The following is a 72,089-nucleotide window of genomic DNA, read 5'->3' on the forward strand; positions in this document are numbered from 1 at the left end:
CCCCCGCCATAAGCTGCTTCGCATCTAAAATAAAACTGGGTCCAAAACACTGCCTTGGCGCACTCCCGGTGCAACAAGTGCTAAATTGGAAGCTTCGTTATGAATATACACGAATTGGGAGCGGCACAGTCACTCATGAGTGCACTCACTGACACTCGCACTCATTTCAAAGGGGTGAGTGTAAGTGAGTGCCAGTGAGTGTGAGTGTGAGTGGAGGTGAGTGCGAGTGAATGCCAGTGAATGTGATTGCAGGTGAGTGTGAGTGCGAGTGAGTGCCAGTGATTGCGAGTGTGAGTGAGTGCCAGTGATTGCGAGTACAGGTGAGTGCGAGTGAGTGCCAATGAGTGTGAGAGCAGGTGAGTGCGAGTGCGAGTGAGTGCTAGTGAATGTGAGCGGAGGTGAGTGAGAGTGCGAGTGAGTGTCTGTGAGTGTGAGTGAAGGTGAGTGCGAGTGAGCGCCAGTGAGTGTGAGTGGAAGTGAGTGCGAGTGCGAGTGAGCGCTGTGAGTGTGAGTGGAGGTGAGTGTGAACGTGAGTGAGTGCGGGGCCTGGAAAAAATTATGGTGAGTGAGTGTGAGTGAGTATTCTTCCACACTGCCGACCTATGCATGATATATCACGCCACGATACTTAGTCTCTACTTGTGGGATGATATCTAAATGACAACACAGAGAAATATACAGGGTGATCAAAGTTAACAGTTTTTTTTTAATTATGCCCTGATACTTACGTGAAGACCACCTCTACAGTAGGGTTATGTGGCGTAATCATGCGAACGGCAATTAAACTGCGCAGTTCGATATCTCAAAGCACGGATACGCTAGAAGAATTCTGCCAAGTGGAACTCTGTAGAAACACGACTGCCTCTAACTTTTCAATAAAAACGTGCCTGTTTACTGCAGCCAGTTAAAAGTTAAAATTCAATATTTTTAATTGCACTCCTAACAGCGATAATTATCATCTCACATTGTGTACCCCTCACCACATAACCCTACTGTAGAGGTGGTCTTCACGTACGTCTTAGCGCCTAATTAAAACAAAACTTGTCAACTTGACTTTGATCACCCCACCCCGTATATGGGGTTCTTTAATGGAAACGCGAGCACCGAACATTTGTTCACGTTGATACAGAGATGCATCGCATCAAGCCATCTTTATATAACAGACAAGTATGCCTGTAATATTTGATAAAGTTTTATATATCATTTGCCGTTGAGAAAAAATGTCGCAGTGTCGCCCAAAAAGCGAAGCATCAATTGCGATAGCAAATTACTAGAGAGGTATAAGGAGTAGGTATAGTAGTTTTATCGACTGCATAAACTTGACACATTCGCTTACTAACTGAATTAACAACATGGTGTCAGCGCGCACAAGCAAACATGGATATATCACACTCAATGACCGCACACAACCGCTGTCAAAACGCTGACATGAGCAAGCACGCCAGCAGCAGTGAGCGAAGCTTCGTGTGGTCTATCGCTTCAACGGAAACTGAGCGGTGAGAGCACACCGCATACAAAGGTCAGAGACGTGTGGAAATTGCTTGCAAGATACGGTGCGCGCGACAACACCGACAGCCCGTACCGGCGCAAAGTACAAGAACGTATTTGTTGGCAGAGTAGAAACCGCCCCCCCCCCCTCCCCCCCGCGCGGCCTTCCCGCTTTGCTCCTTTCGCGTGGGAGATTGCGTCGCCAGTTCCCCTTGCGCCCGGTTGCAAGATACGCATTTGGTGCCGCAGCACAGCGTCGCCCCCCTCCCTCCCTCCCTCCCTCCCTCCCTCCCTCCCATACCCCCACGGGCTGTCGCGCGACAGAAGTCTCGTTTGCTCTCCGCCGTGCGTTCGCTCTCCGTGAAAACGCGCGTCCCCCGCGTGCCTTCACTCACAGATACGGCGCACGGCTACGATTTTATCGCCCTTGGACTTTATACGGAACCTCACGGCGATGGTGACGCCGACGGCAGAAATCCGCTTGAAGTGTCCATATAATTGCTATGGCAATAAAACGCAATGTCATCAGCGTACATGTAAGTATGTACTATCGCGATGAAAAGAAACGCGAACAGTGGAGCGCGGGGCCGAAGCATAACTGAAGGTATAGTGCGCGCCGTCCAGTCATCACCATTGACAGGCGCGTATGTCCGGTTTGATTGCGCTGTGCGATGATGCACCCCCTATATGGCGATATTTTTGTTTCTATTCTACTTCTCTTTTATTTAGAAACGAGAAAAGATGACGGCACAGTAATGATGACTGGGCAGACTGTACTAACCGATACAAAAATTTCGCAGTATAGGGGGTGCATGATCGCACAGCGCAATCAAACCGGACATGCGCGCATGTCAATGGGGATGACTGGGTGGCGCGCACTATACCTTCAGTTATGCTTCGGCCACGCGCTCCGCTGTTCGCGTTTCTTTCCATCGCGATAGTACGTCAAGACATGGGGTGGAACTCATTAGAATATTAAATAGGACTGGAGAAAATACTGCCCCTTGTGGAACGCCTTCTGACTGCGCGTACCCAGCCGAAGAAATGCCGCTTTGGAAGCAATAAAATACTATACTCCTTAAAGATTCTGCAAACCATGCTTGAAGATATTTTGGAAAGTTATTGTTCTGAAGCTGATTGAGCAATATCACATGCTCAACGCTATCATACGCTTTTGAGATATCTATATAGCGACTAGTGCCGCAGAATGCCTTTGGCGCCGTGCCAACTGAATACGGCTTTCAAGGTCAATATGAGCCTGCCATATGGAGCATTGTGATCTGAAACCAATTTGTTAGGATCGATCGCTCATGAAGAAAATTTATCACTGAAATATTGATGTCTCTTTCAATCAATTTTACGAAACTTGTAGTTAGCGAAGGGCCTAATATTGTCTAACATATAACCGTCACCCGGATTTTTAAGCAAGGGAATAACCTTGGCAACTTTCCGCTCCAATGGAAGCCATGCATGCCCTTCTCATGGAATAATTGATGATGTCTAATATGTAATCTAGTGAGACTTTATACAAAATCTTTAACATCAACGAAGTGATTCCATCGGGGCCCGGAGCCGCTGATGGAAAGCTTAGTAAGACATCTGATGATTCAGACTTGGAAATTTGTGTGAAATCTTTCTCAGCTGCAGGCCCGTAGCCAGGGGAGGGGGGGGGGGTTTCCTAGGCCCCCCCCCCTTCCCGAAATATTGATCTTTCCGTGCTGTACCGACAATAATTAGTGAAGAATAGGTGCTTTCCTCAAATAGTTAGTCAAGGCCTTCAGCAAGTTCAGCAAGTGCCTCCCCCCCCCCCCCCCGGCGAAAAAAATTCCCGGCTACGGGCCGGCTCAGTTGGTGATATCAATGCAGCTAATGGGAGTTGGGAACAAAAGCGACATTTTAGCCCTCTTGCGATTACCTCCAATATGAATAATTTATTATTTATTCCGTACCACCTGGCACTTCGTCGTCTTCGTTAAGACCTTCTCTAACTTCTTCACAACGCCCACGTACATACCATATGGATGCAACACTGAAAAAGTAGTTTCCTTGATCAGTCGTTGGGCAGCACTCATCAAAACAGCCGGCGGCACCACCACGCTGACGGCTGAACTTTTATTGCACTCAGCTATGCCTCTCCGCTCGCGACGGCAAGCAAAGAAAACACAATGGGCGCACGACATGCTTTGCTCCCTGCCGCTTTTCACTTTCCAGTTCTCTTTAGAGAAGACGAACGGAAAGAGTTACCTCCGCGCCGACGACTCTTTATTGCGATAGCAATTAAGTGGACACTCCCGGCGCATTTCTACCATCACCTGGCGGCGTCGTTGTGATGTTCCGTATTAAGTTCAAGGGCGATAACACCGTCGCCGTGCGCTGTATGCTGCATGTGCGAGTAAAAGTGTGCGAGGGTGAGCCTACGATGGTGGCGCAATCTCGCGCGCGCAAGGAAGGAAGGAAAGCGGGGAGGAAGCCCGCCGTCTTCCGTCGCGCACATGGCACTGGAGGGAGGGGTGGGGGGTGTTCAACTCCAGTGGCGGCTGCGTATGGCGCGGCTGCGCGAGCACTATCTTGAAAGCGATCTGCGATGGGGACATAGTGCGGCGAGTGTTGATAGCTTCGCGTGCGCTGTGGTCTCACCGCTTCGTTCGCGTTGAAGCGAGAGGCAGCACGAAGGTCAATTCGAATGCTGGCTGCAGCCGCGCTTTCTCTCTCCAGCGTTTTGAGCGCGAGTGCCTGTGCGCGGTCATCGAGGGAGATGTATTCACGTTTGCTTGTGCTCGCGTCACACCATGCTTGCTAATTTACTTATAATAAACGAATGTTTACAAATTTATACGGCCGATAAAACTACTGCCTAACTTCGTATAGCTGTCTACTAATTTCCTATCGCAATCGATGCTTCGCCTTTCGGGCAAACCTGCGATTTTGGTGTTGTTTCCACATGCGAGAGTGCAACTGAAGGTCAGAGCGGTTCGCTCTCTGAAATTCCCGTGCCATACTACAGTCAATAATGAGAGATGCCGCGGCGGTTGAAACGTTCCAAGTAGTTTGGGGTGCTTGAGGCAGTGCATATATCATATCGATCATCATCAGCAGCAGCCTACATTTATGTCCACTGCAGGACGAAGGCCGCTCCATGCGATCTCCAATTAACCCTGTCTTGCACTAGGTGATTCCCATTTGCGCCGGCAAACTTCATCACCCCACCTAATTTTCTGCCGTCCTCGACTGCACTTTCCTTCTCATGGTATCCATTCTGTAACTCTAATGGTCCACCGGTTATCCATCCTACGCATTACATGGCCTACCCAGAGCCATTTTTTCCTCTTAATGCATCAACTAGAATATCGGCTATCCCCGTTTGCTCTCTGATCCACGCCGCTCATTTCCTGTCTCTTAACGTCAGGCCTAACACTTTTCGTTCCATAGCTCTTTGTGCGGTCTTAACTTGCTCTCGAGCTTCTTTGTTAACCTTCAAGTTTCTGCCCCATATGTTAGCACCGGTAGAATGCAATGATTGTACACTTTTCTTTTCAACGAGAGTGGCAAGCTCCCAGTCAGGATTTTGTAATGCCTACCGTATGCACTCCAACCCAATTCTATTGTTCTGTAAATTTCCTTCTCATGATCAGGGTCCCCTGAAGTAATTGACCTAGATAAACGTACTCCTTCACAGACTCTAGAGGCTGACTGGCGATCTTGAATTCTTGTTCCCTTGCGAGGCTATTGAACATTATTATTGTCTTCTGCATATTAATCTTCAACCCCACTCTCGCACTTTCGCGGTTAAGGTCCTCAATCATTTGTTGTAATTCGTCCCCATTGTTGCTGAATAGGACAATGTCATCTGCAAACAGAATGTTGCTGAGATATTCACCGTTGATCATCCTCACTCCTAAGCCTTCCCAGTCTAAGAGCTTGTATACTTCTAAGCATGCAGTGAATAGCAGTGGAGAGATTGTGTCTCCTTGCCTGACACCTTTCTTGATAGGTAACTTTCTACTTTTCTTGTGGAGAACCAAGGTAGCTGTGGAATCCTTGTAGATGTTTGCTAAGATATTCACGTATGCCTCCTGTACTCCTTGTTTACGCAATGCCTCTATGACTGCTGGTATCTGTACTGAATCAAATGCATTTTTATAATCTATGAAATCCATATAGAGAGGTTGATTGTACTCCGCAGATTTCCCGATTACCTGATTGATGACATGGATATGATCCATCGTAGAATATCCTTCCTTAAGCCAGCCTGGTCTCTTGGTTGCTGAAGTGTTGCCCTGATTCTATTCCAAATTATCTTGGTGAATATTTTATACAATACTGAAAACAAGTTAATGGGTCTATAAGTCTTCAATTCTTTAACGTCTCCCTTCTTATGGATTAGTATAATGCTGGCGTTCTTCCAGCTCTCTGATACACTAGTAGTCGTAAGGCATTGCGTATAAAGGGCCTCAAGCTTTTCAAGCACGATATCTCCTGCATCTTTGATTAAATCGACTGTTATTCCATCTTCTCCAGCAGCTTTCCCCCTGGTCATGTCTTTCAAGGCCCTTATAACTTCATCGCTAGTTATAGAAGGAGCCTCTGTGTCCTGTTCATCACTTCTTCGAATGAAGTAGCTTGGCTGTTTTGGGCACTGTAGGTCAGTATAGAATTCTTCCGCTGCTTTTACTATGTCATCGAAATTGCTGATGATATTACCGTGCTTGTCTTTCAGTGCATACATCTTGCCTTGTCCTATGCCAAGTTTTCTTCGTACTGATTTCATGCTGCGTCCATACTTTACTGCTTCCTCAATCTTTTCCACGTTATAATTTCGAATATCCCTTACTCGCTTCTTGTTGATCAGTTTTGACAGTTCAGCGAATTCTATCTGATGTCTCGAGTTTGCCACTTTCATGTTGTGTCGTTTCTTTATCAGGTCCTTTGTTACTTGAGAGAGCTTACCTACTAGTTGCCTTGGTGCCTTACCTCCCACTTCAATTGCTGCTTCGGAGATCAGCCTAGTTGTGGTTTCAGTCATTACCTCTATGTTGTCTTCACCTTCTTGTTCTAAAGCTGCATATTTGTTTGCCAGCCCAAGCTTGAATTGATCTGCTTTTACCCTTACTGTGTCTAGGTCGGCCTATTTCTTCTTGACTAATTTTACCCTTTCTATTTTCAAATTGAGAGAAATCCTAGACTTCACTATCTTATGGTCACTGAACTTTACCCTATACCTAACACTTCGACATCCTGCACCATGCTGGGGTCGGCAGAGAGTATGATCATTCCTTGTTTCTCCATTAGGGCTTTTACAGGTGCACTTCCTGTTGCTGCGCTTCCTGAAGAAGGTATTAATTATTCGGAGCCTATTCCTTTCCGCGAATTCTACTAGCATCTCTCCTCTTGCATTCCTAGAATCGATGCCGTAGTTGCCAATTGCTTGCTCACCAGCCTGCATTTTCCCCACTTTTCCATTGAAGTCGCCCATGACTACAGTATACTGAGTTTGCACCTTTCTCGTTGCTAATTCAACATCTTCATAAAACTGTTCTATTTCTTAATCACCATGACTAGAGGTTGGGGCGTAGTGTTGTACTACCATCATTCTATACCTCCTATTCAGCTTTATTACGACGACTGCTACCCTCATTAATGCTGCAGAATTCATCAATGTTGCCTGCTATGTTCTTATGGACTAGAAATCCTACCCCGAATTCTCTCTTATCTGGAATACCTCTGTAGCAGAGGATGTGGCCGTTACTCAGCACTGTATAAGCCTCACCAGTTCTTCTAATCTCACTAAGTCTAATAATATCCCAGGCAATGCCTGACAATGCCTGAAATAGCTCTGCTAAGCTAGCTTCACTCGATTGGGTGCGCGTGTTGAATGTTGCCAGGTTCAGTTTCCAGTGGCGGCCTGTCCGGACCCAGAGATTTTTAGCACCCTCTGAGGCGTCGCAGGTCTGACCGTCGCCTTGGTCAGGTGCTCCGCAGCCCATGGGGACTGAGGGTCAGGGGTAATTGTAGGAGTTATGAGGGAGGTAGTGGCCGAATACTGCACCAGGAAGGCCAATTGCTGTTCTGGTGAGATATATATGGCAGTACAAAGAAATCGAACGGCAGAACACTTGATCGAATGAACGCCCAGAGAACACCGCGCCAAGAAAAGAAATTTGCTATTGACAACGTGAACCGTTGATCGCGCAAATATGACGAAGCTACGTACGAAACCAAGAGCGGGCCAGAGTTGCGGAATGGCAACTCCGGAGTTGGAATGATTCCGGAATTATTTCACATTTTTAAGGCGAAAGCCTTAGATCTCTATGTTTCAAGGTCGTGTTGTGAGGTGCAGGAACTCACGTGACCCAAGGAAGGCCAGAAGCGAACCAAAGCATGTCCAGCCGTGTATAATACCGGTGTCACACGTACACTTCTGATCGCGATCGGGGCCGATCCGGATCGTATTTTTTGATTGTGTTCAACAGTGGTTGCTGCTACATGGTCCAACGATACGGGTCGAGTTATTATCGTCTCCTGATCGTCGAGAGCTCTTAAACTGCAGAATTCCTTGGCCACAAATTCAGATCTGCAAAATATGGTTAAATGTGGACACGGTTTTACTTTTACAGATACTATTGCTGATTTTTGTTTTTAGCGTTTTCAGAATCTGCGCTGCAAGGCACAGACGTCAGCCTACTCAATACGGCTCTTTCAAAATTCTCCTATGGGTGACTACGCCACGTAAATTATAAACAACACAGTATTATACACATCCTATACTTCTGATCCAGAATATTTTGTTGGTTACAATGTTGAAGGCATTTAAGGCGGCAACTTCGGCTGTGAACTCATTTCCTGCGACAGCAGCATTCTCCTAGAAGACCATCATTTTAATTTTACAGCAAAGCTCCCTATGGATAGGGTTCTCTGCATTTTTCTTGTCCGTCAACAGATCTGCGTGTGCAAAAACTCAGCTCCCGAATTTGATGCAAAATTGCTTCATTCTAAGCAAAACCTTATATACGTCTCCTCACTTAGATATTGTCACGTAGTAGTGACGCTGAAGTAAACTGGATGGATGGATGACGCTGAAGTAAACTGTGTATGGCGAAACTGGTTGTTTATTGGGAGAACCTGTGCCCAGAAAAGCAAGCTACACTCGAAGCACAACGAAATTAAGCGGCGAACACAGTCGGCGGTCGTCGAAATCTGATCAGCGGCGCGACGCGTCGGCTTTTATACCTGAGTCATCGAAGGTTCCAGATTAATCCCTGATGCCCGCGTGTCTTCCAGAAAGTTCTAGACAATTCGCGTCGGTCACACAATCAGATAACATAAGCGTCGGTGAAAACAGGCAACGAAAAGAAGCATCGATAACGTTCTAGAAACTTCCGATACAGGCGCGTCCTGCGCCGAGCGATAACGTTTAACATTTGTTAGCCGGTGGAAAGCGGCCACCGGTGAAAGATAAACATGTATACGTGTCAATACCCTCCCCTTAAGAAGCATCGTCCCGATGCTACAAACACGAAAGCGAAAACAAAACCACGCGTACAGAAGGGGACAAAAATAACAAAGCAACAAAGGACCTAAGTTCGTCAGCGGGCGTAGAAAGGCTTAAGACGCACCACGTGGATGACTTCAGGTCGTGCGCGGCGCCGCTGTGATTGCGAAATGCCGTCTGGCACGACCTCATAGTCCAGTGCGCTTATATGGTCCGAAATAGCGACGTAAGAGTTTCTCGCTAAGTCCTCGTCGACGTATCGGAGTCCAGACCCAAACACGGTCTCCGGGCTGGTACTCGACGTAGCGTCGTCGAAGATTGTAGTGTCGGCTGTCGGTTCTCTGCTGGTTCTTGATGCGCAGGCGGGCGAGCTGTCGACCTTCTTCGGCACGCTGCAAATAGGTGGCAACGTCGAGATTTTCTTCGTCGGAGACATCCGGTAGCATGGCGTCAAGCGTCGTTGCCGGTTTCCTTCCGTAGACCAGGTTGAACGGCGCCATGTGCGTCGTTTCTTGCATGGTCGTGTTGTATGCGAAGGTCACGTACGGAATGATGGCATCCCACGTCTTGTGTTCGACATCGACGTACATTGCCAGCATGTCGGCGATGGTCTTATTTAGGCGCTCGGTGAGGCCATTCGTCTGCGGGTGGTAGGCGGTGGTCCGGCGATGTCTTGTCTGGCTGTAGCGCAGGATGGCTTGAGTTAGTTCAGCCGTGAAGGCCGTACCTCTGTCGGTGATGAGGACTTCTGGGGCACCGTGACGCAGGAGGATGTTCTCAACGAAGAATCGGGCTACCTCGGCAGCACTGCCTTTGGGCAAGGCTTTTGTTTCGGCGTAGCGGGTGAGGTAGTCCGTAGCTACGACGATCCATTTATTGCCGGACGTCGACGTCGGAAAAGGCCCCAGTAAGTCCATCCCGATCTGCTGGAACGGTCGGCGAGGTGGCTCGGTCGGCTGTAGAAGTCCGGCTGGCCTTGTCGGCGGTGATTTGCGTCGCTGACAGTCTCGACATGTCCTTACGTAATGGGCGACGTCGGCAGAGAGGCGAGGCCAGTAGTATTTTTCTTGTATCCTCGCGAGCGTGCGGGAAAAACCGAGGTGCCCAGCCGTTGGGTCGTCATGGAGAGCTTGCAGAACCTCTGGACGCAATGCTGCGGGTACCACGAGGAGGTAGTTGGCTCGGAGAGGCGAGAAGTTCTTTAGGAGAATGTCGTTTTGCAAGAAAAACGACGCCAATCCTCGCCTGAAAACCTTCGACACAATGACGGTCTTGCCTTTCAGGTAGTCTACAAGGCTCCTTAGTTCCGGGTCGGCTCGCTGTTGTTCGGCGAATTCGTCGGCACTGATGGGTCCCAAGAAAGTGTCGTCATCCTGGTCGTCTTGTGGCGGCGGTTCGACGGGGGCGCGAGACAAGCAGTCGGCGTCAGAGTGCTTTCGTCCGGACTTGTAAACGACGGTGATGTCGAATGCTTGAAGTCTCAGACTCCATCGTGCGAGGCGACCTGAAGGATCCTTCAAGCTAGCTAGCCAACACAAGGCGTGGTGGTCGCTCACAACTTTAAAGGGCCTGCCATAGAGGTAGGGACGAAACTTTGATGTAGCCCAGATGATGGCGAGGCACTCCTTTTGTGTTGTGGAATAATTTGCTTCCGCCTTCGATAGCGACCGGCTAGCGTAACTTACAACCCTTTCTAGTCCGTCAGTCCTCTGCACAAGAACGGCGCCTAGTCCTACGCTGCTTGCGTCGGTGTGGACTTCGGTATCGGCGTTTTCGTCGAAATGCGCAAGTATTGGCGGCGATTGCAGGCGTCGCTTCAGTTCTTCAAATGCTTCGACTTGCGGCGTCTCCCACTTCAACTCGACGTCGGCCTTTGTGAGGTACGTCAGCGGCTCAGCGATCCGCGAAAAGTCCTTGACGAAGCGCCTGTAATTGGCGCACAGTCCAAGAAATCTACGCACTGCCTTCTTGTCGGCGGGCGCAGGAAAGTTGGAGATGGCTGCAGTTTTCTGAGGGTCGGGGCGCACTCCAGACTTGTTGATGACGTGGCCCAAGAACAAGAGCTCCTCATATGCGAAGCGGCACTTTTCTGGCTTTAACGTGAGTCCGGAGGTTTTGATTGCTTGAAGAACTGTTTCCAGGCGCCGCAGGTGTTCTTCGAAGCTTGAGGCAAACACAACGACGTCGTCCAAATAGACGAGGCAAGTCTGCCACTTCAAGCCTGCCAGTACTGTATCCATGACGCGTTGGAAAGTCGCAGGTGCCGAGCAAAGACCAAACGGCATGACCTTGAACTCGAACAGTCCGTCTGGTGTTATAAACGCAGTCTTCTCCCGGTCCCTCTCGTCGACTTCGATTTGCCAGTAGCCGGTTTTGAGGTCCATCGACGAAAAATACTTTGCGTTGAAGAGTCGATCCAAGGCGTCGTCAATCCGTGGGAGGGGGTATACGTCCTTCTTCGTGATCTTGTTGAGGCGACGATAATCGACGCAGAAACGTAGGGTTCCATCCTTCTTCTTCACTAACACCACGGGGGACGCCCACGGACTCTTGGACGGCTGGATGATGTCGTCGCGTAGCATTTCGTCGACTTGTTGCCTTATGGCTTCACGTTCGCGCGCCGAAACTCGGTACGGGCTCTGACGCAGTGAGCGGACATTTTCGTCGGTGATGATGCGGTGCTTGGCGACAGGGGTTTGTCGAACTTTTGACGACGACGAGAAGCAGTCCTTGTATTGCAGGAGCAGAGCTTTTAGTTGTTCTTTCTTATGCCTGGGAAGGTTCTGATTGACGTCGAAAGTTGGTTCAGGTATTATAGTCGTCGTTGCAGGTGCACTGGAATCCGTGAAGGCGAAAGCACTGCTGGCTTGTACTATTTCGTCGATGTAGGCGACCGTGGTGCCTTTGTGAATGTGCTTGTATTCAGGGCTGAAGTTCGTGAGCATCACCCTTGCTTTCCCCGCACGTAGCTCTTCTATGCCTCTAGCGACGCAAATTTCACGGTCGAGCAGTAGGTGATGATCGCCCTCGATGATGCCCTCCATGTCTGCAGGCACTTCGGTACCGACGGAAATCATTACGCTGGAGCGAGGCGGAACGGTGACTTGTTCTTCAAGCACATTTAAGGCATGGTAACTTATGCTTGTATCCGGTGGTATCGCGTTCTGCGTTGAAAGCGTTATCGACTTGGATCTTAAGTCGATGACTGCACCGTATTGGTTTAAAAAGTCCATGCCTAGGATGACATCCCTGGAGCAGTGCTGCAGGATTACGAAGCTCGCCGGGTAGGTGCGGTTGTTGACCGTGACTCGCGCTGTGCAGATTCCAGCCGGCGTTATTAGGTGTCCTCCCGCTGTCCGGATATCGGGTCCTTGCCAGGCCGTCTTCACCTTCTTTAACTTGGCGGCGAACGCGCCACTGAAGACGGAATAGTCGGCGCCAGTGTCGACGAGAGCGGTGACGTTATGACCATCGATGAGCACGTCTAAGTCGGTAGACCGTCGTCTAGCATTACGATTAAGTCGTGGCGTCGGATCACGGCTGTGTCGGCTTGCTCCGCTGCTGCTACGTCGTGTCGGCCGGTCTTCTTGCGGCGGATGTCACGTAGTAGTGACGCTGAAGTAAACAGTAGTAAAACTGTGTATGGCGAAACTGGTTGTTTATTGGGCGAACCTGTGCCCAGAAAAGCAAGCTACACTCGAAGCACAACGAAAGCGGCGAACACAGTCGGCGGTCGTCGAAATCTGATCAGCGGTGCGACGCGTCGGCTTTTATACCTGAGTCATCGAAGGTTCCAGATTAATCCCTGATGCCCGCGTGTCTTCCAGAAAGTTCTAGACAATTCGCGTCGGTCACACAATCAGATAACATAAGCGTCGGTGAAAACAGGCAACGAAAAGAAGCATCGATAACGTTCTAGAAACTTCCGATACAGGCGCGTCCTGCACCGAGCGATAACGTTTAACATTTGTTAGCCGGTGGAAAGCGGCCACCGGTGAAAGATAAACATGTATACGTGTCAATATGAATTTTGACTAAATTAGTTATCAACCATTTTAAAGATCAGTAAACTCACTGGTAGATAATGAGCGTTTCTTAAAGATTTACGGCTGTACGGTCCGCGTCGGCCGTGTCTGTGTTCACACCGCCCTCTCTTTTCGTCGTTCCAAGCTCGTGCGTGCCTAGTTTCCTTCCGCTCTTCCGGGGCGGCAGCACCATGGTGCGTTGTCGGCATGGAGGAAGGAAAACAAGCTACCGTTCTCCATTTTGAATTTCACTTCTGTCGTCGTAATGGGGAGGCCGCGTATAGTGCGCACTCCCGAGGAGCAGCGCGCCTATACGAATAGCGACGGCGAGAACAGGGGTGCGATTTTGTAGCGATGCGTTATGCTTTATTCTATACTAGTCTTATCATCCACCGCTCACGGGCGGCTGATCCCGTTAATAACGCGAGCGGACCGACGCTCTGACCACTGACCAAGCGCGAAAAGCGCGAAAAGGCATTAGCATCGGAAAGGCAACGCTACAAAATACCGGCCCAGATGCGAAAATGCAATCGGCGGCGGCGGCCGGCAAACACCGATGAAGATCATTCCCGAGAGGCCAGCCGAAAGCGGCTCGCCATGGAAGGCGACGCAAGTCGTGTGCTTTCCGTCTTGTGCTAAAGAGCTTCGCTGGTCATCCACCTTCACTGAGTGGAATGGCTCATGTTTTTTCTTGACGGCTTTTTCCTCAAATAGTTGCGCTCACCCACTACGAGGGACATAGTGTACGGTGATTTTGTACTTTGCTTTACTTGAAGGATTAATCATTAGAGATATTACAGCCTACAGCCCCCTGAAGAGATAAGAGGCCACAAAGCCAGTTTGCTCTTGTGCATAAAAATAGTACATAACATTATTTGTTACGTTGTTAAGACTTCAAAAATATTTTTGTCAGTAAGCATGCAAGCTCAAATAATTAGCGAGCAATTATAGAGTAAGCGTTTCGTTTACTGGAATTGGAGGAATGGAATGGGCCAGCTCAGCCACTCCAGTAGTGGGGATGGCCCAACTCTTACCATTCTGAAGAATTAAAAGGAGTGGATTTACTGTAACCTCTACCCTCCAGAATTGAGTGGGAATGGAATGGAGGGCCCCACTCCGCAACTCTGGAGGGGACGAACAAGGCGAGCAGTTCCCGCTTATGAGCAGCTTTTGTTCGTGCTTTCTAGCTTGCTCGTCTAACCAACGAAGACGTGCGAAGTGACCCAAGAGTACGCGGAGCTTTTGTCGAATTGTAACGAAAGAATCATTCTCGTCCGCCGTTTAGCCAGCATCTTGATAAGTGTTTCTGTGTCTGCATTCGGTTTTGTTTCTCGTGGGGAATATGTGCACCGTTTTGACAGTGCATCAGCGTGAAAGGACGAAACGTGTTCGTGGCTCTGCGTATTCCGCGCATTTTGGTACAGAGTGCCGAACTGAAACTTTTTTCGTCCCGGTTTCCGTTCCGGTTTTCGTTCCGGTTCAGCGAAAACGGTTCAATTGCGGTTCAACTCCGGAGCGAAAAGAGATAACTGTTCAAGCCGGTTCGAACCGTTTCATATTAATTTGCATAACTAACCAAACAATAATTACAGGAAAACAGCCTGAATGTATTTATTTTTTAAAGCCTGACGCTGCTGCTAAGCTGCACGGAAAGATTACGCGTGTTGTTCTTCTGGCCGCACGTAGTTAGTAGTTACAAAAGAATTATGCAGATGCACCAACAATGGTGAAATCTGTGAAACTAAGATTTAGTGAGGGAGAGAGAGGAGAATTGAGGAAACGCAGAAAGTCCTCTATCCGGCTATACTGTTCTCTGCAGATGGAAGAGAAAGAGAAAAAAAAAAGTCGCACTTTCGCCCGAAAGGCGAAGCATCGATTGCGATAGCAAATTAGTGGACAGCTATACAAAGTAAGGATAGTAGTTTTATCGGCCGTATAAATTTGTAAACCTAGGCACACTAACCAAATTAACAAGCATGGTTTCACGCGCGCACAAGCGAACATGAACGTATCTCACTCAATGACCACGGAAACTCTGTCAAAACGCTGGAGTCAGCGTGGTAGCAGCAGAAAACGAATTGAGCTTCATGCCGGCGCTCGCATCAACGCGTTCTTAGCCGCACAACAGAGTTGGGCGGACCCCGGCGCAGATGCCTTTCGAGTCTTTCGAGATACCGCAGCCTGGGCGAAAGCGCGCGGCGTAGTACGCGGCTTCCCCCTCCCTACCCTCCCCCGAAGCCTTCCAGCCCGGTGGGACCACGCGGCTGCAGCCGAGCGCGGCCACTCCACCTGCCCACCCTCCCCCTGGAGTTTTCTCGCCCGGAGGGAGCGCACGGCCGCAGTAAATCGAGGCCCCTCCACCTCCCTACCCTTCTGCCGGAGCATTGTGCACGACTGGAACTGCGTGCTTCATTCCCGCTTCCCGCCCTTGCGTGCTCGAGCCGCGATTGCCGGCTCACTGTCACACGCTTTCACTCGCACATAAAGCGTACGGCGCGCGGCGACAATTTTATCGCCCGTGGACTTTATACGGAACCTCACGGCAACGACGACGGCAGAAATGCGCCTGGAGTGTCCCTATAATTGCTATCGCAATAAAAAGAGGGTTATAGGGAATGATGATCGGGATAGGCGGTAGGATGCGTCTATATACGCCTTCTTGTCCAAATGACCTATTCGCAGCCTCGAATCTAAGCTGGCGTTAGCTAAAAATTCTGAGAGAGAGCCTTCATGGTTCGCTTTGATCAAATTATGTCCAGCCAAAAGCCCAGTAACATTTTCTTGCTCGACTGCTTGTGGTGCAACATCGGAAAGCCAGAGTGATATTTTACCGTGTCGCAGAAAATCCGGCGTCGGCGTCGGTGTCGGCTACGGCGTTTGCGTGAAGCATCGGCGTCTGGCGGAAATAATCATGCCGAACCACATCATCCCGAACCACCCCGACCACACAGGCGCTCCGCGTAGCGCAAGGTATTACTGAACAACAATTAAATTTCTCAAAGTAGAATCCGTAAAAAAAAAAAAAAAAAAAAAATCGTAAAGTACGACTTAACCACAACCTACAGGCGTGATAGCGTCGGATTGTAGTTTGAATATACGAGAAAAAAGCCTGATAAGCAGCCAGGGATCTTTGAATGCTATCGCGTTCCACTGTTAAAGGCGAACCTTAAGCGTCCTCCAATTCTGATGGTGTTTAACTGTACTTTGGTTCTAGGCAACATTGAGGGGAATGTTGAAAACCGAGCCTTTCGAATTCTTATTTTTTTTTAATTAGTTCAATATGTGTTTCGATTTCTTGTGCAAGTAACGTCCGCGTCTCTGAATAATACAGCTTAAGGACTAGAATTATGTTATCTGCAACAGGCGATCTTTGGGAATTCCGGAAAAACTTGAACATGTTCACCCCGTATATGTCACAAGCAATATAGGTCATTTCTGTTGCACATACTTCAACTTTCACGAATAAAAGTCACTAACCCTCAAGGAAGCACTTGCAATGTTCATAATACACCGGACTCCGATTAACGGAAAGCTATATGAAGGTCACCAATTTCAAACTCTTACAAGTGTTTCACTAGCATGTCTGCCCCCCACCCTGCTCTATACGTTGAAAACCGCACTAATGGTGCTGCTACTTCTAGAATCAGGAGAAGATAAGGTGTATTTACAAATGAGGTAGCATAGCTGAGCGCCACAAGTGCAGGCGATGCATGGATGGAAAGCTCTATAAATAGTGGCCTGGCTGAACCGAAAACCGTTTTTTTTTTCTTTTAGGTTTCACTCCGGAGCGAAAAAAAAATTTACGTTACGGTTAATTAACACCACGACCCTCTCGTCGAGGTTGCGTAAGGCTCTGCGGAGCTCCGCCCTCGACGACCAAACCTGGGCGACCCAGCACGCCCGTGAGGCGGCGGCGAGGCAAGCCCTCGACGTCCCCTCATGGGAGGCTTAGGCCCGGCCATCATAAAGTGCTGGTTCCACAATAAAAGTTTATTCCTCCTCCTCCTCCTTACGGTTCGAGCAAAAATATTATTTTCCGGTTTTCGGTTCATTTCCGGTTGGATACCCTGATCTTGGATGGATATTACGCACGCTGTCATTTCTTCTTTTTTCTTTTTTTACGTTTTGCATTTTTTCATCGGTGAGTACCGCCTGCTCGGCGGGCCAAGTGCATTGATTTTACCTTATCAGCGTTTTTCCGTATGACTTAGCCAACGTTTCCGTTGCTGTGTCTTGGGTAGTGTTCATTTACTGTGTGAACGCCTTGGTGTGGATTCGCGTGGTGTTTATCCTCCGCAAAAATGTGTCTACGTATGTATCGGCAAAGCACAAGCTCGACAATTCTTTCAAGGACATATGATGTATATTTTTTCCCCCCGAAAGGTTGAATAAAATTACTTTCAGGATGCACAGTGTCTGTGTGTAGTGTCATGCTCTGCGTATGATAAATTACCGGTTATTTGGAGCAGTAGCGCACGCAGGATCTCTGCCAGGGGGGAAATTTTTGTGGTCCGGGGGGGGGGGGGGGGGGCGAAGCAAGACCTTTGCATAATATGCAATTTCCTTGCTTTAGCCAGAGGAATCCAACAGCAAATAAAATGCCTAATAATTATAATAATATAATGACACCAAGGATGATGACGATGTTTATTTCTTCAGCGTTTTACTCGAAGTAATTCAAGAGTGAATGAATAAATACAAGACAGTGATAGAGTGATCGTGTTAATCAGGAAAATTCGACCTCGAGCCACCTCCTCAATTGTAATGACAATGTGAACAGAGCACTGAAGGTACACGTTGGACTGGTGGGGCTGGACGAGGGGGGGGGTGTAACTTGGCCTCAGGGGGGAGAGGGTTACAACACCCGACTTGGCCCGTGTAAGAAGCTGGTGTAAGACGCTGTGGCCTCTCCGCCTTACCTTCAACGCGTATCGAACGCGCTGCCCAAGGCGGTGGCAAGTCAAGTTCAAGTCGAGGAGCGTTTATGAATACGGGGGTATACTCTCTCAGCAGTCATGTGATGGCGTCGGCAAACGCGGTGCACGTTCCGGCATGTGTAAATGGCTGCGTAAGACGCTGTGGCCGCTCCCCCTTACTAGAGAGTACTGCACGTCTCTAACGCGTTTGTGCTAGCGTCCCCTTAAGCGGGAGATCCGATGATTCCCTCCGGAGCTTCGCCCACTCATCATCATTCACCCCGTGGATATGCTGCGATTTTTTTTTTTTTGCTGCTGCCCATATGATTAATGATGGACCCGCCTATGCGCATTGTTCTGTTTATAATATTTTTCTGTGTTTGTTTGTTTGTTTGTTTGTTTGTTTTAGCCAGGATTGCGTTATCTCGCGAGCGCTCACATGAATTCACGGGGATATTGTTAGGACTGTGTACAACTTCATCTTCGGCGATGCCTTATGGTCTTGTGTGGCATGTGCGATCATTTGGATGAATCGTACTGGTGGCGACGATTAATTGTTGACCCTTATTTGTGTATGTAAGTGGTCGATTGTGCGCGATAAGGAATCGGTTATTCGCATTAACATGTGTGTACCCGCCGTGGTTGCTCAGTGGCTATGGTGTTGGGCTGCTGAGCACGAGGTCGCGGGATCGAATCCCGGCCACGGCGGCCGCATTTCGATGGGGGCGAAATGCGAAAACACCCGTGTACTTAGATTTAGGTGCACGTTAAAGAACCCCAGGTGGTCCAAATTTCCGGAGTCCCCCACTACGGCGTGCCTCATAATCTGAACTGGTTTTGGCACGTAAAAGCCCATAATTTAATTTAATTAACATGTGTGTGTGTGTGTTTATTTGACAAGAAATTTAGTTCGCTCCGCGGTCAAGCTTCAGACTGTTTCTGTGTTCTCAAATTGTGCAATTTGTTCACATCTGTGCACCCACTAACCTCATGATTCCAAAAAGTCACGTTAGAAACATGATCTTTTCGTTTTCTTGAACCAGTGAGCTGTTGCCGGTTAGAGTTACGGGTGGCAGGTCGAAGAAGTAAGGCGACTGTTGCAATGCACCTGTAGATCGTCAGCGCGTTTGTCAACGCTGGTTAGGCTAACTTTATTTGAACTTGTGAATCGATAAGTCGCGTGGTGTGTGCTGCTATGAGATGCAGAATATGCAAAGGCACAAATGGAACCGAGATCGAGTTTTCTCAGACGAGCAAAATTTTTACAATAATCGGTTCAGGTCAGCCTGCTAGCTGGAACCATGCAGTGCTGATAACATGCCGATTGCAAAATAAACTGCACCACCATAAGTTTAGCAGCTGCCTTGCGGAATAGATAGCATTACATTTGCTAAATGTGCTGAGCATCGACAAAATCGAAAGACCTACAGAACGCTGATTTGCGCACGGCAAGATATGCCAAGGACGGGTGTGCTGGGCCAGGGAAGCTAAGAAACCGCCACAACAAACGGGAGGGCAGGTAGGTGAATGGCGTCGAAGTCCACGCAGAAACAAATATAGGAATGCTAGGCGCCGCCACGCCGTTCAAAAATCAGGTGAATGTTGAAGAGTGCGACAGTGACTAACGTAACAGAAAATTATTTTAAGAATGGGGGAAGGGAGGGGGGGGGGGGGACCCGCATAAAAGGCGTCAAGAACGAGTCGAGAGAGCGTCTCGTCACTGCCCGATCGCTCAACACCAGACGGCCGTGGCCAGTCGCCTAATAAATGAAACACAGTTTCATTTATTCATTAACTTTCTCTTCAGAATAAGCTGCAAGTGTAAACCTTGCGTCCACGTTCACCTTCTGCTTGCACACACGTTGAAATCTGGCGCACGCACGTACGAGGACGGGGAGGCGATAAGGAGGCGAGTGCGGCACGCAGTCGCGTGACTTCACTAGGAACATCTCCGCCTCGCAAATCTAGGGAACCACACAAGACGATATCTGGCAACACTAGTGTGTTCTGGATGGGATTTAGCATGGAGGAAGGAAAAAAACTTTTTTTACCTCCATGGGATTTAGTCGCTCCCTCATAACCATTTTGCGCTACAGCCTGCTCAATTCTCCCGTATCAGCTGTGTTTTGTTAACATTGATATTTTCCAAAAGTTTTTGGAACATGCGTTGGGAAGCAGTTGACAAAATGCCTGCATGATTGGTCATTGTTGAAATAAATGAAACGCCTCTGAATTGCTTGTCAACTGGCATTTCAATGAGGTGGGCGCATGAGGGTATAGCATCTGCCGCTAGACCTGTGTTTCAAAACATGCCGGGTTTGAAATGGCAGTTACATTGTTTTGTGAGATTTTCTAAGATATAGTAGGCACTTTCTCACGGAATGTGTACTTTATAACTGAACTGTGTAATGAGAAATTAAATTAGAAAATTCTCGGTCCCATAGTCTGCCATCGCTACTGTCAACAGCGCCACCGCATACTGCCTGCCATTAATAGCTGAGATACAATAGCTCAAATTTGCGAGATTTACCAATACTATAAGGTAAAGTGCAATACTCAATTTTATATTTTAGCATATCGTTGCACTGTGGTTTGCTCACAAAGTTTCATGAAGTTAGTGTTATAATCAACTCTACTGTCGCGAGACTGCCAGCATTTTCTCACCGCAGTCAGAATCAGCCGTGAGGCACAGTTGGCAGAGAAGCGCACTGCACTGTAGCATGGACTGAAGGTCACTGCTACATGATACATGTTAGCGCGATAGAATAAAGCGAAATATCCACTATGTTGTGAAGAAACACGAAAAGCAAAACCGAAACCGAAACAACAAGCGGGAAAATACCGGAAGTTCGTCATGGAACTTAGCTGCTGCGACTTGGACACACTTCCTCTTTCCGCCAAGACTCGCCGGAGCAGCCGCAAGCAGCAGGCTAAAGCTGGCCACAGCTAGTAGCGATTCATTCAAAAACAACGCTCTTTCTTGAATTTGGAGCATCTAAAGGAGAGCTTGGCATTTTAAGGCTTTTGTAACGATTATTGAAGTTCACCTATTGGAAGGAAACGCTTGAAATGAAAATCTGGACGTCAGAACATACATTCAAGTAAGTGCGCGCCGTCTTCGACCTTGGGAATCTGATGCAAGTTGTTTTGCTTGACAGGTGCAGTGCTCGTTGTTCACTGTAGTCTTCGCTAGTTGTCAATAACGCCTTGGATGTGAAGCAACGTTTGTAGTAATAAAACAAATGTTGACTGCTTCTGGCATGTAGCTGTCCGCAACAACCTACAGCTCAAGCTTCCGTGCAGCGACAATGTCGTTATTTGGCCTTGCAGTACACTATGTCACAGTGTGAAGATGAGTTATGTAGTTCAGGTGACATTAATTGTTAGAAAGTTTCGGGAAATACGTCTGCTATTTTAAATTTAACTCGGCATCCCCATTGTGTGGTGAAGGCACGAGCATGCATGGCATGTAGGCCGTTGGGCTCCCCGGTCAGGCAGTTTCAGGGTAGCTTCGCTCAAGGGTGCGTTGTACGACGTCGTGCATTTCGCCATGCAGCAACTCACATTTGTTATCTCCGTATTCTTTCGATACCCGACTTGACGGAGAGCCCCTCCGTGAAGTGCGGTGGTGCTTTCCGCCATAGCGTGACGTAACGGCCTTGTTGATAACACTGGAAATGTTCCGCTCGCTTGGCTGCGTATCTTTAGTTAGACAATCACTCGAAATTTAATTCGCATCGTGGGCATTGAGTACCATCACCAATTCTCCGAGCAACTTGGAACAGCTCTTTCCTTCGGTTAACACTTACTTTCCCTGCCTTATTCATTATCGAGAGATTTGTTTTTTTTTTTCTTTTTTTTTGCTAAGTTGACATGGCCCTGGAACCTTATAATGAATTAAATGCAAATTGTACATGAATGTCTGGTTGATGAGCAATTTTTTTTATTTAGTCGTAGCAAAACATTTCAGCCAATGTAGTATTATACAGTCGCGCTTACACAGCGAAAGGAAACAAAAAATTTGTGAAACGTGAAATTAATTCTGGAACTTGTCTGAGTCGGAATAGGAAGCGAGACAACCAAGAGCTATTGAGTACCACATACCATTTTTAAAGCCCTGTTTTAATGCCTTCCTGAATTGTCTTGTGCACTGTCAAGCAAAAGCTAGGCAATTGATAAAATTTCAACATGCCAGTGCTACTACTGTCAATCTTTGTTTTTCATGCAGGCATTATCTTGATATTCTCAATGTGGAGGAGGAGTCTGTAATTAACCCATTATTACATTCATGAGGTGCAGTCTTTTGCACAGCTTTCATAAGAATTTGTCGCCTTTCTATGTATTGGTAGTCACTGCTTTATGAGAATGTTTGGGGAAGGCCTTGCTGTTCTGATGTTTTTTTCTTTTTCTGGCACTTTACGCAGTCATCCATGGGAGACTGTTGCCCAGGCTGCATGGCGCAAATACCCCAATCCAATGAACCCTGCTGTGGTTGGCATTGATGTGGTAGACAGACAGGTGCATAATGGTGTCCTCAAGAGTCATCGCCTTATCAGCACAGCATGGGGATTTCCTGCATGGGCACAGAGGGTAAGCTGCTTTGTTTGTGTGTGTGTGTGTGTGTGTGCATGTGTGTGTTTTCGTGTGTGCATTTGCTTTGTGTCTGTTGGTGTGTGAGTACAAGGACTATGACAAGGTAGCATTGGTTGTGTATTCATGTGCTCTAGCTTTCAACAAGCTCAACTGAAACTATAATAACAAGCATTAAATTTGCGCTCTCGGTTTAGGCACTATACAATAATCTTCTTTAGCCCTGTAAGGGGCTTTGGTTGCAGTTGTGTGCATTGCTCATTTAGTCCTTCTTGCACAAATAAAAGCTGTACTTGTAAGGTTGGCAGTGTTTGGCATTTTTCTCAAACTTTGCATTATATAACCTGTATCAATTTCTTTGCTGTGTCTTTCATTTGGGGGAAAATAATCAAGTGAAAACAAGTTGTAATGATGCAGAGAACAACTTGGGGCTGAGCTGTTTTTGTTATATTTATAGACGGTGCACGATCATAGTCTCATATTACCCGCCACAGGTAGCCCAGTGGCTATGGCATTATGTTTGAGACGGAGCTGCAGTTCAGCTGCCCTAACAGTGTCATGGGGTCCACGTGATTACGCAGTACGCAGAAATCCCCCTGGTATATGCTGGAACTGCGCCAGAGTATCCGGAGCATTGCACAGAAAAAAAGAAGCAACTAAATTTTGTTGTTTGTGTTCGGGCATCGTATTTCCGTGATAAGCGGTAGGCGGAAACGGAAATTTCGCTTGAAATAATAGCCTCGGGCCTCTGTGTGCATGAATATCCAGTTTTTCTCCATTTAGGTGTCTGCCACCGCGGCAGGACCCAAATTTAGGGAATTTAAATCATGGTAGTTGAAATTATCAAGGTTTCAGTGTATCTGGGAAGGGAGCTGAACACAGCTACGAGTTTTTTGCACCTTCTGAAGTCTATCTATGGCAAATGTAAGGCAATTTTTTAAAACACTGATGGTACATTGCTTTGGTACGTTAAACCCCGCAATCAAATAGTGTGTATGTGTGTGTGTGTCAGCAGTGGTGATCTCTGCTGGTAGTGGATAGGGCGCCTTTTGCAGTCACTGTACTATTTTTTCATGAGTTTGCCGACATTTTGTAAAAAAAGTAACTGTTTTGTTGCTGCATTAAATAGTAGTTCAGAATATTTAGCAATAACGGTAGTTTCACCGAATAGGTGTACTCAACTTGTGCAACATAATTATAAGCAACTTATGGCATCTGTGTAGATTCTGGGTGCTGACCGAACCTGCTATGCTAGCGAACACTCTGTGGTGGATCCTGCACGGCGTACCATGACTATGCTGTCAAGAAACGTAAGTGCAGCATAATTGCTTTTTCTGTTTGAACATATGTAAATGACAATCATTGGTTTAAGGTAAATACCAGAGCAGGCATTGATGCTTATTAGTGGAGTTGGGGGTAGCCTGTCCTGCAACGACAGGCTACTGCAAGGACAGGCTACCCCCAAAAAACAATATTGCAATTTGGGAACCTTTAAAGCAGTAATTTTTTTTTTTTGCAATGTGAGCAAAATAAGCAGTTTTTTTTACTTTTCGTTTTTCTTTTCATTTTTGTACGTGGATAATGCATGGCAGTATATATTTGTAGAAGTCTAGCTTATCAATTATCTTTATCATCAGATGTGCAGATTTTAGCACTACCTGCATTGATAAGGATATTCCTGGGGTGACAGTTTAAAAATTGCCTACTTAAAGGGTCCCGGAAACGGTTTGGAAAAATTTTGTAGACGCGTAAGGTACAGCTGCAGTAAAACATTAGCACCACAATTTCTGCTAAGGGTCTAATATTAAGAGAGCTATTGACGATTACAAGTTACCCTCCTCCATAGCCATGCCTTTTCTCCTCAACTCGTTTGCCGAGCAATCAGGGCTAAGCTATGCCTTTACTAGCTGTGCGTCATGATGGGACGTCTTGTCGCCTACTTCTGGTTGTCTTGGAGCCACCGCGCGAAGCCTCTCCACCAGCCACCTGGCATTTGATCCCAAGCGTGAACTATCGAACTAGCCTGCGTTGTGAGCATTTTGTTGCAGCGCCGAGCGTGTCCGGTATTCCGGTAACCACAGGCAAGCTGGGCGTTTTAATGGTTAGGTGGGAGGCGGACGTACGTGAGGAGCCTGATTGGTCTGCATGGTCCAGCCACCTATTGGCGCAGAGCTGACCCAGCTAGCTAATATTGCTGTAACCAAGTGTAAAACATTTTAAACATCTAGAAAAACATGTTAACAATTACACTCCTGCCAAAAATTTACACCAGCAGCAAAGTAGAGTACACTTGATTACTGCTATATTAGTTCTGTGTTTGGTTGAGCTCTGTGCCACCAGGTGTCTGCGCCGTCCAGGCCTTTCACATTTGCACCTCCGCTCATCCTGTAAAACGCCCAGGCCCATTCAGCTTGCGCTTGTGTTTACCTGAATACCGGACACTCAAAACACTATTGTAGTATATAGTAATCCTTCAATGTGAAGTGATGACCGCAAACGCATAGATGCTGGCGCCGATCGGATACCGACAACCAGCGCTACAGCCACTTCGCTCGCATGTTTACCTTGCAGAGGGTCACGATGTTGCAGCTTGACGTGTCGCCGATAGCTACGTTTGCAGCCCACAACTTAAGGGCGAACCATACAAATCGAGACCAACACAGACCGCGCAGCTCGCGTCAACACTGAGGACATTGTAACACAAGCAGACGACACTTGCTGTGTGCCGGAAGTGCTTGAGTGTAGTGATACATTGTCCTTGTGCATTCTCTTCCCTTTTACTTTCTTTTTATGGAAACAAATTAACATTTCAACTATTACAGACAACATTTGATCAGCATAATGTTGGAAAAATTATTGATGACGCGCCCTGGGCAGCCAATTGGATAGCTGGCCGTACTGATGTCATATGGTCAGGGGCAGCTGAAAACTCAGCTGAGTGGTGTGCTGCGATCGATAGCGATGCGCCTTTTTAAAACCTTATAATAAATTACACGCTTTACATGAAGCACTTCGATGATTCAATTAATGATCAGAAGGACCTACCCTAATGACTCAGTATGTTTGTACAAAATAGTTTCAGGGTCCCTTTAACATGAGGTGCTTACAGTATGTTAGATGCCTTTATATCTTGCTTTCATTTGTTTGTGTATCTTTAGGCTTATATTGTATTGGATTATTGGGTTGATGACCATTGTTATCCTTGAGCACCATAGAGGTCCAATTTTGAAATGCCGATTTCTTCAATTTGAGTATGATTAGAAACTTCATTTTGATTGGTGTAATCTAGGCATGTAACCTTGACACGCATTGCTGTTTCTTACTCGGAACCCTGGTTCATCTATTTGTGTCTTCCACCTCCTTGGTAATGTCATCGTCATCACTGTTGTCATCTGATGTCTCCTGTTAATTGTCTTTGAAATTTTGTTGCTGAGGCCAACATGGCTTTACCCCATGGTTTGCTTGAAGCCTAGCATTCACTGGTCACCTGACTGACAGTTGCAATGACATATCTTCATTAGCGGTGGTCTTTGTGGCAAGTCCAGGTTGATCTTGAGCTGGGCTAGAGTTATCCAATGGTATGGGAGCATTTCTGCTGTTTTTTTTTTTGTTTTTTTTTTTGCTGGTCTGGGCCAGTTGTCGAAATGGCTGGTGCATCCATCGAAACTCTTCTCATCAGCGGAAAGTGATTCTTGCAGTTGGATATTGTGGTCTCTATCACACAGTGCTCCACTGGGAGCCACTTAGACCACCATGCGAGTCTGAGGGTTTCAGCCCACAGGGGGACGATCAGCTCCGCCGCATATATTTCTTGTGCCCAAAGCGAATGCTCATTCAGTCTCCACTTGGAGCGAGACAGTGCTGCATGGAGAAGGCCCAGAGTACAAGGGAGGCGTTTATAAGACTAATACCTTGGTGTTGACTAACTGCTACACCCTATCCTCGCGGTGCACATAAGCCAGATCTCCTACATTTCAAGGAGGGGACGCAACAGTATGTGAGAAAATGCTGTAACACGCCACTATATGGGACGATGGCTCCCAGCAACCATGCTACCAGGATAATGTTCTTTCAGCTCGATATAGCCTCCCAGGGCAACCTGGTGCAGTATGACCATGCACGTGAAGTCGCTTCTCTTTGGTGTATTCTCTAGGATAGGAGCAATGAATAGGTATGCACCTGCCTTGGGTCAAGGACCTTTGGCAAGGCTGGCTATCAAAAAGAGGTGACCGGTAGAATCGGAATTCATTAGTCACCGTTTCGCCCTCTTAGAGCTTCTGTTCGCGCCCCCACTCCTGCGGTCATCTTGAGCCGCCAGGAGAGAGGGGACAGCTGTTCCCACCCAAACAGACCAATTGTTTAGCCCCTGGTCTGCTTGGCGGTGGACAGCAGCAAGTGATTTACGGTCCCACTGCTGCACGGTGCCCTCAGAGGACAGAGAGAAGGAAAGTGGTGGACTGCACGCATGAAGTTCGTAAGCGACCTCACCACGATGTGGACCCTATGCTCAAAACGTGCTGTAGTATGGTACTGCAACAAAAATGGACGAACACAATCCTCACAATATGCAGTCGCTGCTTGCTGATCACAAATGACAGGTAGAGTCAGCTTCTGATAATTCAACCTTGTTGAGAACGATGAAATTAATTGAATTATCTGATGGGTCGAAGAGGCAAAAAAAAAAAAAAAACCCAAGGACACTGTGGCCCCATCTGGCATTATTTTCCCAATTTTAGCACGCCCCTGAATCTAGCGCGTGCACAATTTTTATTTGTTCACAGTAGAAAACCAACATAGAAATGACAGCTCCTAAACAAAATAGAAATGTAATGCGCACCCAATTTTTCCCAAGAAAAATGTAGTGTGCCTCTGATTCTGGCAATCTGAGAAGGATGAAACTCGAGAAATTTACCTTCACAGAATGTAAATTTATTTAACTCAGCGTCCATCATCAGCAGTCTTAGATAGCATTTCGATAGCATTTAGATAGCACCATGTTCTCCATACAGTCCATTGCATGATTGATATTACACATTTATCAAACTCTCCAACGGATGCGAACAGGATGGCAGCCCATGCCTAGACTAACTACTTTGTGCATGTCTGCCGACACAATTCTTGGGAACAGTGAAACAGCTGATGCGAATTTGTTGCCCCTACCTTAACATTTAAGTGGTGTGTCATTGCCATCTTATGTGAGAACTTCGGTTACCCCCTTGAGAGGAAATATCGATGATGCTGGTGCTGATAGTAGGGATAGGTTTCGTATCCGATTGCACTGTGCAGGCAATTTTCTGACCAACATTCTTGGAAAAAAAATTGGTGTGTTAGAGACAGGTAAATATTCACTTTAAGATGCCGCTTTTGCTTGATCATTTTTCTAGGGCTGGAAAAAAAATGGGTGTTTTCAGGGGGAGATTATCATGTCTTCAATGTGCTCAATGTCCTTTAGCACCAACAAGACAGATGTTACAGCCATTGCGGCCACAATTTTTGCCAGTCGCGTTCGTACCGACCTGTCAAGTTTTAATTATCTGGTAAGGGCCAATTTCAGGATCGAAATAATGAAAGTGTGGACCCATAGAAGTGTATCGGCGCTGGCTGGAATCTTTGGTCAGGATTTAATTATAGTTAACGAATCGAATTAACGAGTGTACTCTATTTGCCTTGCCATGAAAATTGTACCATAAATTCATCCTGAAAACATTAATCAAGGGCCATATTGTGATATCGTGGTGCCATTATAAGATGAGGTGCAAGGACATATCCATATGATATGTACATGGGCTTCCTCGTTTTGTTTTTGTGCCTAGCAACGGTTGTAAAAATACATTTAAACAAGTATTTGTATGTATTTTATGCTGTTTTTAATGCTCCTTTGTTTTTTCTTGCAGCTGACCTTCTGTAATGAGATTTCCATTGTGGAAAAACTTACCTACACAGAACACCCTCAGCACAAGGGCAAGTGAGTATTCATTATTGCTTACTTGCCACTCTAAGAAAGTAGGCAGTGCTTTTGTTCTTTGTTGCACCTTCTGTGGTAAAGCAGTTTCTTTTTTTTTGGGGGGGGGGGGGGAGGGGGATTGTTGTTAAAGGGGCCCCTGCATCGATTTTGATTAGGTTTGTTTCATTTGAAATAAATAGTTATAGGGACACTAAAGGCAAACATTAAGTCAAGCTAAAGTGATCAATTAATGCTCGAGAACGTCTAAGGCATCAATATTATCATAACAGAGCTTTAGTAATCGAGAAATTGAGCGTTATGACAGTAACCCAGCATTACTGCATTACCGTCGTTCGCCTCTGAATAACTTCTACATGGTTTAAGTACAGTGTAGACCACTTATAATGTAAGCCGCCGGAGTCGCGAATATCCAAATTATAAGCGGTACCGCACTATAACCAAAGCAACAATTTTCAAGGCCCGCACATATGCAAGACATGTGCACCAAGCCGCGACGCGTATGCAACAGTCGAGGAATGCGGCATTCAATTTACAGTGGAATCTCGTTAATTCGAAATAATTCACGCGGCGGCGCCTCCGACCAGCATTGCTCCGGCACCGCCATGGAGTAAAAGCTTGAAAGAGACCCCTCAATCTCGTGCGCAAACAAAACAAAAAAAGAAAGAAAAGAAAAACGCAGCAGAAATTTCACCCTCTCTAAAAAATGGCAAGGTCGCCGATTCTACATTGCACCGGAAGATGCGTGTACGTGCCAACGTCTCAGCCACGCTACCGTAGCCACGCGTAGAAAATGGCAGTGAACCCTTCTTTCTCCTTTATGCTTCCTCTACTTTCTAGTCACGTGTTGACCTTGCACGCTGCGGCTACGGCGCAGAGGGAAACAGCGGCGCTGTCCCAGGCCAGCCAACGAAACTGCCCACGCCAGCAAACGCCCGCTTCCCGATAATGGCAGAAAACGAAACTTCGGAGAGCTGGCGCCGGGCCGGCTGAAGCGGCGGCGCCTGCACGGTGGCGGGCGTGCACGGTGCAAGTGAGGGAGCTACGAGGGAGGGCGAGGGGAGCCACCGAAGCGGCGGAGTTGCCGAGGCGAAATCAGCTTCCCCGCCGCCCTCCTCCCTCACATTCCACGGTCTCCGCGTGCCCCCTTCGCCGTGCCGTGCCGGTGCCGCCCGCTCCCTGAAGTTTCGTTTACTGCCGTTATCATGAAGCGAGCGTTGGCCGGCGTTAGCAGTTTCGGGGCCCTCGCTCGCTGTGCGTGCCGTGATATTTCACGACTCACACTCAAGATTCTGGTTTCAGCCTCACTGGCTGTTCGTTCACACTACGTGCCCTTCTCCTCCACTTCGTCTCTCTTTCTTCCTCAAGCACTCCTTGGGGCGCCTGTTTGAGGGGAGCATTCACCGTCTCTGCTGACTTCCGTACTCCCAGGCAGCCGCACTGTAACCGGTATTTGGTTTCCCGCAACTGCACTATAAGCGATACGTGTATACATGGAGTGCTGTCGGAAAATTAACGGGAGTCTGAAAAAACTGCACTCCGGTCCTGCACTATAAGCGGTTATGTTATAAGTGGTCTATACTGTCGCTGGCGTTATCTCTGCGGGGTGGAACGCTCGGAACGAGCACATCAACAATGATCACATCACGCCTGAACACATGCATACAGAAGTGAAATGGCAGCCGTAGATTTAGATTATGAAATTTTACGAGCCAAAACCGCGATCTGATTATGAGGCACGCCGTAGTGGGGGACTCCGGAATAATTTGGTCCACCTGGGGTTCTTTAATGTGCGCCTAAATCTAAGTACACAGGTGTTTTTGCATATCGCCCCTATTGAAATGCGGCCCCCATGGCAGGGATTCGATCCCGTGACCTCGTGCTTAGCAGCCTCACACCATAGCCAGTAAGCAACCACGGCGGGCGTAAGCACTGCGACTTCTACTGCTGGACTTCTGAGACCACGGTGGCTGAGACTTCTCGTACAGGCAACTGATGATGACAATAAACAATTGGTACTTTTTTTTTGACGGGCAAATGTCAGGTGCCACAGCGTAACAATAAAAAATTGGGGGGCCTTTTTCTTATTTATTGGATTATTCCATGGGTTTAACTTTTTTTTTTAAGACTAAACTATAACAGCAAATTACTACACATGACCTCGAATCACGGAGGCCGCGATCGTGGCCTTTACTGCAGCCACCTAACTGCCTATTTGGCCAGCTCTAGAAGCTGATATCTGTCACCATGGTTGCTCCAATGTTAAAACAAGATTATATTTCTTTTTGTAATGCCACTGTGCACAGTTTCTTGCACTCTTAAAAAAACAACTTGCATATTTGTCACTCCATTGCACATGTTTTTATGCATATACATAATACGCACCATTGCATAAAATGCATCGTCAAAAATGTTTGAAAAAAAACGTCTGATACACTGGAAAATACGGTATGTTGAATTCACGTAGCTTGTCTAACATGATCTGCAGTATAGTATCATCTTTCACTGGATAGCACCTGCTCCAAATCTGAATTTGTAACACTGCCCCCCCTCCCCGTCTTCCCCACTCTGGTCAGAGTAAGCAGGGGCACTTGTAACTTTGGGTGGTCCGCCACAAGTCTTGGCGTCGTGAAGTGCCTATGGAATGGCATTTTAATTTTTATGGCCAATACGAGCCAAGCAATTTGTCCCCTACCTCTTGCTCTAAGCAGCTGTGAACACCATGCCTGTGGATTGAAGTTCAAAACTTAGTTTCCTGAGTGATAACGGACAGAATAGTCCGTTGCCTGCCTACAACCATTACCTTTACTGCCATCATCCAAGCCTACCTTCTCACTGTTTGATTCTTAGGTGTGGCTTCCTGTGTCATCAGTAGAAGGAAAAGCAGCACAGTCAAGTCAAAGGAAACGGTATCGATGCCTTCATGCTGGAACCATCTGCTTCATCGAAGGTCCTAGTGATTGGCCATTGAATGAAACTTCATTTACCCTTAGATTCGCTGATTTTTGAGGAGTGGTCCAGACAGCCTGGTGGGCCAGTGTTGAGTCTAAGGTTCTGAGATGACTTTGCGGGCAGGCATATTCGAATTGCTTACTTTGCTCCTTCCATGCATATTGTGCCCATTATATAAACATGGCCTCTGCCAAGGCCTCAAAAAGGAGAGAGAGGATGGGATTAAGAAGCAGTTTCAAATGCGTAAATATTTAATTGTGGATTAAAGAAACGGGAAAAGTAACAGAGCATTTCACAGAAGTGGATAACAAATTATTGAACTAAAGAAAAAGGAATTGTTTAATAAGTACTTTCCTGAAGGGCATGCAGCTTCCAATACTGAGAGCTAAAGGGCTGAAGTAAATGTAACGTCAATGAAAAGGGCCTATCTGCTGGTGTAGTGGTAGTACAAGTGCATGACGGCCTTTTGCTACGTTCGGTGCTGGTCGCCAGGTCCACCTGCTTTCTTGTTGTGGATGGCCACTTCTCCTGGGCCCTTGTTGCTTTCCTTCTTGGAGTCTCTTGCAGATCTTCTTTGTTCTAGTCAGGGTCAGTTTCCTTTTTAATTATCTTAAGTACCTGTCCTTACTTTCTCTGTTACTGTGCATTTGTCCACTTAGTTCGTCTTTCCTCTTCCCTGGTATGATGCCCTGTATAATACTGTGGGATGCTGGGTGAATGTTTATAGTTAATAGCATCAGTGCTAATAATTTTCTGATGCTGTGCAGGAGCCGAAGTTGCTCCCTTAAGTTGCTGAGGATAAGATCAGTGGCTTGTTCCCAAAGCTGTCCACTTCCATTGCATATTTGTACCTCCCACTTGAATACTTCATTTTCAACTTGCACATATAGCCATGATATTTTTATTATTCTGAAGAATGTTCCTTAACCGATAACCAAAATAAGTCGGGGAACATTCCTTGGTAGAATGGTAGTCAGCACCATATGGCCAAGTGCACTTTCACATAGTGTAAATATCCAGTTATACCCAGCTTGGGACTGCACATCATGAAATGCTATACTTGTGGAGGTCTTGTTGAGCTGGCTGTAGTTAATTGGCTGGTATTACGATTGTCACTTGGAAAGAGGAAAGCAAATTGGAGATTTCTTTGCATGCTCACTAATACCTGCATTGTTGCAAAGCATTGAAGACAAGGGTGTGGTCTTGTACTACTGCTGCTGTTCTCATTGTCACTTCCATAATCAAATCTAAAACAAACATGCAATTCAAATGCTGAAAGTGAAAGTTCGTGGTTGGCCCAATACCGCAAGCATTAAACATTGTATGCAGGATGTATCTCAAACTAATGACAGCACAAACGGAGCAAGTGATAAGTCTACCATGCCTATTTATTGTGAATGGGAAGATAATTCAGAATTTTTAATAAGGTGTACTGGACAGCTGAAAGGCTTTTCAGATTCCAAATGGCTGTTATTAATTCATCTTGTGTTTTCTTCCAGCACATTAATGACTCAGGAAGCAGTCATCACAATCAGGGGTGTGCCTTTGAGCAGCTACTTGGAAGACTTCGTAGCCAAAGCAATCTCTTCAAATGCTGGAAAGGTGAAAAATGTTTTTTCTCACACATTTTGTTTTTATTTTTTGTTCAGCTCTTGAATTAATTTTGCATTCGCAGCTTTTGCATGCACTTAAAAATCGTCACTAAAATTATAAAGGACCTGTAACACATTTTAGTGAAAGTGTGGAAATGTCTGGTGCTGAAGGATGTTGCCTTGCCAATCTTTTCCAGGAAATAAATTTTTAATGTCATGTATGAGTGGAATTATAATACATTGCCCATGCTGCACTTACATCGCCTGCACTTTCGTTTTCTAGTCCCTTGTGTGCTGTAAGCTGTAGTAATTTTACGTAGTTGCCTGCAATGCACCACGAGTTATACATCATTGTGCGGAGCTTTGGTACCAATGTTGTGGTATCATTTTCTGCCAACAGATAGCACCATCACCATATAGTTGACGAGATTTCGACACTTCGTTTTGCCTATCTGCAGCTGCCAGCATATTTTGACTCTCTTTGAAGAAAGCTCACAATTAACTGTCATGCGATAGCTGGCGCACAGCATTCTCAATTGATGACAAAAGAAACATCTAATGTCAAAAACAGAGTAATAGTGCGCACAAGGGACGGACAGAGGAGGCGACACACAAATGATAACCTTTAACATATGTTTCTTTGAAGCAGGAGAGGAAATATATACAGTCAACGTCCAATTTTTCGGACACCCTAGGGGCCACAACAATGTCCAAAAAATGGGGCAGTCCAAAAAAAAATTAATGCATGCCTTTTTCTGCCCCCAATGGCTCAGATTGCCATGGGCACATCCGAAATACCTCTGAAGGCCTGCCAGTACTCTTATATTACGCGTTGTGGTGCTAATAATGTGACAGGAGATGGCGTGTGCATACTTGTATAATTAAGAAATACATACTGTGTCCCATGACAGTCACCCCTTTCCACTCTTGGTATGCTTCACTGCAATACATCGTGTATTTTCCACCACTTTATTGCGATTAAGCTGATGTTTGCAAACCGGCATTATGCAACGCTTGACCCTTGCCGTGCTTTCCACACTTCGAAGCCATCAGCGGGGATGACAAAGGCAGAGTCGGTGCCATTGCTCACAGCAGCGAATTCTTACAGTGAAAAACACAGCACTGAACAACGGGAACCTTGGGTAGTGAACGTCGAAGCAGCTAGGCCTAGTGTTGCCATGGTGGTGCCTATGGCTGCCAACAGAGTATTGTGCAAGAGGCAAGAGCGGTGGTTCGAGGCTGCGAGGTAATCGAAATGGTGGCAGTGGTGGCTTCAATTATGACGTTTTAGACCTTTGGTGACGGCGAAAAGTCTGGCAAATCAGTTGGCGAAGGGTTTCAGCATTCGAAATTTCAGATGTTCTTATACATTGCCTCTATGCTGCAGTGGCGGTGCCATGAAGGCGTCCGAATTATCGGGCATGTCTGAAAAATTGGGCATTAAACAAAATCAGTCTTTGACTGTATAATTTCACAGGAAGTGTGCATGTTACACAGCCATGGCTTTGAAAACTGTAATCAGCCCGAAAGAATGCAAGTTCTTTTCCTGATAACCCGACAAATGACGAGCTGACACATCGTGTGCCCAGCGTGTGTCAATCATTTCAACCTCAATTACCTCTTACAAGCCTCTTTATTCTTGCATGTTACCATATTTACCCGATTCTAACGCACACCCAATTTTCACGCTTAAAGAGAAATATAGCATGCGCACTTATGTTTGTGATAAGAAAAAAAAACTGAAGCATGCAGAATTTACCTTCACAGAACTTAATGAAAGTGGTGCATCAACGTCGCCATTTATGGTTCATTGGCCACAGGCAGGAGGCAGGCGCACAGGGGTGGTATTCTCAAGCAATCATTTTCAGAGATACTGCTGCAGTAAAACCTCATTTAGATTTCACAGGACCTAAATGAAACATACGAATTAACCAAATGTCGAATTATCGACGGGATCAAGAAAACAAATAAATGCTTACTACATCACGCTTTTACTGAATGAATCAGCAAATTGTTTCTATTTTGCACACAAGCTGTGTGGAATGTGCAGTTCTCGTGATCTCGTGACTGATTAGTGCTCACAGTGGCAAAAGCCTCGCGACTTCCTTCGCAGTGCAGCCACAACACACGTCTTTATCTGAGACACGCTTTTCACTACTGCGCGCACACCTCAAATGATTTTTTCACCTGCGAGCTAGTTGTCAACAGATCCTCCATCTATCGCAATGTAGCCGGTGCTTTTCATCCTCGATAGCTTTGTGCTGAGTCAAAATTGAAACTCACGTTTACTGCAACAACTGCAGACGAAAGTGCGGTCGCTATTGATGTTATCATGGAAAGCTACTATGCAGTTTTGAAGGCACGTGGCCGACGCGTGCGAAGCGTTAAAAAAAAAAAACTGTTTGGCTGTAACTAAAGTCCCAGATTTCCTGGTCTTCAAGTAGCGACATGCACTCCGTCGGCCGCCATTATCTTCCTAGATAGCATGCGACCGTCAACGGCCGCTGCTATCTACGCTGTTCGCAGCAGCGTAGATGATTTGCACGCAGAGCGTGCAAATGATTGCGGGGGAACGACGTTAAAAAGAACATTGCTGCCGGAATGAGCGCTGCGCAATGAGATTCGTCGGCGGGGCTTCAAAGCTTGTCGCTATTTAAAGAAAGCAAAAAATATCTAAGGACTTCTGTAACAGCTGCGGATGAAGTGGCGGTCGCTGTCGACGCAATCATGGATGGCGACTACACATTTATTGTGGCACGTGGCTGGCTTCGCCCAATCTCAACTTCGCGTCTCAGCCGCGGGAAACTTGAATGCTCTCGCGAGCCCTCCAATCATGAGCGATTTACCCTCTCCCGCGCTGCCACCGCCGCGGGTGGCGGGGAAAAAAAGCGCAAGAATGCACGAACAAAACACCAAAATGGCAGCGCTCGGGGGAGCGGTGGAGAAATGGCGTTCGCGCCAAGTAGTGGTATTTTGAGCGCTCGCTCGCTGCTCGAGGGCTGCCGCGGCTCGTTATAAACTTTATTTGAAATAGTTTCGCATGAATTAGACGTTGATATTTACAGAAATGGTAGTTTATGAGACATACTGCCCGAATATGTGGTTTTCCAAAAATCGGCTTTTTCGCGATTTTTCGGTTTTCAAAGGCAGTGTCCCCCCTTAAAGCTGTTTTCTTGCCCTGCGCACTGACCAATTAATTTTCTTTCGGGCAGTTTTAGTGCGTTTTCAGCCAAACCATTTTGATACAGCGTAGATTAGGTGTTGCAGATACAGAAACATGTTGTTTCCAAAAATCGATTTTTGTCGCAATTTTCACGATCTGATCCCTGTGTCGTGACTGCGGGAAAATTGGTAGTTTTTGGGTAGTCTGGTAAATGTTTATTTTCCTGCCACAGGACATGATTCATGTTGAAGTGTATGGTATCAAATTGTAGAAGAAATTATCTTTCCAACAGTATTAATTTCAAGCATATTTATAAAAATAGTAAGAAAAAATTATCAAAACAAAAATGATCGCAGAAGACATGAGAAAGATGGATAAAAACATCAATGCTGCTTTGCACAAAAGAATATTAAAAAAATTGAAATACAGTAAAACCTCGATAATTCGAAGGCCGTCGTAGGACTATGAAAATTCTTCGAATTAAGCGGATTTTCGAATTAACTGAAATGATCAAAAAAAAGAAAACAAGCAAGAACTTGCCGCAAAAAGAAATCACCTTTATTTTCCATGTCTGAGAAAGATTACTCGAAGTAATCACTGATGCGGATTAATTGGCGCGGTAGTTCGCCGCCCCAAGTACCATGCTCACCAGCTGCCTCACAACGTATATCACCTGCACTGCACACAACAAAGTTGCGGACGATGTTTGCGGAATCGATAACTGCTGCTAAAGCGGGCGTGCGGGTGCTTGACTCCAAAAATTTGGACTTGCTGGATATTCCGGCTTTCAAAAATGCACCGTCAGGGTTCCCATTGAGTTCATGCATTTTCGCACTCGATTTTCCAGACCAAATCGCTCGTTCCGAGCCACGCTACCCAATCTTGGAGGACTCCATGTTGGATTTTGCACTGGCTTGGATTCCAGTGGCTTGCTCTATAGCCTCGAAAGATTGGGAGGCGCGTGATATCAATAAAGAGCTCGCGCCATCCTCCAGTCCCGGAGGCCACGCCCGCTCTTCCTTGGCTGACAAAACGTTCCAGAGTACTGCACTTTTTTTTTCTTTCTAGTATATGCAGTCAGCACTATCGTCATAGCTATTTATTGTGGGATGTTTTTTTTTTTTTATTGCGATAGCAGTTATATGGATACCTAAAGCGGATTTCTGCCGCTGCTGTCGCAAGGTTCTGTATAAAGTCCAAGGGCGATAAAATCGTCGCCGCGTGCCGTATGTGCAAATGAAAACGCGGGGGGACGCGTGCTTTCACAAAGAGCGAACGCACAGCGGAGTGCAAACGCGACTTCCTCCGTCGCGCCGAAGGCCGTGGGGGTATGGGCGACGCTGTGCTGCGGCACCAAATGAGTGTCTTGCAACCGGGCGCAAGGGGATCTGGCGACGCAATCTCCCACACGAAAGGAGGAAAGCGGGAAGGCAGGGAGGGAGGGGTTGTGGCTTCTCTGTGAGCAACTTTGCGCGGTGCTGGGCGGTTGGGCGCACCGTATATTGAAAGCGATCTGCAACACGGCTCCTACCTTTGTATGCGCTGTGCTTTCACCGCTCAGTTTCCGTTGAAGTGATAGACCGCACGAACCTTCGCTCGCTGCGGCGGCCATGCTCGTTGGCGCCAGCGTTTTGACAGTGGTTGTCTGCGGTCATCGAGTGTGATCTATTCATGTTTGCTTGTGCGCGCTGACGTCACGCTTGTTAATTCAGCTAGTAAGTTTTTAGATGCAAAGCAGCTTATGGTGGGGGCTTTGTCCTGCGTCCCGCGCCGTCCCACAGCGCATGCGCGTCCCCCCCACCTCTCTCTCCTCTGCTACGCTTCTCCCCTTTCTCTCCTCTAGGAATCCGGAGTGGCACGCACGACAGGTGCGGCAGCTGCATACTCCGCTGGGGGCGCCACGGTAGTTCCGCGGTATGAAAAATGACGGAGCGCGCGCGCCTCATTCTCTCTCCTGTGCAACGCCGCGATGAGCGCTCGGGCTGCTGCCGCGAAACCATCTCCCGCTCAAGCTAACCATCTCCCCGGTGCTTCGCATCCACACATTTGTCCCTTTAGCGGGAGATGGAGTAATTTTTTGTTTTTTCTGAAGTTTCGGTTGCTATTTTGAACATGGCGTGTACACTGAGCAGGTGTCTCGGAGACCCATGTCTCGGTGATCGGCGCTAGCTCCTGTGCCTTCGCGAGAGCTAAGCGGTGCGAATCTCGTTTCTTCGATCTCTATGGTCAACTCCGTTGGCGGAGATTGCCAACGCGGTGACTTTCGTGTCGACTGTACATGGAGACGACGTCACTGCTGCGCAAATCCAAGCAAGTCGTCCCCTCCAAGTGTAGTATGAGGCAGGGCATTATTAGAGGCTTTTTAAAGTCGCACTAAGGGCATAATAATTCATTTTTTTTTTTCGGCCGAACGAGTTTTTCGCACTATATTTCAGTCCCCACGACCTTGGAAAACGGTTGGAGACTGTACGGAGCGTCCTAACCTAACAACTGCTCGTTGTTGCCAGCCGGAAACTTCGAATTATCCGAATAGAGCCGCGCGGCCCATTCAAATTATCCGGTAGAATTTGCATCGAAAATGACGGGACCGCTCAAATTCTTCGAATTAACCGAGTTCAAATTCTCAAGGTTTTACTGTATACATTTTCAACAAAAGGGCCATATGAATTAAGCGTGCAAATGTATGCTCTGTATCTACAAAAGTTCTTCAGATACACAGGAAAACATTAGACCTAATGTCTATCGTTGCACCATGCGAAGCAGTTTCTCGATGAGGTGAAACAGAGGTTAGCTGTACATGCTTCGCAGAAAAAAATTTGTTTTCTGCTCAATTTTTCTTTCTTCGTAGCATAGTTTACAGTTTCTATATCGTTCCATTTTTTGTGGTTTATGCTGTTGACCTTGAGGGGCACTCAGAGGGAACAGGCGTGACTGAGTGGTCCGCAAGATGTGGCTGATCATATCTCTCTCGCTGTACGTAGGCTTCTCGAAAATATGCATCCGTGCATATTTACCGTATTTACTCGATTGTAACGCGCACCGGTTTTCGGTGACGACAAAAAAAAAGTCCTTTTGTAGTACCGCGCACCTCATGCTTTCAAACAGACATACAGCTTTCTCTCATTTGGAAAAACGGATTTCCTCCCGATGCACTGAAGTTGCGATAAATAAAAAAAGTCGCAGTTTCGCCCGAAAGGCGAAGCATCGAATGCAATAGCAAATTAGTAGACCGCTATACGAAGTAAGGATAGCAGTTTTATTGGCCGTATAAACTTGCAAACATTCACTTACTAGATAAATTAACAAGTACGGTGTCACGCCCGCACAAGCAAACATGAACACATCTCACTCGTTGACCGCGGAAACGAACTGTCAAAACGCTCAAGTGACAAAGCACGGCGAGTGAATTGACCGTCGTGCTATCATGCCTCTCGCTTCAACGCGACCTATAAGCGCTGAAAACATGGCGCGTGGCAGACTTTGCCATCTCCATGCCATCTCGAAAATGACGAGTGCTCATCACCCCGACTATGCAGGTGCTTTAAAAATCCCCGCGTGATGGAAAAGAAAAACACAAAAGCGAAACTGATAAAATAGTCTGTCTTTAACCCGTTCGATGGCGCTAGCTGACCACAAGCGCTCGGAGGGCGCCAAAATTCAAACTTGTACCATCGAGAAGCTACTGTCGACGGGAATAGGCGCGGTCACAAAAGTGTTAAGCGGAATTCTCGCATGTAACAAACAACATGGGATCATTTGTTTGGTTTTCCACAGACTCAGTGCAAAAGAAATCCGCTTAAGAGATAGGCTTCTGACATACTCTTCGGTTAAGAGGAACATTCTCGGGGTTATCACCACCGCTACCGACCCTCGCGGCTAGGGTGCCTAATACACTATGGCCAGGGGCATGCGCATCGAGGCACCCTACTGGAGGCCAGGCGCACATCACCCATGTACAAAGGTGAAAACAAGAGGAGGGAACAAAAAAAAAAGTTTAAGATAAAGTGGAGAAACTCCTGGCCAATGCCATTTCTCAGCAGGAGCATGTGACCTTGCATCATCATACGGTTCCTACAGGCTCTCCACTGCGACCGCATCACCGGTGTTTGCCACCGACACCATCATTGAAGAGATTATTGAGGTGCCTTTAGAGCATGGGTTCTCAAAGTGGGTTCCGCGGAACTTACGGGTTCCGCAGGCCCCTGCTCGGGGTTCCGCAAGCCACTGATAAATTTTCCCTGGTCCCGCTCCCGACAAGTGTCTAAAACGGCGAACACGAGGTGCGCTTGATCCAAAGAACCTCCATTACCCATGCCCGAGTGTCAAAAAGCACATCACAGTGCGTAACAGCAACGCGCAAACTGCGCAATAAATACGCAAGCAGCTTGTAGCCACCCAACCTCTGAGAACGGGCAGCGCGCCTAAGCTTTCGCACTTGAATCTCGGAGGCCGTAACTTACGACCATGCGCCTTTCTCCTATTTGTAGATAGGGTAGGTGCCGATAGCGTGCGCACTGACCTATACGTTGATCGGAAAAAAAAAAAACGCGGAGCACCGCAAATGCGCGCCGCAGAAGAGCAAGAACGGCGTAGCGTCCAAGCGAAGCGGCGCAGTCCGCATCGCCGTGGTCCTCAGCAGCAGTCGTACGCGGCACGTGACTGACAGCAACGCCAAAGCGCTTCGTGCCTAATTGTGCCTTTATTCTTGCGTTTATCGCCACGCGTAACACCGCGTTGGCGGCTAGCCGCGTGCCTCCGTAAGTGCGTAGTCGCTATCTCTGATCGCGTCGATAACCACCGCAGTTTCGTCCGCAGCGGTTGCAGCAAATAGTAGTTTCATTTTCACTCGATGCGCGCGTCGGCTGCGTGCCTTCACAACTGCGTAGTCGCCTCCCATGGCAGCGTCGATAGCGACCGCAGTTTTGTCCGCACTTCTTGCAGCGAAAGGTAGTTTCGTTTTGACTTGGTGCGTGCGTCAGCCGCCTGCCTTCTGAACCGCAAGATCGCCGTCCATGATCGCGTCGATAGCGGCCGCGGTTTCGTCGACAGCGGTTGCGGCAAGCAGTAGTTTCGCTTTTACTCAGTGCAAAGCTGTCAAAGATAAAAAGCACCGGCTACATCGCTATGGACGGACAATTTGTTGGCGAGCAGCTGAGTGGCGAAAAAATAATCGGGATGTGCGCCCGTTGGTGCAAAGCGAGTCTCAGATGAAAACGCACGCCGCGAAGGATGTCGCGAGGCCTTCGCCGCTGCTAGCGCTAATCAGTCATGAGATGAAGAGAATTTCAGCTTCCGCACTGGTCTTGTGCTAAATAGAAACAAGATTTGACGATTCATTGAGTAAATAAAAGCGTGTTGACGTAGTGCAGCATTTGTTTGTTTTCTTGATACCCTCGATAATTCGGTTAAATCGGGGGGGTTCCTTGGCACTTTATGGAGCTTAGCAGGGTTCCCTGGGATGAACGTACCTGAGAACCCCTGCTTTAGAGGATAATTCCAACGACGACAAGGGTGCTAGCTCGGAGCCTGCACCAATGATTTGTGAGGCGGCAGATGCCTGCTTGAACTCCCTAGTGAACTTTTTCTACCAGTAACAAGGCACAGAAGGATTTTTAAGGTCATTAGATGAGATGACATCGTTTGTGGCTGCTTGATGATTTGCACAGAAGCGACTAACATCTATCACAGACTGGATGAAACCAAGCAAGAGTACCAATTGAAGACAGTTTTTTATTAAGTTCAGCTAAATAAATGCTTCTTATGTCATTTTTCCGTCGTAAGTCTAATTCATTTATCGTTTGAAGTAAGATAAGTTCGTCTGTTAAGACGAACAAATTTCCATGGTCCCTTCGAGTTCGCCTTAAGGGGGGAGGCTACCCTCGGATACCAACTTTTTTATTTATTGAGATATTTTAATGAAATTTTCAGGATAAAATCATAGCAAAAGCATTAGTAGAAATACAAAATTCCATGCAGTTATCTTCACTGGTTCTCAAGTTACAGCAATATGTCAGAATGGTGCACATGGTTTTCTCATTCCAGGCCTGGAATGAGAAAACCATGTGCACCACTTAACACTTCAAAAGGTGCTGGAACTGTGAAATTCACTATGACGATTCCCAGATGGATACCTCAGGGCAAGACAGATCCCTTTTTTTTTAATTTCCTTTCTGAAAAATTTTAGCAGACCTTTGAATTTAATTGATTAGGATTTTATCAATCAAATTTTGATTAAATATCACAAATCACAGACGCGATATATAAAAAAAAAATGGGCTTGTCTTGCCCTCAGACATTTATTGAGATACGCAATAAAAAAACCTTATGGAAATCTGATGAGCGGTTCCAGAGATATGGCTGGAACAAGCGCCTCACCAGCCAAAAGTCATTTTGAGAAAATGAGGTTTGAAAGTTTTGAGCACATATATTGGTCTAAAATGACCCTGCAGCGTAACTAGAGATGTGCTTAGGCACAGCCTTTGCTGCCTTTCCACCTTATCTTGAGATCGCTTCTTGGCCTTTTTCAAAATTTTTCGCCTTCACTTGTAGTGGTGGCAGTTTCAGGATAACGCTCCATTGCTTGCAATTTCCGCTCCGTCGCCGGCATAGCGCCAAGTCCTCGTTGCACAGCAGCGTGCTTTTTATCCGCCGCATCTTTTTCCTCACACGTGTTTGTAAGTGCACAGTGGACGACGCGATCACAATGTCCGAGGCAGATGAAAGAGGGGATGTGGAAGCCGCTGTTATCTAGGGCCAGTATTTTGTAGCGATGCGTTACTCTATGCTAGTCTTATCATCCACCGCTCACGGCCGGCTGATCCCGTTGATAACGTTAGCGGACTGTCGCTCTGACTACTGACCAAGCACGAAAAGGCATTAGCATCGGAAAGGCGTAGCTACAAAATACCGGCCTAGGGCACTGTACCGCTGTCGATGAGCACGAGACACCAGGCGCTTTCATCACAACCAATTCTCGCACCGGTGGAACAGGAGCCAATTTGCTAGTAGCATTGACGCAACCACTCTCTCGCGTAGATAAAGCAGAAGCTGCCGATCCAACGTTTATAGAACCTTGGTGCGATCATCGTCGGCGAGCAGTGAGCTTCGCCATGCGAACGAGCTTCATAGAACGCTTCCTTGCATCGAACGCATGTAGCGTCTTCGAGTTTCATCGGGCGCATCGTGACTGACTGCACAACAATCAGCAGGCTAAATGCAACAACGGTTTCGTAAAGACGGTAGAAACTTGGAAATTATGCGAACGGCTGCAAAGATAATAGCGAGTGGAACACACAAAGGTCGCCGGCGATGGAGGAGCCGAAGCAGACGACGGCCGGACGCATTATGCAGGAGACCACCACGTCATCGCGCGCAGCAGCCAATGGGAGTCCGGGCTCTCCCGCGTCCTTGAGGAGCACGCGCTTCGCCCAATCTCAGCTTCGCGTATCAGTCGCGGGAAACTTGAAAGCTCTCGCGAGCCTTCCAATCATGAGCGATTTACGCCTCTCCCGTGCTGCCGCCGCCGCGGGTGGCAGGGGAAAAAAAGTGCAATAATGCACGAACAAAATAACACCAAAATGGCGGTGCTCAGTGGAGCGGTGGAGAAATTGCGGCCAATAGGGGTATTTTGAGCGCTCGCTCGCCGCGTGAGGGCTGCCACGGCTCATTATAAACTTTATTTGAAATAGTTTCGCAATGAATTAGACATTGATATTTACAGAAATAGTAGCTTATGAGACATACTGCCCGAATATGCGATTTCTCAAAAATAGACTTTTTCGCTATTTTTCGGTTTTCAAAGGCCGCGTGTCCCCCCTTAAAGGGAATCTACTGTAACTTAATGCATTGTCCATACGTACGTGCTATGTATGCTTGTTTTTGCATCATATTGTGATTATTTTTAGCGTTGTAAAAACAGAGGTACAGTGCAGTCCACATATAACGATATATCGGTTATAACGATGCGTCAACTTATGCATTAGGGCTATGAGAAAAAAAAACATACATGATGATAAATTATTCACCACGTATCGGATATAACTATTGAAATTTTGCTTCTTGGTGGCGCTTTTTATGCAGAATAATTGTGGAATTTGCGTTCCTAAGTGGAACGCAAATTTCATGTCTTCCCATGTCTCCTAACCGAGACATGGCGAAAAGTTTGCCTATGGAAGTTCGTATCTGCCGTCATTACCGCTCAAGTTGGCACAGCATGCTCAAAATGGCGTTAGCTGCTTCGCGCCTGCGTCGGCGGACATGTGAGCGTCCATAGAAGAGGGGGGGAGGGCAAGGGGGGCAGAAGAATGCGATAAGCGAGGGGCGCCTGCGCTCCCTCCCGCTCTCTCTCTCAACGAGCACGGAATGAGCGGGAGGTGCACCGCTTGAGATGAAACTGCAAATTTCGGAAGACTCAAAGAAGGACGAGCTCTCGCAGTCGATATTGGCGATTATGAAAACCGGGAGCGTGCCACGTTCATGAAGGCTCCGATGGGGCAATCGTTGTCATGGCAGACGGGTGACGTACAACGGAGGTAACAGCAGCAGCAGTGACGACGTGATGGACAATGGCCCTTCTTTAACACCGACCCCGATGTTCAACCAAAGTGCAATGTTGTCGATCGAGTCGCTCATTAATTCGTGCACGCTAAATTATAGCCGCCAGTGTTTGCGCAGCTGATGAACGCGATGCACACGGCAGTTGTGAATCCGAAACTTCCGCGAAAGCAAGTGCAGATTTCTATATCAGTGCACCTAACGATTGAGACGCTATTTAGAGGTATAAATAAAAGTTCTATTTTTTACTGCCTACTTTCTACAAGTTGGATTTTTTTATTGCAAGTGGTAATTTTAGTTTCGGGACTACAAAGGTATATTCGGCTTTTTTTTTTTTCGGCAGTCCAGATATAGCGATGATCAGTTATAATGATCGGATTTCTCGTTCTTCTCGATATCATAAGTGGACTGCACTGTAGCAACATGGTGGTGCCTTCGTGGTTGCTACTTTTTTCGCCCAGCTTTTCCTCTAGTCAGTATACGAACTCTATGCTGTCATTCTCGTACGATTTCCACTGATGATAGTATGGCAATGCAGACTCTGCTGCTTCATTTCGGTTAGACACTAGCGCCGTTTTTGCACTTCTGCGCCGCACAGTTGCGGTGCTCCGCGCACGCTGAGCTCCGTGAGTTGTTCAAAGTAACCGATCTGCTGCTCCAGTGCGTTTCCAGCGTGTCTCCGGCATGTTCCATGGCAAAGCAGCACAGTGTACAGCAGCCGTGTCCTCCGAATTCGAACCCCCGATGGCGGCACACTAGTGTGGAGTTCTCTGTGCAGCACCTTGGTGGCACCACGTGCAATCTCTGAAGCTACAACGGCGGCACTATCATTTTTTTTGCACAGTTCTCCGTGTGGCCCTACTTGCACTACGTTACGTACACTATTTGGACAATTCGGATTACTGGCCGCTCAAGTGTTGCTATCAGTATTCTCGTGGCTGAGTTGGCGTGAATGTAGCACGACGCACCACTGCCACGCAATGTTCGAAAGAGTCGGTGGTTATGGTTCAGCAACTTAGTTTATTTTTTGCTGATAAAGGGACACGAAGGCATTTTACCTTTCAAACTTCCAACTTTTTCGGCCGAAGTGACATTAAAAAATTTAACTTTAAAACAACATTAAAAAACGTAAGTGTGCGTAGGGCCTATGCTGCAACCGTAACGGCAAGTCCTTTGCAAAATCCCGGCATGCCGCAGTAGTTTCCGCTTCCAGCCAACTAGAACCCTTCGCTATCATATGCAAAATCCACTTGTGTCCTGCTGACCAAGCTGTCGAAGAAAAGTGGCGGTGGACGCACTCGCACTTTCGAAATGGCAGGTGATCGGAACCGGCTGGACGCCATTTCAAAGGAGCTAAGACGCCACATTTCATTCTTTATATGTTGTTTTTAACAGAAGCTTGCAGTTATATGCAGAAAAGTGCCGGGAACGCAAATTCATTATAAAATCGGTTTAACTGTAAGAAAGTTATTGACCTATAACTGCTCCAGGTTGTAGTCGAGCACAAAATGAACCCACAGCAACCTTCACGAAAATGGGCTCTGTTGCCATCATGTGATGGCTATGAATAGAGGCTGGAACTTTAGGCAAAATGCCTATTTTGATGTCTCTGCCTATATTGCATTTTCTGGGCATAAAAACATGTTTTTCCGGGGTTTGTTCTAGCCTCGTTTTCTTTATAATGTTATAACCTGCTAGGGCACTTGGCTGCAGGCAGCTGTTTATTACCACTGACACTTTGCCGGTGTAAAGGCTGTTATTAATAGCTTTGCAAAAGACAAGTATTGCTTTGAGAAATGGCTCAAACTGCTCTATGTGTTGATGCACTTGAAGTTTACCTAGCTTATTTGTGTGCTCACTTCACGTTTTAAGCCTAGCCGACATCATCTTGAAACTTGAATGCACAGCCATAACTCTGACCCGAGTATGGGGCTCATTTCGGACATTCAAGAAAGGTTCGCTGCCATTCCTAATGGACCTGTTGCTGATCGTGTTAGCTTGAAACTTCAATCTGTATCGGGAAAAAAATACTGGGGTTTTGATACTGAAAGAAATGTCAAAGGTTCTGACTGGTGAACGTTCTGAAGTTCCAGAGGGCGTTAAATCATTAACGTTCCGATGTACAAGTATGTGCTGCTAACTTAGGTGGATGTTATGCACTCCTTTTCTCCAAACTAATACTCTGAATAAAGGCACAATATGAAACACAAAAATCATGGGATGGTGCTTGTATGCATTGCTTTCAGAATTTTTCCGTGTGTCTAGTGACACTAGCTTTCAGGTAAATCTTATAACTTGCACAACCTGCCTCATTGCATTTTACAGTTGACTGACTTTCCAGATGCCCGATAATTCGGGCGCCAAAAACCTTCGCTGTCTGATATTCCATCCTCTTTGCCATGACCGCAGGTCCGAAACGGCATTATTGGTCGGCACCACCGCCGCCCTTTTGATTATCTCGCCTCCTCGAACCGGCACTCTCGCATGCAGATTCGCTGAAAGCCGTAGCCATCACCACGGCAACGCTAGGCCTAGCTACTTCGACGTTCGCTACCAACCTTCTTTCTGTTACGTTCGCTACCTAGCTTCTTTCTGTTAAGTGCTGGGTTTTTCATTGAAACAATTCGCCGCTGTTAGCAATGGCGCCAACTCCCCCTTTGTAATTCTCGTCAATGGCTTCGAAGCTCGGAAAGCACGGCGCGTTTGCACAACGCCGGTTACCAAAAGTCAGCTTCGCCTCAATACAGCATACGTCAAGTATTGCGGTGAAGCATACCAAGAACGGGAAGGGGCAATTATCACGGGACATGGTATGTATTCCTTATACACGCGTGCACCCGCCGTCTCCTATCACAGTACGAGCTATGATACGCCAAATAAGTGTACTGGCATGCTTTCAGAGCTATTTTGGATGTGCCTGTGGCGATTTGAGCCCTTGGGGGGCAGTAAAAGGCATGCATTTTTTTTTTCGAATGTTGACTGGATTGAGTAAATGAAATGAATTTCACAATACTGGGGTTTAGTGGGCTGTGTTCCTTAGAAAATCATAATTCATCCTCAGATGCACAGCTGATTTATCACTTGAGCCTATACATGCCTAACGTACATTAATTGGGGCCTATATCCATAAATGGCAGCTTTATTGCCTACTATAGGTGCCTAAAACAGCAATTTTCTGTGCCTAAACATCAGGTCTCTGGTGATGAAGCTGGGTCTGATGGCTTGAATGGTAGGGTTGTGCCAACGCCACTAACACGATTTCGTATCTGAATGTAACGCGCAGCCAATTTTCTGACCCATTCTCCGAAAAAAGGTGAGTGCTAGATTCGGGTAAATATGGTACCTCAGCTTCTTGAAATTGTGGGTGACATCTATTGGCACATGCTGCAATTAGTATCAAGAAGACTGTCCTTTGATTTGTACACATTACCGCTATGTCCCCTGATGTGATCACTTAGGCATCTAGCCAACAATTCTCATATGCAACGCTGACAGAAAAAATGGCGACGCACAGTGCGCTATGGAAATCTCTATAGTATGTGCAAAGATAGAACTGATTAGCCACCGTGATAGGCACGCAGATCCTATTGGTTACGTGTGTTCCCGCTCAAATATTCACGCATTCGCGCAGGCAGTTAAGAACTTCCTGTCAACACATGACCTTCAGCACACATAACATGCTTGCGGTAGTTTCCAGCTGGTCGCCTGCGAACCCGAACGGCGTTTCAATGACCTGTGCACGTGATGTCAGAACTGATCACCGATTAACTACTCGTACGATCATATTAGTGGCACGCTTTCTGTGGTGGTTTAAGGTCTGTATTACATCGGCCAACGGCGAATTTTCGCCACGGGTACACTGATTACGCCGTTGGGCCTATTTGGCACCGATTTGTTAGGTCGTTCGGGTGCCTTCTACTTAAGTTACGGTTTGATGCCAAATCGACTTGTATCTGTTTACAAAGGCTGCATGACACTCGTAAAACCGACAAACTGTCTCGTAATAAAAGCAAGTCTAAGGGATGGTACTAAGGGATGGTACCAATGTTGTTCACGGCCACCATCGCTGTCTTTGCAACACACTGCACAGCAGCATTTCATTCCAGATGCCATTTATAGACGCACATCAGTCTCTTGTCTTAGCTTCGAGCATGGTTATTGAATGCAATACACAAAAAAAGAGCGTATCAAAGCACATCTGTCATTTTGAATGCACACAAAGCATTTTCTGTCGCGTCATTTCTTATATGCCTGATGGCACCAATTGCCATAGCACAGTTGTAACTTTTTGTCTTATGCCTGGCCACATAGATTTGTTTTTGCTAGCCTACAAAGTTTTATGCACTTGTTTACAGAAGTGTCTTACCCAGCCAAATGAAAATCTGTTGGAAACATACCATGCATGGTATACTACCATCCATCTGAAGACAAGCTTTTGCTGCTACTGACTGTCGACCTTGTGTCTTCCTTTACTGTTGAGCGGCATTTACCAATTTTTCAGTAGTAACAAACTACACCAAATGGCTGCTCATTATTGCTGTACTGTGCCAAGTGTTCCAAAAAAATCCAATTTTCTGCTCCTGAACTGCTTTTGCCTGCTCCAAATCCTAAACTGGCTGGACCACCATTGTAATTATACAAAGCCAAATAATTGCAAATAAAAAAAAAAAAACAACTGGAAGGTTTCTTTACTTGTTGCACCTTTTGCTGTTTCTAGCAATAGTAACAAAACTTAGAACTGTCATATGCCCTACTTTCCACAGCTTTTAGTTACTTTGTAGCATTCCTGAGACCAAATCATGTTTGTCTGATGAACAGAATGGGCAGTTAATATGCAGGTTATGTTAATAGTATCTTTTGCATACACAGAATATTCATAACCTGCAAACATGTTGGGGCTGTAAGTGCCTCCTAAAGGTACTTTTTTGGCACCTCATTTTTTATTTGTTAATTAGTTTGAAAAGGGACAGTCTTGCTTTACTGTGCTATACATACATTGCAGTTACTTTTGGCAGTTGCCTTTTCGTATATATGGGACCTGCCTCATTCTTTCTATGCAGGGACGCTTGGCTATGGAGTGGGTTATTGGTCGTATGAGCCAAGAGGTACAAGAACTGACAAGCCGAACTGTGAAGAGCGTCGACGGGATCATCACATCAGCTGCCAAGAAAAGTATGGATGACTTGAGCCACTTGGCTGCATCAGAGCCACACTACCACTTCAAGAACTGACACTGGGCCCTAGCTAACTGCATGTTTTTAAAAGGAAGAAGCAAGACACCAGATTAGGAAACTTAACCAATTGAGGACAAGTGGCTACCTGTCTGAATGGCCATTTGTGCTTTTTGTGTCAATATGAGCATGGTGATGGAAGAGCTCATCTTGAAAGGTGGACATTTTTAGGTTGTCAGTGTTTGTGGAGGTCTTTGACCAATTTCCATCGTGGTGTGCCCACACGAAGGTTGTGCATTTGTCATGCATGTACTATGTTCTTGATGTGTTTCGCATTCAAATGAGCACAGTGCGCACATGGACAGCTGCGTGACATGTTGGCAGGGACTGCTTTGTCACTGTTGAAAGGCGAGTCAGGCTAGCTGGCTGGAATTAGTGTGTGCAGTTGAGTGCATGTTTGTGGCACTGTAGATTGTCCATTTATATGAGTGGATCTGCAGCAGTGACTTTTTTTTTTTAAGGAAGTCTGGAAGTGAGTGGATGCTGCTCTGGAGGAGCCTTGTATTTTTGTCAGAATTGCATTTGCTAGTACTTTTTAGCCAGTTGGTGTAAACAGATTGAGATTTCTCTCATACTGTAGCTAATAAACTTGCATTCTCATTTGGCTCAAAGATGGTATTTGTTCCAGAAATGGAAATCAAAATTTTAAATAGATTGGTCATAAGGGTAGTGATGCTAGAAATAACTGGTATTTGGTCTTTGTCATGATACCAAAGTTGTAACCTCAGGCAGTTTTTCTGCAGCGGGCTGGGGAGAATTATACTGGTCTTTTGCCTGTGCTGTAGTGTATGCTTTATGTATGTGCTGTACCAGCTCACTAGTGTCAGCTGCATGTTATTTAATATTTGTGAACATAGGCATTCAATTTTATTATGTAATGGAATACATTTTTGTGCCAGCACATTTCTTGGTTTCTGTTTAGGGAGCCACTTCATGTATGTGAACCCTTGCAGACCAGTTGTGCAACGATTATACACTAGAAATCCTGATGTGCTTTTCTGCAATTTGCAGAAATGCTACTGTTCATGCATATTGCATTTTTTTAGGTGTCTTCAAATAATGCATGTTGCCGCAGAATGTGGAGATACGTACAAGCCTATAAACTATGCTTCCTATGGCAGATCTTTTCATTCTTGCAGATTCATTCAGAGGGTGCATTAGGTTTTTCTCATCTTTCTGCTGCTGTTGTGAAGCTTGTATTGTAAGCAAGATCATTGTTACATGTTGATTTAACTTGTGTTATCAGCTACAGTGAAAATGAGATTTCGAAATGTTACTCGTTTATTTCGGCAAATAATGTGGTTACATACTGTTATGTATGAATACTTTCTTCAGCGTAATGCAGTAGCTTTTCATTTAGAATTGCAAATGTTGATCTGGTGGATGTGTGGGGAGGCTTTGAGTATTGGGACTCTTCCTACATAATATGACAGGGGTTTCAAACATGTAGCCTGTGGAACACCTTTGTGACTCGCTTGTGCTCGCACATCCTAGACCCTGTCGCAGTGTGGCCTGCGAGAGCCAGGTACCATGTCTGCAGCTCAATGCCCGACTTGAGACCTCAGCTGTTAAGAGTCCCAGAAAGCATGATGGTCATGCTGCAGGATGCATTCTGTCGAACAGTTTAATAAAAATCCTGCGTTGAGAACAAGTAGTCCAGCAACTGCAGCCAAATTTGCAAGCACACATTTTTTTTACTGCATTGAAAAAATGTGCCACAGATGCTTTTCTTTGTTTTTTGTTGTGTTCAAGCAGTTGGTAGAGGCGGAAGATTTTTATGAAAGCATAGTTATGGTAGTGCAGAGCCTCACTTTTAATCTGAAATCTAGAGGAAGGTGTGCAGGCATAATAATTCAATTTGCTGCAATTGAAGACACAAGTGTGACTGCCACTTTCGCTAGGTCTTTCAAATGTGATCATGTAGTCTAGCGCACAACTGCACCCGTCTCTCATGTCAGCTGTTGGCTGCATACATTTCTTGTTTGTACCTGCCAATTGTGTTGCCTAACACTTTTACTGTTTCGCTGCTGCAAATTTGTCAGTCTTGGAGCACAATTTTTGGTGTTGTGATTTTATAGGTGCCGACGTGTTTGACTGTGGCCCGTGTTGCAGGGCTGTATCGTGCAAAGTTGCGTCCAGTGTCTTGACTTTGGTTGCTTGCGCAACCGTGAAATACAGCTTTGTGTAAGCAATGTGGGATCAGCCAGTACCTTGAAACATTCTTCCACTCTTGCTTTAGCATAGATGTTGGACTGAGTAGACGGAGAGTGTGCATGCATGCATTTGCTCCGGGAACAAAGGAAACAGGCTATTTTTATAATGACCTGAACGTTTAAACATTTGATGCAAACCACACCTTGATATGTATACGTGAATACAGCCATGTACTGTACAGTATTTAATTCTCCAGATTAGAGTTTTCTCTACAACAGGCAAGCTTAAAAAGAGAAGTGCTGTAAACAGTTTGGTACAAATAAAAATGGGAACATTGTCACTGACTTGCACTCTCTTGAGAATTAATATATCATCTTTGTTTGCAACAAAACTCGCTTGAATAACTTGAGAAAGGGGTACATTTATCGTATTACTCATTCTAATGATGGCGAGACATGTCAGTCCCACCTTTCATGGCACATTCACTGCTCAGTAATTGTGAAATAGTACAACTATGATTGAACGTTTCAGTGTAGCTTTGTTTCTGAACCTTGTTTGAACGTTTTTAAAAAGGCAGAGCAGTTGCAGCCATTATTTACATCCTCTTTCTTTTCTGCTATGTTTCATAATTTCTTTCGTCTTTCAAGTCACTACAGTAGAACCCTGCTGATACGTTTTTCACGGGACCGTAAAAAAATAAAGAGCCAGGAAACAGTAAAAATTGAGAAATGGGAGTAGTGTTGAACTGCACACAATATTATTTTAATTGTTACGTGTGAAAAAAAGTAGTAGTTTTGCCCAACAGCCGAAGTATCGATTGCGATAGCAAATTAGTAGACAGCTATACAAAGTAAGAATAGTAGTTTGATCATCTGTATAAAAATGTAAACATTCGCTTATTAACTATATTAACAAGCATGGTGTCAGCGCCCACAGGCAAACATGAACACATCACACTCGATGAGCGTGGACACACGCTGTCAAACGCTGGGGTGAGGAATTTAAGCGCCGCTGCAGAAGCGAGCGAAGTGACCTTCGTGCTGTTGTCTATCGCTTCAACGCAAACTGAGCGTCGAGAAGACACAGCACGCACAAAGCTACGAGCCACCGACGCACCTGCACTGTGTAGACTCTGCCCCCAACGCAGATCGCATTTAAGATACGGACTGCGCGGCGCCGCACAGTATGCAGTTAGTGCCAGTGCACAACGCTGCCCACTATCCCTTGCTCCCTCGCCGGTGCCTCGAGTGCAATGGAAGAAGGCGTGCTTCCTCCCTGCTTTTCTTTCTTTCACGTTCGAGATTTAGACACGGTCGTTGGCTCCCCTCGCACGCTTTCACTCGCACATACGGCGCGCGGTGACGGCGTTATCGCCCTTGGACTTTATACGAAACATCTGAGCCAAAACCAATTTTAGGGCCGCAACGCGTCATATACACCATCTTTAGATAGCAAATACGGATCTCAAGGGCCATACTTTTGCTGGCGGAAACCGAAAATACGTCATAAGTGTCGCCCCCGGCACTTTGGGCGTCCAATGCCATTGTCAAGCAACCAAGCCAAGCGGCATGAAAAGTCAAAATGGCCACTCGGGCCGGCGCAGGGTGGCGGTTCGCAACGTATGATGTGGGAATGGTCCCACAGTTGCGACGTAACAGCGCGGTTACCAATGCGTTGGGTTCTATGGGAGCTGTGCCGGGACCGGCCGAAAACTGACATAACAGCCGGGAAAACGCAGCACCCAGGAACGTAACAGCGGGGTTCTACTGTACAATGATCTCTTGAACAAAATTCTTTTCTTGCACTAAAGACACAGGAAAAGCCCAAGCCCATTTCCTCCCGTATTTGTCGACCTAAAATGCTTGAAGACATGGTCTCATGACAACTGTATGCTTTTATGATTTCAGCATGGTTAGGCATCTGATTTTGTCAAACCCACACCTACCAATACTCTACCCATTTATTAGCCTCACGCACACATCCTAGAGCTATACAAGAGAAATGCATAGCCCTTCAGGCATTGCATAGAGAATGCTTTCTCAGAACTGTTGCGAGAATGGGAAGCCGTGAAAGATGATGCTTGTATAAAAAAAAGTTGCAGTTTGACCCGAAAAGTGAAGCATCGATTGTGATGGCAAATTAGTATACAGCTATGCGAAGTAAGGATATTAGTTTTATCGGCCGTATAAAGTTGCAAACATTCGCTTACTAACTAAATTAACAAGCACGGTGCCATGTGTGCACAGGTAAACATCTTGCTCGATGACCGCGAAAACTTGCAGTCAAAACGCTCGAGTGAGGAAGCGCGGCAGCAGCAGCAAGCGAATTGACCGTCGTGCTGTGTCTCGCTTCAACGCGAATTAGACGTGGGAAGCACAGTGCATACGAAGCTACCGGCACTCCACGCACTTCGTCCACTTCGCACATCGCTTTGAAGATAGGGTGCCCGCGCAGCTGCGCCGTAAGCAGCTGCTGCCGAAGTAGAACCCCTGTGCCTCGCGGGGGAAAGAAGGCCGTTTTTTGTCACCGGGATCGGCAGGTCATGAGCTCTGGGGTGGCCACCATCTTTTTTTGCCCATGCACACAAACCACCAGAACCTAGTGTGTCACAGCTCTGCTGTAAAACGAGCACATCCACTTGGGATGAATTTTGAAACGAGCATCAGTTTTGAGATAAGCGCAGTCAAACTTGCGGTAGAAGTTTCCTGCTGTTCCACCTACTTTATTAACAAAACGCCTTTTTATGCATTGAAGCTGAAAAGTTACTGGAACGGCAATGCATTTCTTTGCAAACTTTGGAAACGCGTATCTGGAAACTCGTGTCATCCTCAGAATTCGTCTCACGTGGATTTGACATTCGAAGTCACCGGCTAAAATTCGCGAATGCAGTATGTGCCAGAAAGTAATTAGTTGAAAAGTTATTTGGTGAAAATTTGTTCTTTAGTGACACATTGGTTTTCATTTTCTGTGAAAGCAATGTCGGCGTCTGAGAGTAATCCAGCTTAAGTAACATTGTTGTTACTGGTGTTTTTAAAAACTATGTTATGATAAAAAGAAAAAAACAACAGTAGAATGCTATCTTTATTAGGATGCACAGATAAGACAAACACCTTTAATTTAATACATTACCAGATTGTCCTGCTTTTCCCCCCTTTTTTTTTGTTGTAATTTTAGAGATTGTGATTTGAACACTTTCTCAAGTACATCTGATTCAGTGCATTCGATGCCGCAGTGTGCTTTTGATGCGAATTTAAAGAAGACATGCCATTTCTGTATGCTCAGGGAGCGCATAACGAGGCAGAGTCGCATGTGCATGGTAATGGCTTCGACCACTGCACATCAGGTGATGATGAGAAACAACATGTGCTGAGTGATTTTTTGTGCTACCATGCTGCTCGGTCAAATTCGCGCATTCTGACAAAGTATGACAAATAATTAGTGACACTGCCATTATGCAGCAATCTACCACAATATGAACAACAACGCATTCGCTAAGGCAGCCGCATGCCTCCACAAGCGTTGATGTGCTCACCAGAAGTCTAAGCGCAGAGACTCCGTGCCCCACATGTGTACGTAGGCTGATCGGAGCATAGGCCACTCCTTACAGTCCACTGTGTATTCGGAAACACTACTGCTCATGAGACCTAGGCAAGCAAGAAGTAAAAAGAGGGAGGGGAAAAGGGGAAGTGCTACAGGTACTGTACGTGCTGCTGACTCATACTCCATAGTGTTATGGTTACCAATTAGTAGAGCATCAGAAGGGCAGCGACTGTGTGCGGGGCACAGCTTGCGAGTACTATGAATAGTTCTGTCCATCTATAGTTGATCACGAAACGAGTGTTCCGTGAGGAGAGCTGGTACATGATAGCACATGGCTGCGCTCAGGCAAGCGCGGTCACAGCAATCGTGTCGCAAAATCATACAGCAAATATCAGGGGACACAAATTGCGCACCCTCTCACTCAGAAAACGGTGTTAGATTATAGATTGCAATGATAAAACACTGCGAATATAATCGAGCACTCTATAAATAACATATTAGCAAAAGCCAGCCAGCCAATGACAAATGAAAATCATTGAAAATACGGCTCTCAGTGCACACGAATCCAAGACGTAATTACGATCGCGAAGCACTAGCCCGAAATTCGTTTTTGGATGCTCCTTGTCATCAATAATTGTGCGTTGAATACTAAACAAGATGTGGCAAGCTATTATAAAGCAAGCAAGGTGCGGCAGGTAGGTTGCTGCTTTGGATAGTACGCTGGAGTTCGGGGAAGCTCACGGAAGCAAGTATTAAGGCTGTATACGAAGATAGTCATGACAGCACTCCCGCCAAGAACTGCCCAGCCAGGTCTTGTTAGGCACAGAAGAAAGAAAAATTTATTTCAAAACGTTTGTACACATCGTACGCATACATGTACACATATACCGCTTCAGGTAGAAAAGGATGCTATCAAAAGCCAATTTCAGTTAACCAATTTCGGAGCACATTTCTGTTAACCTGAAATGTGCTGTGTAGATAATCGGCACACGAACATACGCAGAGAATCCTAGACGACCGCCTGCAGAGTTAGGTTGAGATATGGGATGCCTGCCGCTTGCACTCTTATTTTAGGAGAGCTCAAGCTGCATGCTCCAACGTTTAGGGAGCTACACTCTCAGGATAAGGTGCATTCGACACCGTATGATCGGGACATCTAGTCTTAAAGGATGTTACGACACATTTTGGCAAAGGACACTAAAAGCGAACGCTATATTATCCTATACTGGCAGATTAGTGTTCATTAACTCCCTCAGTGTAATATTTCTTGTAAAATACGAATTATCAGCGAAAAAAGTAGTAGTTGAAGGCCAGACTTTTCAGTTTTGTCATCGTCCAAGCTAAGGGACTGGAGGAGATCCGTTCAGTTCAGTTTGAAGTGGTAGATCTTGAACTGCCTTGAGCAGTGCACACTGGTCGGCGAAGCAGCGAACAGCGCCACGTAACCGTGGTGCGACTTGTATGCGCCCAGGACCCAGAGGCTCGCATCCTTATGCTGTGAGACACCAAGTCGGCGAGAACGTAGCAGGAGTCGGCCATCGCGAACAGCTTGTAGACGTGGATTGGGCACTGCACTGAGCGCTGTGCATCAGCGCGCCTCAGTTCCTTGGGCATGTCGATCCAGTTCTTTAGGAAGATGGGTGCGCAAAGAACCCTGCAGTTGCCGAGTAGCTCGCACAGCATCTGCACACCGACGCTCGAGAAGCGCACGCTCACGCCCTCCAGCGTGTCGACCGTGGTCACCGGAGAGTGGAGAGCTTCAATGAGGCACCTGGGTGAGTAGTCTTCCAGCAGGTAGCGGCATGGCTTGACGTAACACATGTTGCGGCTCAATCGGAGGCCGTCCCAGTACAGAAAGTGGTTTTGCGAGATGTGTGGCTCGCATAGTTCCAAGGACTTGATGGAGCGCAGCTCCTGGACTACCCGGTGCACTCTCATGAACGAGTGCCTGCGCTGCATGTTGGACAAGACTGGAACCACGCATCCGTGCAGACATGCTAAGGCCAGCTGTCCTGCACTAACTGTGTTTATCTCAAAATTGACCCACAAGAATTCGTTCCATAGGGAGAGCTCTGCGAGAAGAAAGCAGGTGTTGGCCTCGCTGTATGTGCGCCAGTTGTGGTTCACTCGGCGATGGCTCGGGATGCTTCGCAGGTAGCGCAGGTTCGAAAAGAGCTGGTTGACCGACAGGCACAGGCTGGGACAGCTGCCTACGAGGTACGCGGCGTACTCGTGCAGGCGGTCGCTGCTTTGCACCTGCCGAGCATCTTGCACATGTGCAAGCCCATGCTCAAGAAGCGCACGTTCATAATCTCCAGCGTGTCGAGCGTGATCGCCACGGAGCGGTGCGCGTCGGCGACGTCCTTGGGCAGGGAGTCGTCCAACAGGTAGCTGCACAGCTTCACGTGCCCCAGGTTGCAGCTCAGCCAGAAGCCGTCCAGGAAAAGGAAATCGTTTTGGAAGGTGTTTGGCCCGCACAACTCCACGAACTTGATGCAGCAGTACTTCATGAGCAACCAATGGACCAGCCCGAACGAGTGCCTGCGCTGCATGTTGGACGCGATGGAAACCACGTGACCGCGCAGCCACACCAGGGCCACCTGTCCTGGACTGACTTCGCGTAGCTCGACGTTGATGACCGACAGAAACTCGTTCCATATAGGGAGCTCCGCGAGCTGGAAGTGGCTGCTGGTCATGCTGGCCATGCACGACATGTGATTCACCCAGCGATGGCTCAGGATGCTCCGATGGTAGCGCAGGTCCGAAATGAGCTGTTTGACCGACAGGCAAAGGCTGGTACAGCCCGACCTGGTACGCGGCGTAATTGCGCAGGGGGCCGCTGCTTCGCGCCTGCCAAGCATCTCGCACATGTGCAAGCTGACGCTCAAGAAGCACACGCTTATGATCTCCAGCGTGTCGAGCGTAATCGCCTCGAAGCGGTGCGCGTCGGCGAGGTCCTTGGGCAGGGAGTCGTCCAACAGGTAGCTGCACAGCTTGACGTGCCCCAGGTTGCAGCTCAGCCAGAAGCCGTCCAGGAAAAGGAAATCGTTTTGGAAGGTGTTTGGCCCGCACAACTCCACGAACTTGATGCAGCAGTACTCCATGAGCAACCAGTGGACCAGCTCGAACGAGTGCCTGCGCTGCATGTTGGACGCGATGGAAACCACGTGACCGCGCAGCCACACCAGGGCCACCTGTCCTGGACTGACTTCGCGTAGCTCGACGTTGATGACCGACAGAAACTCGTTCCATATAGGGAGCTCCGCGAGCTGGAAGTGGCCGCTGGTCATGCTGGCCATGCACGACATGTGATTCACCCAGCGATGGCTCAGGATGCTCCGATGGTAGCGCAGGTCCGAAATGAGCTGTTTGACCGACAGGCAAAGGCTGGTACAGCCCGACCTGGTACGCGGCGTGATTGCGCAGGTGGCCGCTGCTTCGCGCCTGCCAAGCATCTCGCACATGTGCAAGCCGACGCTCAAGAAGCGCACGCTTATGATCTTTAGCGTGTCGAGCGTAATCGCCTCGAAGCGGTGCGCGTCGGCGAGGTCCTTGGGCAGGGAGTCGTCCAACAGGTAGCTGCACAGCTTGACGTGCTCCAGGTTGCAGCTCAGCCAGAAGCCGTCCAGGAAAAGGAAATCGTTTTGGAAGGTGTTTGGCCCGCACAACTCCACGAACTTGATGCAGCAGTACTCCATGAGCAACCAGTGGACCAGCTCGAACGAGTGCGTGCGCTGCATGTTGGACGTGACGGAAACCAGGTGACCGCGCAGACACATCAGGGCCACCTGTCCTGGACTGACTTCGCGTAGCTCGAAGTTGACCGACAGAAACTCGTTCCATATAGGGAGCTCCGCGAGGAGGAAGTGGCCGTTGGTCATGCTGGCCATGTACGACATGTTGTGATTCACCCAGCGATGGCTCAGGATGCTCCGATGGTGGCGCAGGTTCGAAATGAGCTGTTTGACCGACAGGCAAAGGCTGGGACAGTCCGATCAGGTACGCGGCGAAATTGCGCAGGCGGCCGCTACACGATGCCACGTCGCAGACGCTTCCGTTGGAACGTCGCTGTCGCCTCGGGTCCATCAGCTTCGTCGACCGCGTAGCTTGAGCGTTGCTAGGTTGGACGCTGTGAAAGACGAAATCCCTGGAACGGAGTCGGGCCGCATGCTGCATCGCGCCTTGCTCGGTTGACGCGAGGGTCCAGCGTTTCGGTGCCTACTAAAAATCAAGCGAAATGACGGCGATCAGGCACGGAACCAGACGTTTGACCGTTGCAAGCAGTGGCAGCAACTGAACGTGCCAGCGCTCGTGGCCGTTGCACGTGCATCGAACGCCTTCGTCTTCTTTATTTCCAACAGTCTCTTCGCAGCTTTCAATCATTCTTTCTGCATATATAAACACCACAATTGCGCAGATTGAGAAAGAAAGCCACTTAACGAAGAACACCACACAAGCACTGATTGCACCTATGAAGAGGTCATGGTGGAACGTTTTTACAGCGAAGCTGTATATGGCTAGGTTCTGGCTAGAGTGTACTAGGATATGGTCGAGTGGGACGAGCGGCTGGGGCGGCGCATGCTTGGCAGTGAGGCGCCGGACGTGGAAAAATACTGGGGCGGCGCTGCGGTCGAAGTGGATTGGGCCGCATCAAGGTCGCGCCGTTGGAAACTGCTGGCGATACTGCTCGGCAGGGTCATTCGTACTACTTCGCGCGCTGGTATTTGCGTTCAGACCGATCATATGGGGTTCATAATTGCATATGACATGTATTTATGCCTTAAGAATAAATTCCTTTCCTTTTATATATTTTTTATTATTTTTGAATGCCGCTCGGTGATTGCGCGTGCATTGCGGCCGCAGTGTCGGCTTTCATTCTACTATGTTATTGTACGGTTCCCTTTGGAGAAAAAATCTTTTGCTCGTTCTTCAAGCAACATGTATCTCTCGTGTGAATTGTTGCGCATATGGTTTTCTATCAGTATAGGTCTTGCGAACGCAGACGAAGCAACATATGTAACCTTCCTGCTTGCCGCTTCAAACAAGTAAAGCATACCTGCCCCATCCGGCGCCTTGTACTTAGATTTACGGGAAGCATTGGTATAGATGTTTAAAAAAAAGAGTAAACTGCAGCGCAACATTCCATTCAAGTTTCCGCCTTTCTCGCGTAACAGAATTCGGAGTAATCGGTACGGGGTCATTTATTGCAGTCGGACCTCGAGCGTCGAAAACGGTTTTAGTTAACCATTTTAGCTCATATTTGGCCGTAAGCCGTACGTGGAATTTTTTTGCCAGTCGATACTTCAAAAAAGAAAAAAAAAAGAAAAGAAAGAAAGCCTGCGCGATAGCCTAATTAGTGCCTATATCGTGGATAGGGCGTTGCGCTGCTAATTCTGGAGCTCGCGGGTTCAGTCCAGGTCGCGGAGTTCGATGGGAACGAAATGGAAAAAGACTCGTGTACTTCTAGTTAGGTGCGCGTTAAAGAACCCCAGGTGGCAAAAACTAAACCGGGTGCCTCATAATCATATCGTGGTTTTGCCACGTAAAACCCAAGAATTTGCTTATATTACAAAAAGAAAAAAGCAGGTGGCTGCGTTCTTCGGCTTACTTCTGGGGGTGTAAACAACATAAATTATTCTCGAGTCTGATTTCCGAGAAAAACATGATACGCTTATCCTATATTTCATGCGTAAATGTAATGCCGTTCCCAAATGTATGACCGCTCAACTCTGCAGCTTGTATATTATAAACGGCTGCGTTCAGTTATCCGGTACACTATAATCACAACTATATAATGAAATAATTAAAGGAATGACATGTCTCAGATACACGTAGAGATACGTGCAGATCTGTTGCGTTCGTTGAAGAAGTGTGGTACCCCATGGGGGCACTCAGTTTTAATGGGTTGCAAACATGGTGAGACTGTCAAAAATTCTTGTCTGAGTCAAGTTAGCAGATTTACAGGCTGCCCCAAAACGAGGCGTTTATATTGAATGAGAGCTAGGAACTTGTTAATCAGGACTTATTAACACCCGTCCGTTAATTCTCTCAGGAACTCCGCCTCTGCGCAACAGCCATGACTCTCCGGCAGCAAAATCATTCGGAATAACAGTCCTCACTTGCATGCAGTCCCCTTTGAGATTTCAATAGTGCTGTTTTGCGTTACATTCGAAAGGAAATGTCTATTCGGCGTCGTACAGTATAATAATAACACTTGCACACGCACGCACGCACGCACACACACACACACACACACACACACACACACACACACACACGCGCACATATATATATATACATAAGATGGTTTAGCCTGCTATTAATATTATTTCTGCGGATGAAGAGTTTTATTTCCAGTATTCACTAATAAGTGTGTTACTGCAAACACGTGCGTTTATTCAGGTCGGGAGTTCTCACTTTTTCAATTATTGCATTTAGAATATTTATTTTTTCCCTTACATATATATATATATATATATATATAGTAAATATATATGTCTATGTACCGTTTGATTTGATTACCTAGAAATACATTGGTCATTCTTCGCGCCACGCATTTAATAAACCTGGTTTATTTCACTCTAATATTGTTTTCTTCGATCATTGTCTTGATCAATATCCACCAACAAGAAGCGCGTGTAAAATGACACGATATCAATAATACAATTTTCTTACGTAGCCTTCATGGTGCGGAGATACCAGTTACTTTTAGAGGACAGTGGTAAAAACAGCAGTTCACCTGGCTAAACTACATTTGGCACCGGCCGTCAAGAGTCATGGGCGCATCGAAGCAACTACAACATTAAAAAAAAATGTACTGCGCAGAGGTTCTGCGAGAAAAACTGGGCGTGCGCCAGCGTCCGCGTAGCGAACGCGCGCTCGCTAGCAGACGACGCGCTTGACATCGACAGCAAAATTGAAGACGCCGCGTTGTATAATCTATGCCTCAAATATATATGTTTGGCAAAATGGTGTAAACATAAAGTTGCAGTTTAAATAAAGTTCTATTTTAAGAGCGTACTATGCGCAATCGGCCTCGGCGCCCGCAGCGAATGTACGTTGAATATGCCGCGGAGCGCGTCTCCGCCCCAATCCAGTTCGCTCGCAACGCCCTCGCACTATTTTTCCACACGCGGCGCCTCAGCGGCAGAGCGCCGTTCGGCCCACTCGACCATTGTCTAGTACACTCTAGTTCTGGCCAAAAGTGCGTGCGTCGACAAGGTGTGTAGAAAAAAGTCGCGTCGATAAAATTGAATCAACAGTAGCCTATGTATGTAGGTTCCTTAACATAAGTGTCAAAACCAGTGAGGGATGACTATTACGTCACAGTCTACCCACCAATACACCAATTAAGGTGGATGACAGAGGATTAAGGTGGATTATGGTGGATTAAGTCTAATTAAGATCGATTAAGGAGGATGGTTGATTTGGATGCATTAAGGTCGACAAAGGTGGATTAAGGTTTAAGGTTGATTAAGGTGTCTGTCTTGATGCTTTAATTGCATATATATATATATATATATATATATATATATATATATATAAATTTCGTCATTTTAGAAGAACACAACTACTTCGCTGTTCGCCCTTGGCAGAGTGGAAGGGCACTAAGCTTTTTCACTGTGTCACGTTTGTCCTATATTAAGAAACGTACTAGTTGAGCGAAAAATGTGTATCACATAGAGTTTCATACATTAAAAACTAGGGGGAACTTTGGGGCCAGTGTCTACAGGAGCTGCTAGCAAAGTGGTTTAGACAGAATGGGTAGCTATGGGAATGATTGTTAGTATATGGATTTGCCTAGACTTCGTACTTCTGGCTTTGCACGGTTTGGTGATTTTGCAAGCTCATCATTTTCAAGAAAGAACCGTATTATAAATAATTGAAACTACTAATAAAGTCCGACAACAGGATTCGAATATATGATAGTACAGAAGCCCAACATCAAAATAATTACGCCACGGATGCATTCATTGACAAGAGGCATGAACACCCTTAATTTCTCTCGGGTTCGATGAAAGCCAGTTCGATGAAATGCTTGGAGCATTTTGACTTGGCCACCTCGTCAGGCGGAATCCCTGCTTATAAATTGCTTTGAAATTTAGGTTGCTAATAGATTGCTAATAGAAATATAGAAATTGCTTTGAACTTTAGGCCAATGAAGGCAGATAAAGCGTAATAAAAAAAGCCACAAGAAGGTCTGAAGCCACAATGTGCATGAAGATTAGACTCGTCCATGTTCTAACCATCATTCCCATGGTAGCTGAACGATCGCAGCGCCAGTTTCCTTTACTAATTATTGTATGAAATTCCATCGTGTAGCCCACTGCAGCCGTTGCCATAGGGAGCTTAAAGAGTATTGATGGTACTGCAATTTTTTTAACACTAGTGACATTGGTCAGTCCTGTTGCTATAAACATTCCGTAGGGTATAAAAAGGAGTTCTTTTGAAAAAAAAAATTGCAGTTTCGCCTGAAAGGCGAAGCATCCATTGCGATAGAAAATTATCAGAGAGCCATATGAATTAAGGATAGTACTCTTATCGGCCGTATGAACTTGTAAACGTTCGCTTGCGAACTAAATTAACAAGCATGGTGTCAACGCGCACAGCAAACAAACACATCACACTCGATTACCGCGGACGTACGCTCGCTGTCAAAACGTTGGCGTGAGGAAACGCGCCTGCAGCAGCGCGGGAAGTGACCTTCGTGCGGTCTATCGCTTCAACGCAAACTGAGGCATAGAGTAATATAAACAGAAATAGTGGACACTCCCGTAGGCCCCTGCGGCCGACTTTCGCTCTTAGCGCACCTAGCGGAATCGGCGAAACACACGAGCCTCAAAGATGGCCGCCGCACGCCGCAGAATCTCTGAAGCCATGATTTCATTTTCGTTTCTTTTATTATTTTTTGTGACCAGTAACGTTGCATAACATCGAGTGATTTTATGCAGGCGCTTCTGCCGCTGTCTATATGTTGCGACGACGTGCGCACAAAACTGTTTCACTTTATATTAGTTTTATTTCAATTCATATTCGTTATATTTCAAGCTCGTAACTTAGCACTACAATCGTGCCAACTGTTAATGAGGAAGTAGAACTTTAACGTTTGTGATAGTGTACAGTGCCGTCCACTGCTAAGTGGAGCGCGCGAACGGCCGTCTTTGCTCTGCGGGGTGACACCTGGCGACGGTTGCTGGCTCCGAAATAGCGTACACTAGCTGGAGCATGCATCATCATCATCAGCCTATATTTATGTCCACTGCAGGACGAAGGCCTCTCCCTGCGATCTTCAATTACCCCTGCCTTGCGCTAGCTGATTCCTGACTTCACTCTTCATCTCAATCTTCATTTGACTCTTCATCGGAGTACAGGCGCGGCATTTGCGTCCCTCCGAAGGAAGCATCGTCCCGATGCGTAACTTAAGCATACACTCTAAAAACAGTTGCACCCTTTGGGGCGTATTTTTGCCACAGAACAATAATCGTCATCTGACTTGCGTGGCTTTCCTTTCTTTAACGCTGTGCGCCCGGCACTTCTCGGTCACGAACGACAAGAGCGTTATCAGCGTGACACAGTGTTCTCGACAGGAAAGTAGCAAGTGCAGAGTTTTCAAGATAGGAAACGCAAGCAAGACAGATGACGATTATTGTTGTGTGGCAAAAATGCACCCCAAAGGGTGCAACTGTTTTTAGAGTGTCAATTGACCAAGTGTCAAGAAATCACCTGGCGTCGCCTACAGACGCATTCGTTTCCTTGCCCCCAGATCCTCTCCTACATATACCCGGAGCTAATCAACCCCCACTGTAAGCTATGTGGAGAGATCGCCACTCTCAACCACATTATCTGGGACTGCCGGAAGGACCCTCCCCCCCACTCTCTTATGGCCACTCCCTCATCCCGGGCATGGAATAATATCCTCGCCGGGACTAGCCTGGAGAATCAGCTCCGGGCCATGGACAGAGCCGGGGAGGTGGCTGTCAGGCACGACCTGACAGACTACCTCCCCCCTTGACCGACACCTATTGTCGAATAAAGTTGTACCTACCTACCTACCTACCTACCTACCTACCTACCTACCTACCTACCTACCTACCTACCTACCTACCTACCTACCTACCTACCTACCTACCTAGAATGTATGAGGGCGGTGTAGAAATGGCACAGAGTAAGACAAGCAAAACAAAACCACACACACAAAAAAAAAACAGCAGAAAAGAACAAACGAAACTTAGTTCGACAGATACGGCTTCATCCGCACCACATGCACTACTTCGGGTAAGTGCTTGCGGCGACTGGAGCTACTGTCACTGTCAGGAACGACCTCGTAGGTCACGTCGCTCACGCGTCGAATCACTCTGTACGGCCCAAAGTACCGTCTTAGCAGTTTTGCAGAAAGCCCACGACGGCGTATGGGTATCCTAACCCATACCTTATCGCCGGGAGTGTAGAGAACGGACCTGTATGGAAGATCGTACCGTTTTGCATCTTGGCCTTGCTGATAGCAGATACGTACGCGGGCAAGCTGTCTGGCTTCTTCGGCGCGTTGAGTAAATTCGACAACGTTGGTAGGTATGTCGTCACACTCGTGCGGCAGCATGGCATCCAAAGTCGTCGTGGCTTCGCGACCGTGGACCAAGCTGAAGGGTGTCATTCGAGTATCTTGTCGAGCGGTATTGTATGCGAAAGTTACGTAAGGCAAAATCTGATCCAGTTCTTCTGTTCCACGTCGACGTACAGGCATAGCATGTCTGCGAGTGTCTTATTAAGCCGCTCGGTTAGTCCGTTGGTCTGGGGATGATATGCGGTTGTTTTCCCGTGGCTTCTACCACTTAGTCTGAGAACCGAGTCAAGAAGTTCTGCAGTGAAGGCAGTTCCCCTGTCTGTGATGACTACTTTTGGGGCACCGTGCCGAAGGACGACGTGTTCGATGAAAAAATGAGCCGCTTCGGCTGCTGTGCCCCGCTGCGTAGCTTTAGTCTCCGCGTAGCGCGTCAGGTAATCGGTTGCGACAATGATCCATTTGTTGCCGGCTGTAGACGTTCGAAATGGGCCCAGGAAATCCCTTCCAAATTGGGTGAAAGGCTGTCCAGGTACCTCGACTGGATGTAAGAGACCTGCAGGCTTGCCGGGAGGTGCTTTGCGCCTGTGGCAGTCAGCACATCTTTGTACATGATGTTTCACACGAGCGGGTAGCTTTGGCCAATAGTACTTGCGTCGGAGTCGGGGCAGTGTTCTCGTGTAGCTTAGATGACCTGAGGTCGCTTCATTGTGGCATGCTGTTAGTATTTCTTTGCGAAGTGATGCCGGTACGATAAGCAGGTACGCGCTGCCGCTGGCAGAAAAGTTCTTATAGAGAACATCATTCCGCAGACAAAACGATGGCAGTCCCCAATGATGTAACTGCATGCGTAGATTCCTTAGCGAAAGGCAAGAAGTACGCCCGGCCCGGATGGCCTTACTCCCAGTGCCGGATTAAGAAATTTCGAGGCCCGGTGCTAACTGCACCCTTGGGGCCCTAAGGATGACGATGATGATGATGACGACTGGTTTGAGACGCTGATTGTTTTGAAGCCCACATGTTACGTTCGCGAATTAGTCATAAAATACACATAATCTTTATGGGTTCGGGAAACTAATTTATTAGCGTGATTTCTAGTATTATTTAACAGTTATTATCTGACCTACACATGGGTATTTTTATTGACCCTTTTCGCGGTGATCCCGTGGGCGCTGCCATGTTTGATCACGTGGTGACGCGTCCATTGCTTGCCTTAACTGCCTCCGTTGCCTCCTTGTTTACAATGGAAGTGTATGACGCCGGCGCGGCTTAGAAAACCTCTGTTTTCGGAGATATCGTAGACGGTGACTAGGTGGACGACACTAAGCTTTGATCACAGCTTCAGAGAACACGCAAAAGCGCTTTCGGAGCTGATTAAGCTATGCCCAAACGGCGCAAGCAGCGTATATGGAGCTTGTTCTAAAGCGGGGCTAAATATGTATTCCAAGCTATCCCAGCTTTCCGATTATGAATTCAGTCAGGATTAGTGTGTTTTGCTCTTTGTTCTTTATTCGGCAAATATTTTGAAACAGTGGCTTTCTGCCTAATCACTCGCGGGTGTGCTCAGTTCCGATATTTTTGTTCTTGCTGCGCACAATGCTTGAGACGTAGCTGTTTTGTACATTGTAATACCTTGTAGCAAACATATATTACAGCTAGTAACTCGCTTACTCTTGTGGGCCGTCACGAAACATTCAGCTTCGACCATTCGTGCGCCATAGGTATAGTCCGTCATTTATTGTGCGTATTGACCCTTTTCGCGGCGATCCCGTGGGCGCTGCCATGTTTGATCACGTAGTGACGCGTCCATTACTTGCCTCAACTGCCTCCGTTGCCTCCTTGTTTACAATGGAAGTGTATGACGCCTGCGCGGCTTAGAAAACCTCTGTTTTCGGAGATATCGTAGACGGTGACTACGTGGACGACACGAAGCTTTGATCACAGCTTTAGAGAACGTGCAAAAGCTCTTTCGGAGCTGATTAAGCTACGTCCAAACGGCGCAAGCAGCGTTTATTGTGCTTGTTCTAAAAACGGGGCTAAATATCTATTCCAAGCTATCCAAACATTCCGCTCATGAATTCAGTCAGGATTAGTGTGTTTTGCTTTTTGTTCTTTATTCGGCAAGTATTTTGAAGCAGTGGCTTGTCATTTTCTGATTCAGTGAAGTTCATCGGTGCGGCCACTATCTGATTATTTTCTGCATAACCGCTCGCGGGTGTGCTCAGTTCCGATAGATTTACCTTGCTGCGCACAAGGCTTGAAACGTAGCTGTTTTGTACATTGTAATGCCTTGTAGCAAATATATGTTACAGCTAGTAACTCGCTTACTTTTGTGGACCGTCACGAAACATTCAGCTTCGACCATTCGTGCGCCATAGGTGTAGTCCGTCAATTACTGTGCGTATACAGTGCGCATATATTCAAGTGTGCGCCCATTCACTTATTCTTGATACGTCGGCGACAGAGTCGGCATAAGTTTTCCTGCCATTTGGGACAGATGTGTATAGAATAACGTGCGCGAAACTTACTATGACAGGAAGCGGTGCTACTCTCTTTGTCATTGTTTAACGAGTGGTACTCACTCTTGCCGACATTCTGGGGATGAAGCCCTTTCTTTGAAGGTTAGCGATACAAGGCTGGCAGATGAGCAAATTTCTGTATCCTCGAGGAAAGCCTTACATCACGAAGTGCCGGTAACACGTTCGGACAGTTGCAGCAGCGGTCCGCGAACTTGGCCACGCAGATTCATTCTATTCCTTAACATGCCTGTCACTATTTTTGCAGCCAACTACTTTACACGTCTTCAATCCACATGATTCAATCTAGCATGATCGGAGCACATTGTGTTAGCGAAAACTCAGTTGCGTTTCCGACAGCTGATCGCACAGAATCAAGGCAGAAGCGGTAATGGTTTCGTATTCGTGCGCAGTCGCTGAGGAGAGGTATGGCGCCCCGCCGTGAGCGCCATCTCGTTTCTCTAAAACAAACTGCTCTGTGAAAAGGGTCAATAGCGTAAGTCCATCACAAATTCTCAATTAGTCGAAGTGCCGCATCGGCACACAGCACGGGCCAAAAAACAGAAGAGCGTATTCTTTATAATAAGAAACATTTTTTCAGGCATTCAATCAAGTTATAAACGCATAACATTCAACAAAATGTATGTACAATTGCAATATTTGAACATTGAAATAGCCATACGAATCATGTACAATGATTCCACTTTTATATCAATGTTTACATTCAATACGACAAGGACAAACAATCACGTCGGGCTCAAACTTCATCACTCGTGACAAAATGGGAACAAACAACGACTTTCGTCATGCTGTTCATTGACCAAAAACAAGCGAGAAAAAACGAACGCGACGGCTATCAAGAAGTTGCCCAGGCCGTCGATTTTCGATGATAACGTGAAGCACACTCAGCAACTTTTTTTTTTTTTTTCATATGGTCGAGCGGCGCCCCTGAAAGTTGGGGGCCCGGGGCTGCAGCCCACATAGCCCCCACCGTAATCCGGCACTGCTTACTCCGAATTTTATCAGTGTTTTCGTTCCCTCTTGTCACCATTATTACTTCAGGTGTATTTTGAGGCCTTGGGAGTAGGGTACGTACTTACCTGCCACAATGTATGAAGGGCAGACTGTCCTCATAGCCAGAACCAATGATGAAAGTAAACTGCAAAAAGTGGACGGATATCGGCCTATTTCCTTATGCAATGTGTATTATAAAATTTTTGCAAAAGTATTAGCTAACCGTTTACAAGTCGTGATAAGATCTGTGGTAGCTAGGTGATCATCAAACATGTGGCATCATAGGTCGGTCCATTCAGACCAAGAGAGAGAGAAAATGATTTAATGAAAGGCAGGGAGGTTAACCAGGACTGAGCCCGGTTGGCTACCCTACACTGGGGGAAGGAAAAAGGGGAGAGAGAGATTAAGAGAAGAATAGAAAGTCCACTGTTGATATCGCCGACATAGCAACAGATCTCTGTTCTATCACTGATTATCATTCAGTCCGGGTCATAGACGGTCACTCAGTCCTGTAGTTTTAAAAAATCGCAGCAGCGCTTTTGTGGCCTTTTGCAGTTGTGATATTCGAGGCCATGGTCCCAAGATCTTGCTCAAAGTGAACGGTCTTCTATCTAGCCTATTGAGAACGTTGCAGAGGTCATGTCTTTCGTTTTGAAGAGATGGACAGTAGCATAGTAGGTGTTCTATAGTCTCATCGACACCGCAGGCATTACACTCGGCACTATCAGCCATTCCAATCAAACACGTGTAAGCATTGGTGAATGCAACACCCAAGCGTAAGCGGCACAGCATTGTTTCCTCATTTCGAGGAAGTCCAGGCAACAGCCGCAGCTGCATAGATGGGTCGAGAGAATGCAACCAATGTTGGGCGAATTCCGTTGTATGCCACTTCTCCAATGTCATAGTTTGCGCCAGCTTGCTTAGGTGTTGGGCTGCGTCAGTCCTCGATAAAGGTACAGAAACAATATTTGCTCCTTCGTGTGCTTTCCTAGCAGCTTCGTCGGCGATGTCGTTGCCGGTGATACCGCAATGACTCGGCAGCCACTGAAACACGACGTCGTGTCCTTTTGCGATCGTATGGTGGTGCATTTCTCGTATCTCCGAGACGAGTTGTTCGCAGGACCCGCGACGGAGAGCTGACAAAAGACATTGTAGGGCCGCCTTTGAATCACATAATATTACCCACCGATTAGCCGGTTGGTTGTTAATATAATCAATGGCACCTCGGAGGGCAACAAGCTCCGAAGCGGTCGATGATGTCACGTGAGAAGTCTTGTATGTGATGCTCATTGATCGTGATGGTATAACCACTGCGCCGGTGGAGCTGGTCTGAGTGGAAGAGCCATCCGTATATATGTGGATTCGGTCAGAGTAGAAAGAGTGCAAGCAATCGAGAGCTGCTTGCTTCAAGGCCAAAGTGGGCAGGTCCGTCTTCTTTCTTATTCCTGGAACGTAAAGGCGCACTTCAGGTTGTTTTAAACACCACAACGCTGACGGTGAACGTGTCGAGGGTGTGAACCCCGATGGTAGGGAGGCACTATGAATACTGACCACGTTGGAGAATGACGCCCGTGGTCGTCGTTCTGGCAGGGAGGCAAGAGAGCTTGATTGCATCCGTGAAACGTGGCGAATATGGGCCCTAAGCGTGTCGATGGTCATGTAAGTTGTGATCGGATGGTCTTGAGCCGTGATAACTGTTCCTGCTGTTGAGGCGCTCCGCGGAAGGCCGAGGCAAACACGTAATGCCTGTGCTTGCACGCTCTGAAGGGCTCGAAGATTTGATTTGCATGTTTTAGCAAGCACGGGAGAGCTATAGCGTAGGAAGCCGATAAAAAGTGCTCGGTACAACTGTAGCATAGAGCTCACTGATGATCCCCACGCTTTACCGGCGATGAATTTGAAAACGTGAACCATAGATGTGAGCTTCTTCTTCAAGTGGGCAACCTGAGGGCTCCAGGAGAGGTCTCGGTCAACAAAGACACCCAAAAACCGATGATTTCTCTTGTAGGAGATACGCTGGCCATTGATGCACACTGGATAACCAGACATCGCTTTTCGCGTAAAAGCGACTAACGCACATTTTTCTGTCGAGATGGTTAGGCCTTGTGTGCAAAGATAGCCAGTTGCCTGTGTTGCTGCCTTCTGCAACCTTGCACGAACCTGCGGGCGAGTCACCGCTGATGCCCAGATGCAGATGTCGTTGGCGTAGATGGAGACACTCACTGTTTCCGGTAGGGAATCGGCCAGCCCAAGAAGTGTGAGGTTAAAGAGAATAGGGCTTAGAACACCGCCTTGAGGAACGCCACGGCATGTGTAGTGGTCAGTAGTCGGACCATCTTTTGTGCG

At 46.9% G+C, this 72,089-nt stretch overlaps 1 protein-coding gene across 1 annotated transcript; it reads left to right on the plus strand.

The window, feature by feature from the left end:
* Window positions 1–20,819: 20,819 nt before the first annotated feature.
* On the plus strand, window positions 20,820–52,459 carry LOC119436007 (PRELI domain containing protein 3B-like). The gene is made up of 6 exons (XM_037702730.2): window positions 20,820–21,019; window positions 22,343–22,508; window positions 23,732–23,818; window positions 28,403–28,473; window positions 32,922–33,024; window positions 49,791–52,459. Exons 1-6 carry the CDS (start codon window positions 20,988–20,990, stop codon window positions 49,959–49,961), a joined length of 630 nt encoding a protein of 209 aa, XP_037558658.1. The 5' UTR covers window positions 20,820–20,987; the 3' UTR covers window positions 49,962–52,459.
* The last annotated feature ends 19,630 nt before the right edge of the window (window positions 52,460–72,089 follow it).

The sequence above is a fragment of the Dermacentor silvarum genome, chromosome 1 (assembly GCF_013339745.2).
Source record: "Dermacentor silvarum isolate Dsil-2018 chromosome 1, BIME_Dsil_1.4, whole genome shotgun sequence".
In the NCBI taxonomy this organism is placed as follows: Eukaryota; Metazoa; Arthropoda; class Arachnida; order Ixodida; family Ixodidae; genus Dermacentor; species Dermacentor silvarum.

What these genes read in the sequence shown, in the direction of transcription:
- LOC119436007 (XM_037702730.2), top strand. Translation starts at nt 20,988, where the DNA reads ATGAAAATCTGGACGTCAGAACATACATTCAA. An exon ending in CACCCTCAGCACAAGGGCAA is followed by an intron (nt 28,474 to 32,921) that starts GTGAGTATTCAT and finishes GTTTTCTTCCAG; the next exon opens with CACATTAATGACTCAGGAAG. An exon ending in TCTCTTCAAATGCTGGAAAG is followed by an intron (nt 33,025 to 49,790) that starts GTGAAAAATGTT and finishes CTTTCTATGCAG; the next exon opens with GGACGCTTGGCTATGGAGTG.